Source organism: Camelus bactrianus, chromosome 11, assembly GCF_048773025.1.
Source record: "Camelus bactrianus isolate YW-2024 breed Bactrian camel chromosome 11, ASM4877302v1, whole genome shotgun sequence".
Lineage (NCBI taxonomy): Eukaryota > Metazoa > Chordata > Mammalia > Artiodactyla > Camelidae > Camelus > Camelus bactrianus.
This window is the reverse complement of record NC_133549.1, coordinates 85,929,968-86,002,056: the sequence shown is the minus strand read 5'-3', so window position 1 is coordinate 86,002,056 and position 72,089 is coordinate 85,929,968.

The following is a 72,089-nucleotide window of genomic DNA, read 5'->3' as shown; positions in this document are numbered from 1 at the left end:
CATTCCTTGACCTAGCTTGTTGGGAACACAAAGTTTCTTTAAATTTGCTAAAAAAATTAAACACATATATATGCTGAGGTAAAATCTCCAACTCAACTTTACTGTGAAAACTGTATTTACTTCAATATGCCACTTGGAATCAGAGTGAAAATCCAGAGAAAATTTTTCTCCTGTAACCCCTTCCCTTTGTGCTAGATGAACGAACGTCTCTCCACATGCTCAGTTCTGAGAGATAAGTGTGTGTGAAACCCGTCCTTCACCTAGCTTGTTCGGAACACAAAGATTCTTTTTGTTGCAAACTACACTACATACATATATATGGGGAGGTACTAGCTCCAAATCGGTTTCACAGAGAAAAATGCACGAACTTCAAACCGGGACTAGGAAACAGACTGAGAAACTAGAGAAAGTATTTCTACTGCAACCCATTCCCTTTTAGCTAGATGAAGAAACGTCTCTCCACATGCTCAGTTCTGAGAGAAAACTGTGTGTGAAAGCCGTCCTTCACCTAGCTTGTTTGGAATACAAATTTTATTTCTGTTGCAATCTACACTACATACATATATATAAGAATTACATTCTCCAACTCGGTTTTTGAGTGAAAACTGCAGGAACTTCAAACCGGTACTAGGAAACAGAATGAGAAACCGAGTAGTTGTTTCTCCTGCAACCGTTCCTTTTGTACTAGATGAACGAATGTCTCTCCACATGCTCAGTTTTTAGAGATAAGTGTGTGTGAAAGCCGTCCTTCGCCTAGCTTGTTAAAAAACAATGTTTTTTAAGTTGAAATCTACACTCTCACCATATATATGGGGAGGTACAAACTCCATCTCGGTTTTACAGTGAAAACTACCGGAACTGAAACCCGACACTAGGAAACAGACTGAGAAAGCTGACGAAATTTTTCTCCTGCTACCCTTTCCCTTTGTACTAGATGAATGTAATTCTCTCCACGTTCTCAGATCTGGAGATAAGTGTGTGTGAATGCCTTCCTTCACTTAGCTTGTTGGGAACACAAAGATTCTTTCGAGTTGCAAACTACACTACAAGCATATATATGGGGTGGTGCTAGCTCCAAATCGGTTTTACAGTGAAAACTGCAGGAATTTAAAACCGGCACTAAGAAACAGAATGAGAAACCAGAGAAAGACTTTCCCCGGCTACGCTTTCCCATTGTACTAGATGAACGAACTTCTCTCCACATGCTCAGTTCTGAGAGATAAGTGTATCTGAAATCCGTCTTTAATTATCTTGTTGGGAACACAAAGATTCTTTTCAGGTGCAAAATACACTACATAGATATATACGGGTAGGTACATTCTCCAACTCTGTTTTAGAGTGAAAACTGCAGGAAATTCAAACCGGCTCAACGAAACGTACTGAGAAACCAGAGAACATAATTCTCCTGCAATCCATTCCCTTTGAGCTAGATGAAGGAACGTCTCTCCACGTGCTCACTTCTGAGAGATAAGTGCGTGTGAAAGCCGTCCTTCACCTAGCTTGTTGGGAACACAATGATTCTTTTCAGTAGCAAACTACACTACGCACATATATACGGAGAGGTACAAGCTCCAACTCGATTTTACAGTGAAAAATGCAGGAATTTCAAACCGGCACTGGGAAAAAGACTGAGATACCAGAGACAAAGTTTATCCTGCTATCTATTCATTTTGTGCTAGATGAATGAAATTCTCTCCACATGCTCAGTTCTGATACATAAGTGTGAGTGAAAGCTATCCTTCAAATAGCTTGTTGGTAACACATAGATTCTTTTCAGTTGCAAATTACACTGCATAATTATATATGGGTTTGTACTATCTCCAACTAGATTTTACACTGAAAAATGGCAGGAAATTCAAACCGGCACTACAAAAACAGACTGAGAAAGCAGACTAACTTTCTCTACTGCTACAATTTCCCATTGAAGTAGATGAACGACCTTCTCTCCACATGCTCAGTTCTGAGAGATAAGTGTGTGTGAAAGCCTTCCTTCACTTAGTTTGTTGGGAACACAAAGTTTCTTTTCAGTTGCCTACTTCACTATACACAAATATAAGGGGAGGTACTAGCTCCAACATGGTTTTTCCTTGTAAACAGCAGGATCTTCCTACCGGCACGAGGAAACAGACTGAGAAATCAGAGTAAGTATTTCTCCTGCAACCAATTCCCCTCTTGAAAGATGAACGAACGTCTCTCCACATGCTCATTTTGAGAAAAAATTTTGTGTGAAAGCCGACCTTCACCTAGCTTGTTGGGAAAACAAAGTGTCTTTTCAGTTGCAAAATACACTACATACATATATACGGGGAGATACTCTCTCCAACGCGGTTTTACAGTGAAAATTGCAGGAACGTCAATCCGGCACTAGGAAAAATACTGAGAAACAAGAGTAATTGTTTTTCCTTCAACCCATTCAATTTGTGCTAGATCCAGGAATGTCTCTCCACATACTCAGTTCTGAGAGATAAGTGTGTATGAATGCCGTCCTTTAACTAGCCTGTTGGGAACAGAAAGATTCTTTTAATTTGCAAACTATACTTCATAGATATATGTGGGGATGTAATAACTCCAACTCGGCTTTACAGTGAAAACTGCAGGAACTTGAAAACGGCACTTGGAACAGTAAGATACCAGAGTAAGTGTTCCTCCTGTAAACCGTTCCATTTGTGCTAGATGAATGAACGTCTGTCCACATGCTCAGTTCTCAGAGAAAGTTGTGTGTGAAAGTCGTCCTTCACCTAGGTGTTGTGAACACAAATTTTCTTTTCAGATGCAAATTACACTTCATACATATACGTGGGGCGGTATTAGCTCCAACTCGTTTTTACAGATAAATCTGCAGGAATTTCAAATGGCCACTAGGAAACAAATTGAGTAACCACAGTAAATGTTTCTCCTGCCAAACTTTCCCTTGGTACTAGATGAACGAACGTCTATCCACATGCTCAGTTCTCAGAGATAAGTGTGTGTGAAAGACGTCCTTCACTTAGCTTGTTGGGAACACAGTGTTTCTTTTCAGTTACAAACTACGCTACATGCATATATATAGGGAGCTAAATTCTCCAACAAGTTTACAGTGAAAATTGCAGAAAATTGTAATCGGCACAGGGAAACAGACTGAGAAAGCAGAGTTAAAATATTCCCTCACGGCATTCTTTTTTTTCTAGATGGACGAACTTCTCTACACATGCTCAGTTCTCAAACATAAGTGTGTGTGAAATCCGTATTCCACCTAGCTTTTTGGGAACACATAGATTGTTTTCAGTTTCAAAATACACTACATACATATATATGGGGAGGTACAAGCACCTCCTCGAGTTTACATTAAAAACTGCAGGAACTTCAAACCGGAACTAGGAAACAGAATGAGAAACTACTGTAAGTGTTTCACTTGTAACTCGTTCCCTTTGTGCTAGGTTAACGAACATCTCCCCACATGCTTATTTCTGAGTGATAATTGTGTGTTCAATCCGTCTTTCACTTAGCTTGTTGGGAACACAAAGATTCTTTTCAGTTGCAAATTACACTACATACTTGTATAAAGTGAGTTACAAACTCCCACTCGGATTTACTGTGAAAACTGCAGAAACTTCAAACCGGCACTACGAAACAGACTGAGAAACCAGAGTAAGAATTTGACCTGCAGCACATTCACATTGTGCTTGATGAATGAACGTCTCTCCACATGCTCATTTCTGAGAGTTACTTGTGTTTGAAAGCTGTCCTTCACCTAGCTTGTTGGGAACACACAGTTTCTTTCCTGTTGTAAACTAAACTACATACATATATATAGGAAAGTACATTCTCCAACTCGATTTTACTGTGAAAAATGCAGGAACTAGAAAACGGCACTGGGAAACAGGCTGAGAAAACTGGGTCATATTTTCTCCTGCAATCCTTTCCTTTTGTGCTGGATGAATGCAAGTCTCTACACTTGCTCAGTTCTGAGAAATAATTGTGCGTGAAAGCATTCCTTGACCTAGCTTGTTGGGAACACAAAGTTTCTTTAAATTTGCTAAAAAAATTAAACACATATATATGCTGAGGTAAAATCTCCAACTCAACTTTACTGTGAAAACTGTATTTACTTCAATATGCCACTTGGAAACAGAGTGAAAATCCAGAGAAAATTTTTCTCCTGTAACCCCTTCCCTTTGTGCTAGATGAACGAACGTCTCTCCACATGCTCAGTTCTGAGAGATAAGTGTGTGTGAAACCCGTCCTTCACCTAGCTTGTTCGGAACACAAAGATTCTTTTTGTTGCAAACTACACTACATACATATATATGGAGAGGTACTAGCTCCAAATCGGTTTCACAGAGAAAAATGCACGAACTTCAAACCGGGACTAGGAAACAGACTGAGAAACTAGAGAAAGTATTTCTACTGCAACCCATTCCCTTTTAGCTAGATGAAGAAACGTCTCTCCACATGCTCAGTTCTGAGAGAAAACTGTGTGTGAAAGCCGTCCTTCACCTAGCTTGTTTGGAATAGAAATTTTATTTCTGTTGCAATCTACACTACATACATATATATAAGAATTACAATCTCCAACTCGGTTTTTGAGTGAAAACTGCAGGAACTTCAAACCGGCACTAGGAAACAGAATGAGAAACCGTGTATTTGTTTCTCCTGCAACCGTTCCTTTTGTACTAGATGAACGAATGTCTCTCCACATGCTCAGTTATGAGATATAAGTGTGTGTGAAAGCCATCCTTCAACTAGCTTGTTAAAAAACAAAGTTTTATAAGTTGGAATCTACACTCTCACCTTATATATGGGGAGGTACTAGCTCCATCTCGGTTTTACAGTGAAACTACCGGAACTGAAACCCGGCACTAGGAAAGTGACTGAGAAAGATGACTAAATTTTTCTCCTGCTACCCTTTCCCTTTGTACTAGATGAATGTAATTCTCTCCACGTGCTCAGATCTGAGAGATAAGTGTGTGTGAATGCCTTCCTTCACTTAGCTTGTTGGGAACACAAAGTTTCTTTTCAGTTGCATACTACACTATAAACATATATAAGGGGAGGTACTAGCTCCAACATGGTTTTTCCTTGTAAACAGCAGGATCTTCCTACCGGCACGAGGAAACAGACTGAGAAATCAGAGTAAGTATTTCTCCTGCAACACATTCCCTTCTTGAAAGATGAACGAACGTCTCTCCACATACTCATTTTGCGAAAAAATTTTGTGTGAAAGCCGAACTTCACCTAGCTTGTTGGGAACACAAAGTTTCTTTTCAGTTGCAAAATACACTACATACATATATACGGGGAGATACTCTCTCCAACTCGGTTTTACAGTGAAAATTGCAGGAACGTCAATCTGGCACTAGGAAAAATACTGAGAAACAAGTGTCAGTGTTTTTCCTTCTACCCATTCACTTTGTGCTAGATCCAGGTATGTCTCTCCACATACTCAGTTCTGAGAGATATGTGTGTATGAATGCCGTCCTTTAACTCGCCTGTTGGGAACAGAAAGATTCTTTTAATTTGCAAACTACACTTCATAGATATATGTGGGGATGCAATAACTCCAACTCGGCTTTAAAGTGAAAAATGCAGGAACTTCAAATCGGCACTTGAAACAGACAGATACCAGAGTAAGTGTTCCTCCTGTAAACCGTTCCATTTGTGCTAGATGAACGAACGTCTCTCCACATGCTCAGTTCTCAGAGAAAAGTGTGTGTGAAAGTCGTCCTTCACCTAGATGTTGGGAACACAAAGTTTCTTTTCAGATGCAAATTACACTACAAACATGTATATGGGGAGGTACAAGCACCAGCTCGTGTTTACATTCAAAACTGCAGGAACTTCAAACCGGAACTAGGAAACAGACTTAGAAACTACTATAAGTGTTTCTCTTGTACCCCGTTCCATTTGTGCTAGATTAACGAACATCTCCCCACATGCTTATTTCTGAGTGATAATTGTGTGTGAAATCCGTCTTTCACTTAGCTTGTTGTGAACACAAAGATTCTTTTCAGTTGCAAATTACACTACATACTTGTATATGGTGAGTTACAAGCTCCCACTCGGATTTACTGTGAAAACTGCAGAAACTTCAAACCGGCACTACGAAACAGACTGAGAAACCAGAGTAAGAATTTGACCTGCAGCCCATTCACATTGTGCTTGATGAATGAACGTCTCTCCACATGCTCATTTCTGAGAGTTACTTGTGTTTGAAAGCTGTCCTTCACCTAGCTTGTTGGGAACACACAGTTTCTTTCCTGTTGTAAACTAAACTACATACATATATATAGGAAAGTACATTCTCCAACTCGATTTTACTGTGAAAAATGCAGGAACTTGAAAACGGCACTGGGAAACAGGCTGAGAAAACTGGGTCATATTTTCTCCTGCAAACCTTTCCTTTTGTGCTGGATGAACGCAAGTCTCTACACTTTCTCAGTTCTGAGAAATAATTGTGCGTGAAAGCAGACTTTCACATAGTTTCTTGGGAACACAAAGTTTCTTTCCATTTGCGAACAAAATTACACACATATATATGTTGATGTAAAACCTCCAACTCGTCTTTACAGTGAAAACTGTAGGAACTTAAATCCGCCACTTGGAAACAGAGTGAGAAACCAGAGTAAGATTTTCTCCTGTAAACCCTTCACTTTGTGCTAGATGAAAGAACGTCTCTCCACATGCTCAGTTCTGAGAGATAAGTGTGTGTGAAACCCGTCCTTCACCTAGCTTGTTCGGAACACAAAGATTCTTTTTGTTGCAAACTACACTACATACATATATATGGGGAGGTACTACCTCCAAATCGGTTTTACAGTGAAAACTGCACGAACTTCAAACCGGGACTAGGAAACAGAATGAGAAACCGAGTAGTTGTTTTTCCTGCAACAGTTCCTTTTGTACTAGATGAACGAATGTCTCTCCACATGCTCAGTTTTGAGAGATAATTGTGTGTCAAAGCCGTCCTTCACCTAGCTTGTTAGAAAACAAAGTTTTTTAAGTTGGAATCTACACTCTCACCATATATATGGGGAGGTACTAGCTCCATCTCTGTTTTACAGTGAAAACTACCGGAACTGAAACCCGGCACTAGGAAACAGACTGAGAAAGCTGACGAAATTTTTCCCCTTCTACCCTTTCCCTTTGTACTAGATGAATGTAATTCTCTCCACGTGCTCAGATCTGAGAGATAAGTGTGTGTGAATGCCTTCCTTCACTTAGCTTGTTGGGAACACAAAGATTCTTTCGAGTTGCAAACTACACTACATACATATATATGGGGTGGTGCTAGCTCCAAATCAGTTTTAAAGTGAAAAATGCAGGAACTTCAAAACGGCACTGGGAACAGGCTGAGAAACCTGGGTCATGTTATCACCTGCAATCGTTTCCTTTTGTACTAGATGAAGGCAAGTCTCTACACTTGCCCAGTTCTGAGATATAATTGTTTGTGAAAGCAGTCCTTCATCTAGCTTGTTGGGAACACAATGTTTCTTTCCATTTGCTAACAAATTTACACACATACGTATGGTGAGGTAAAATCTCCAACTGGTCTTTACAGTGAATACTGTAGGAACATCAATCCGACACTTGGAAACAGTGTGAGAATCCAGAGTAAGTTTTTCTCCTGTAAATTCTTCCCTCTGTACTAGATGAAAGTCTCTCCACATGCTCAATTCTGAGAAATAAGTGTGTGTGAAACCCGTCCTTCAATTAGCTTGTTCGGAACACAAAGATTCTTTTAGCTGCAAACTACGCTACAAACATATATATTGGGAGTTACTAGCTCCAAATCGGTTTAACAGTGAAAATTGCAGGAATTTCAAACTGGCCCTAGAAAACAGACTGAGAAACTAGAGAAAGTATTTCACCTGCTACCCGTTCCCTTTGTACTAGATGAACGAACTTCTTTCCACATGCTCAGTTCTGAGAGATAAGTGTGTGTGAAATCCGTCTTTAACTATCTTGTTGGGAACACAAAGTTCCTCTTCAGGTGCAAAATACACTACTTAGATATATACGGGTTGGTACATTCTCCAACTCGGTTTTAGAGTGAAAACTGCAGGAAATTAAAACCGGCACAATGAAAAGTACTGAGAAACCAGAGAACATAATTCAACTGCAATCCATTCCTTTTGAGCTAGATGAAGGAAAGTCTCTCCATGTGCTCACTTCTGAGAGATAAGTGCGTGTGAAATCCGACCTTCACCTAGCTTGTTGGGAACACAGTGATTCTTTTCAGTAGCAAACTACACGACGTAAATATTTATGGGGAGGTACAAGCTCCAACTCGATTTTACACTGAAAACTGCAGGAATTTCAAACCGGCACTGGGAAACAGACTGAGATACCAGAGACAAATTTTATCCTGCTATCTATTCATTTTGTGCTAGATGAATGAAATTCTCTCCACATGCTCAGTTCTGATACATAAGTGTGAGTGAAAGCTATCCTTCAAATAGCTTGTTGGGAACACATAGGTACTTTTCAGTTGCAAACTACACTGCATAATTAAATATGGGTTTGCACTATCTCCAACTAGGTTTTACACTCAAAAATGGCAGGAAATTCAAACCGGCACTACAAAAACAGACTGAGAAAGCAGACTAAGTTTCTCTACTGCTACAATTTCCCATTGTAGTAGATGAACGACCTTCTCTCCACATGCTCAGTTCTGAGAGATAAGTGTGTGTGAAAGCTTTCCTTAACTTAGTTTGTTGGGAACACAAAGTTTCTTTTCAGTTGCCTACTTCACTATACACATATATAAGGGGAGGTACTAGCTCCAACATGGTTTTTCCTTGTAAACAGCAGGATCTTCCTACCGGCACGAGGAAACAGACTGAGAAATCAGAGTAAGTATTTCTCATGCAAACCATTCCCTTCTTGAAAGATGAACGAACGTCTCTCCACATGCTCATTTTGAGAAAAAATTTTGTGCGAAAGCCGACCTTCACCTAGCTTTTGGGAATACAAAGTGTCTTTTCAGTTGCAAAATACACTACATACATATATACGGGGAGATACTCTCTCCAACTCGGTTATACAGTGAAAATTGCAGGAACGTCAATCCGGCTCTAGGAAAAATACTGAGAAACAAGAGTAAGTGTTTTTCCTTCAACCCATTCACTTTGTGCTAGATCCAGGAATCTCTCTCCACATACTCAGTTCTGAGAGATAAGTGTGTATGAATGCCGTCCTTTAACTAGCCTGTTGGGAACAGAAAGATTCTTTTAATTTGCAAACTACACTTCATAGATATATGTGGGGATGTAATAATTCCAACTCGGATTTAGAGTGAAAAATGCAGGAACTTCAAACCGGCACTTGGAAAAGACAGATACCAGAGTAAGTTTTCCTCCTGTAAACCGTTCCAGTAGTGCTAGATGAACGAACGTCTCTCCACATGCTCAGTTCTGAGAGATAACTGTGTTTGAATGACGTCCTTCACCTAGCTTGTTGGGAACACAAAGTTTCTTTTCAGTTACAAACTACGCTACATACATATATATAGGGAGCTACATTCTCCAACAAGTTTACAGTGAAAATTGCAGAAAATTGAAATCGGCACAGGGAAACAGACTGAGAAACCAGAGTTAAAATTTTCCCTCTCTACATTCTATTTTGTCTAGATGAACGAACGTCTCTACACATGCTCAGTTCTCAAAGATAAGTGTGTGTGAAATCCGTATTTCACCTAGCTATTTGGGAACGCATAGATTGTTTTCAGTTGCAAAATACACTACATACATGTATATGGGTAAGTACAAGCACCTCCTCGCGTTTACATTGAAAACTGCTGGAACTTCATACCGGAACTAGGAAACAGACTGAGAAATTACTATAATTGTTTCTCTTGTAACCCGTTCCCTTTGTGCTAGGTTAATGAACATCTCCCCACATGCATATTTCTGAGTGATAATTGTGGGTGATATCAGTCTTTCACTTAGCTTGTTGGAACTCAAAATTTCTTTTCAGTTGCAAATTACACTACATATACGTATATGGTGAGTTACAAACTCCAACTCGGATTTACTGTGAAAACTGCAGAAACTTCAAACCGGCACTACGAAACAGACTGATAAACCAGAGTAAGAATTTGTCCTGCAGCCCATTCACATTGTGCTTGAAGAATGAACGTCTCTCCACATGCTCATTTCTGAGAGTTACTTGTGTTTGAAAGCTGTCCATCATCTAGCTTGTTGGGAACACACAGTTTCTTTTCTGTTGTATATTAAACTACATACATATATATAGGGAGGTACTTGCTTCAACTCGGCTTTACTGTGAAAAATGCAGGAACTTGAAAAAGGCACTGGAAACAGGCTGAGAAACCTGGGTCATATTTTCTGCTGCAATCCTTTCCTTTTGTGCTAGATGAATGCAAGTCTCTACACTTGCTCAAATCTGAGAAATAATTGTGCGGGAAAGCTATCCTTAACCTAGCTTGTTGGGAACACAAAGTTTCTTTTCATTTGCTAACAAAATTACACAAATATATATGGTGAGGTAAAATCTCCAACTAGTCTTTACAGTGAAAACTGTAGGAACTTCAATCTGCCACTTGGAAACAGAGTGAGAACCAGAGTAATTTTTTCTCCTGTAAACCCTTCCCTTTGTGCTAGATGAACGACAGTCTCTCCACATGCTCAGTTCTGAGAGATAAGTGTGTGTGTAACCCGTCCTTCACCTAACTAGTTCAGAACACAAAGATTCTGTTTGTTGCAAACTGCACTCCATACATATATATGGGGAGGTACTAACTCCAAAACGGATTTGCAGTGAAAACTGCACAAACTTCAAACCGGGATTAGGAAACAGACTGAGAAACCAGAGAAAGTATTTCTACTGCAACCCACTCCCTTTGAGCTAGATGAAGAAACGTCTCTCCACATGCTCAGTTCTGAGAGAAAACTTTGTGTGAAAGCCGTCCTTCACCTAGCTTGTTTGGAATAAAAATTTTATTTCTGTTGAAATCTACACTACATATATATATATAAGAATTATATTCTCCAACTCGGTTTTTGAGTAAAAACAGCAGGAACGTCAAACCGGCACTAGGAAACAGACTGAGAAACCGAGTATTTGTTTCTCCTGCAACCGTTCTTTTTGTACTAGATGAACGAATGTCTCTCCACATGCTCAGTTTTGAGAGGTAAGTGTGTGTGAAAGCCATCCTTCACCTAGCTTGTTAAAAAACAATGTTTTTTAAGTTGGAATCTACACTCTCACCATATATATGGGGAGGTACTAGCTCCATCTCCGTTTTACAGTGAACACTACCGGAACTGAAACCAGACACTAGGAAACAGACTGAGAAAGCTGACGAAATTTTTCCCCTGCTATCCTTTCCCTTTGTACTAGATGAATGTAATTCTCTCCACTTGCTCAGATCTGAGAGATAAGTGTGTGTGAATGCCTTCCTTCACTTAGCTTGTTGGGAAAACAAAGATTCTTTCGAGTTGCAAACTACACTACATACATAAATATGGGGTGGTGCTAGCTCCAAATCGGTTTTACAGTGATAACTGCAGGAATTTCAAACCGGCACTAGGAAACAGACTGAGAAACCAGAGAAAGTATTTCTCCTGCTACCCGTTCACTTTGTACTAGATGAACGAACAACTCTCCACATGCACAGTTCTGAGAGATAAGTGTGTGTGAAATCCGTCTTTAACTATCTTGTTGGGAACACAAAGTTTCTTTTCAGGTGCAATATACACTACGTAGATATATACTGGTAGGTACATTCTCCAACTCGGTTTTAGAGTGAAAACTGCAGGAAATTCAAACCGGCACAACGAAACGTACTGAGAAACTAGAGAACATAATTCTCCTGCAATCCATTCCATTTGAGCTAGATGAAGGAACGTCTCTCCACGTGCTCACTTCTGAGAGATAAGTGCGTGTGAAAGCCGTCCTTCACCTAGCTTGTTGGAAACACAATGATTCTTTTCAGTAGCAAACTACACTATGCACATATTTATGGGGAGGTACAAGCTCCAACTCGATTTTACACTGAAAACTGCAGGAATTTCAAACCGGCACTGGGAAACAGACTGAGATACTAGAGACAAAATTTATCCTGCTATCTATTCATTTTGTGCTAGATGAATGAAATTCTCTCCACATGATCAGTTCTGATACATAAGTGTGAGTGAAAGCTATCCTTCAAATAGCTTGTTGGGAACACATAGATTCTTTTCAGTTGCAAATTACACTGCATAATAATATATGGGTTTCGACTATCTCCAACTAGGTTTTACAGTGAAAAATGGCAGGAAATTCAAACCGGCACTACAAAAACAGACTGAGAAAGCAGACTAAGTTTCTCTACTGCTAAAATTTCCCATTGTTGTAGATGAACGAACTTCTCTCCTCATGCTCAGTTCTGAGAGATAAGTGTGTGTGAAAGCCTTCCTTCACTTAGTTTTTTGGGAACACAATGTTTCTTTTCAGTTGCATACTACACTATACACATATATAAGGGGAGGTACTAGCTCCAACATGATTTTTCGTTGTAAATAGCAGGATCTTAAAACCGGCACGAGGAAACAGACTGAGAAATCAGAGTAAGTATTTCTCCTGCAACCCATTCCCTTCTTGAAAGGTGAACGAACGTCTCTCCACATGCTCATTTTGAGAAAAAATTTTGAGTGAAGGCCGACCTTCACCTAGCTTGTTGGGAACACAAAGTTTCTTTTAAGTTGCAAAATACGCTACATACATACATACGAGGAGATACACTTTCCTAATCGGTTTTACAGTGAAAATTGCAGGAACGTCAATCCAGCACTAGGAAAAATACTGAGAAACAAGAGTAAGTGTTTTTCCTTAAACCCATTCACTTTGTGCTAGATCCTGGGATGTCTCTCCACATACTCAGTTTTGAGAGATAAGTGTGTATGAATGCCATCCTATAACTAGCCTGTTGGGAACAGAAAGATTCTTTTAATTTGCAAACTACACTTCATAGATATATGTGGGGATGTAATAACTCCAACTCGGCTTTACAGTGAAAAATGCAGGAACTTCAAACCGGCACTTGGAACAGACAGATACCAGAGTAAGTGTTCCTCCTGTAAACCGTTCCATTTGAGCTAGATGAACGAACGTCTCTCCACATGCTCAGTTCTCAGAGAAAAGTGTGTGGGAATGTCGTCCTTCACCTAGATTTTGGGAACACAATGTTTCTTTTCAGAAGCAAATTACACTACATACATATACATGGGGTGGTATTAGCTCCAACTCGTTTTTACAGTTATATCTGCAGGAATATCTAACGGCCACTAGGAAACAGATTGAGTAACCACAGTAAATGTTTCTTCTGCCAACCGTTCCCTTGGTACAAGATGAAAAAACGTCTATCCACATGCTCAGTTCTGAGAGATAGGTGTGTGTGAAAGACGTCATTCACCTAGCTTGTTGGGAACACAAAGTTTCTTTTCAGTTACAAACTACGCTACATACATATATATAGGGAGCTACATTCTCCAAGTTTACAGTGAAAATTGCAGAAAATTGAAATCGGCACAGGGAAACAGACTGATAATCCAGAGTTAAAATTTTTCCATCACAACATTCTTTTTTTTCTAGATGAACGAACGACTCATCCATGCTCAGTTCTCAAAGATGTGTGTGTGTGAAAGCCGTATTCCACCTAGCTTTTTGGGAACACATAGATTGTTTTCAGTTTCAAAATTCACTACATACATGTATATGGGGAGGTACAAGCACCTCCTCGGGTTTACACTGAAAACTGCAGGAACTTCAAACCAGAACTAGGAAACAGACTGAGAAACTACTGTAATTGTTTCTCTTGTACCCCATTCCCTTTGTGCTAGGTTAACGAACATCTCCCCACATGCTTATTTCTGAGTGATAATTGTGTGTGAATTCCGACTTTCACTTAGCTTGTTGGGTACACAAAGATTCTTTTCAGTTGCAAATTACACTACATATACGTATATGGTGAGTTACAAGCTCCAACTCGGATTTACTGTGAAAACTGCAGAAACTTCAAACCGGCACTACGAAACAGACTGAGAAACCAGAGTAAGAATTTGTCCTGCAGCCCATTCACTTTGTGCTTGATGAATGAACGTCTCTCCACATGCTTATTTCTGAGATTTAATTGTGTTTGAAAGCTGTCCTTCAACTAGCTTGTTGGGAACACACAGTTTCTTTCCTGTTGTATACTAAACTACATACATATATATAGGGAGGTACTTTCTCCAAATCGGTTTTACTGTGAAAAATGCAGGAACTTGAAAACGGCACTGGGAAACAGGCTGAGAAACCTGGGTCATATTTTCTCCTGCAATCCTTTCCTTTTGTGCTAGATGAACGCAAGTCTCTACACTTTCTCAGTTCTGAGAAATAATTGTGCATGAAAGCAGTCCTTCATCTACCTTGTTGGGAACACAAAGTTTCTTTCCATTTGCTAACAAAATTACACAAATATATATGGTGAGGTAAAATCTCCAACTCGTCTTTACAGTGAAAACTGTAGGAACTTCAATCCGCCACTTGGAAACAGAGTGAGAAACCAGAGTAAATTTTTCTCCTGTAACCCCTTCCCTTTGTGCTAGATGAACGAACGTCTCTCCACATGCTCAGTTCTGAGAGATAAGTGTGTGTGAAACCTGTCCTTCACCTAGCTTGTTTGGAATACAAATTTTATTTCTGTTGAATTCTACACTACATATATATATATAAGAATTACATTCTGCAACTCGGTTTTTGAGTGAAAACAGCAGGAACGTCAAACCGGCACTAGGAAACAGACTGAGAAACCGAGTACTTGTTTCTCCTGCAACCGTTCCTTTTGTACTAGATGAACAAATGTCTCTCCACATGCTTAGTTTTGAGAGATAAGTGTGTGTGAAAGCCATCCTTCACCTAGCTTGTTAACAATCAATGTTTTTTAAGTTGGAATCTACACTCTCAACATATATATGGGGAGGTACTAGCTCCATCTTGGTTTTAAAGTGAAAACTACAGGAACTGAAACCCGGCACTAGGAAAGAGACTGAGAAAGCTTACGAAATATTTCTCCTGCTACCCTTTCCCTTTGTACTAGATGAATGTAATTCTCTCCACGTGCTCAGATCTGAGAGATATGTGTGTGTGAATGCCTTCCTTCACTTAACTTGTTGGGAACACAAAGATTCTTTCGAGTTGCAAACTACACTACATACATATATATGGGATGGTGCTAGCTCCAAATCTGTTTTACAGTGAAAACTGCAGGAATTTCAAACCGGCACTAATAAACAGAATGAGAAACCACAGAAAGTATTTCTCCTGCTACCCGTTCCCTTTGTACTAGATGAACGAACATATCTCCACATGCCCAGTTCTGAGAGATAAGTGTGTGTGAAATCCGCCTTTAACTATCTTGTTGGGAACACAATGTTTCTTTTCAGGTGCAAAATACACTACGTAGATATATACTGGTAGGTACATTCTCCAACTCTGTTTTAGAGTGAAAACTGCAGGAAATTCAAACCGGCAGAACGAAACGTACTGAGAAACCAGAGAACATAATTCTCCTGCAATCCATTCCCTTTGAGCTAGATGAAGGAACGTCTCTCCACGTGCTCACTTCTGAGAGATAAGTGCGTGTGAAAGCCGTCCTTCACCTAGCTTGTTGGGAACACAATGATTCTTTTCATTAGCAAACTACACTACGCACATATATATGGGGAGGTACAAGCTCCAACTCGATTTTACAGTGAAAACTGCAGGAATTTCCAACCGGCACTGGGAAACAGACTGAGATACTAGAGACAAAGTTTATCCTGTTATCTATTCATTTTGTGCTAGATGAATGAAATTCTCTCCACATGCTCAGTTCTGATACATAAGTGTGAGTGAAAGCAATCCTTCAAATAGCTTGTTGGGAACACATAGATACTTTTCAGTTGCAAATTACACTGCATAAATATATATGGGTTTGTACTATATCCAACTAGGTTTTACAGTGAAAAATGGCAGGAAATTCAAACCGGCACTACAAAAACAGACTGAGAAAGCAGACTAAGTTTCTCTACTGCTACAATTTCCCATTGTAGTAGATGAACGACCTTCTCTCCTCATGCTTAGTTCTGAGAGATAAGTGTGTGTGAAAGCCTTCCTTCACTTAGTTTGTTGGGAACACAATGTTTCTTTTCAGTTGCATACCACACTATACACATATATAAGGGGAGGTACTAGCTCCAACATGATTTTTCGTTGTAAATAGCAGGATCTTAAAACCGGCATGAGGAAACAGAATGAGAAATCAGAGTAAGTATTACTCCTGCAACCCATTCCCTTCTTGAAAGATGAACGAACGTCTCTCCACATGCTCTTTTTGAGAAAAAATTTTGAGTGAAGGCCGACCTTCACCTAGCTTGTTGGGAACACAAAGTTTCTTTTCAGTTGCAAAATACACTACATACATACATACGGGGAGATACACTCTCCAAATCGGTTTTACAGTGAAAATTGCAGGAACGTCAATCCAGCACTAGGAAAAATACTGAAAAACAAGAGTAAGTGTTTTTCCTTCAACCCATTCACTTTGTGCTAGATCCAGGGATGTCTCTCCACATACTCAGTTTTGAGAGATAAGTGTGTATGAATGCCGTCCTATAACAAGCCTGTTGGGAACAGAAAGATTCTTTTAATTTGCAAACTATACTTCATAGATATATGTGGGGATGTAATAACTCCAACTCGGCTTTACAGTGAAAAATGCAGGAACTTCAAACCGGCACTTGGGACAGACAGATACCAGAGTAAGTGTTCCTCCTGTAAACCGTTCCATTTGTGCTAGATGAACGAACGTCTCTCCACATGCTCAGTTCTCAGAGAAAAGTGTGTGTGAATGTCGTCCTTCACCTAGATTTTGGGAACACAATGTTTCTTTTCAGATGCAAATTACACTACATACATATACATGGGGTGGTATTAGCTCCAACTCGTTTTTACAGTTATATCTGCAGGAATATCTAACGGCCACTAGGAAACAGATTGAGTAACCACAGTAAATGTTTCTTCTGCCAACCGTTCCCTTGGTACAAGATGAACAAACGTCTATCCACATGCTCAGTTCTGAGAGATAAGTGTGTGTGAAAGACGACATTCACCTAGCTTGTTGGGAACACAAAGTTTCTTTTCAGTTACAAACTACGCTACATACATATATATAGGGAGCTACATTCTCCAAGTTTACAGTGAAAATTGCAGAAAATTGAAATCGGCACAGGGAAACAGACTGATAATCCAGAGTTAAAATTTTTCCATCACAAAATTCTTTTTTTTCTAGATGAACGAACGACTCATCCATGCTCAGTTCTCAAAGATGTGTGTGTGTGAAAGCCGTATTCCACCTAGCTTTTTGGGAACACATAGATTGTTTTCAGTTGCAAAATTCACTACATACATGTATATGGGGAGGTACAAGCACCTCCTCGGGTTTACACTGAAAACTGCAGGAACTTCAAACCGGAACTAGGAAACAGACTGAGAAACTACTGTAATTGTTTCTCTTGTACCCCATTCCCTTTGTGCTAGGTTAACGAACATCTCCCCACATGCTTATTTCTGAGTGATAATTGTGTGTGAATTCCGACTTTCACTTAGCTTGTTGGGAACACAAAGTTTCTTTTCAGTTGCAAATTACACTACATATACGTATATGGTGAGTTACAAGCTCCAACTCGGATTTACTGTGAAAACTGCAGAAACTTCAAACCGGCACTACGAAACAGACTTAGAAACCAGAGTAAGAATTTGTCCTGCAGCCCATTCAATTTCTGCTTGATGAATGAACGTCTCTCCACATGCTTATTTCTGAGATTTAATTGTGTTTGAAAGCTGTCCTTCAACTAGCTTGTTGGGAACACACAGTTTCTTTCCTGTTGTATACTAAACTACATACATATATATAGGGAGGTACTTTCTACAACACGGTTTTACTGTGAAAAATGCAGGAACTTGAAAACGACACTGGGAAACAGGCTGAGAAACCTGGGTCATATTTTCTCCTGCAATCCTTTCCTTTTGTGCTAGATGAACGCAAGTCTCTACACTTGCTCAGTTCTGAGAAATAATTGTGCATGAAAGCAGTCCTTAATCTACCTTGTTGGGAACACAAAGTTTCTTTCCATTTGCTAAAAAATTTACACAAATATATATGGTGAGGTAAAATCTCCAACTCGTCTTTACAGTGAAAACTGTAGGAACTTCAATCCGCCACTTGGAAACAGAGTGAGAAACTAGAGTAAGGTTTTCTCCTGTAACCCCTTCCCCTTGTGCTAGATGAACGAACGTCTCTCCACATGCTCAGTTCTGAGAGATAAGTGTGTGTGAAACCTGTCCTTCACCTAGCTTGTTTGGAATACAAATTTTATTTCTGTTGAATTCTACACTACATATATATATAAAAGAATTACATTCTCCAACTCGGTTTTTGAGTGAAAACAGCAGGAACGTCAAACCGGCACAAGGAAACAGACTGAGAAACCGAGTAGTTGTTTCTCCTGCAACCGTTCCTTTTGTACTAGATGAACGAATGTCTCTAGACATGCTTAGTTTTGAGAGATAAGTATGTGTGAAAGCCATCCTTCACCTAGCTTGTTAACAATCAATGTTTTTTAAGTTGGAATCTACACTCTCAACATATATATGGGGAGGTACTAGCTCCATCTCGGGTTTACAGTGAAAACTACCGGAACTGAAACCCGGCACTAGGAAAGAGACTGAGAAAGCTTACGAAATTTTTCTCCTGCTACCCTTTCCCTTTGTACTAGATGAATGTAATTCTCTCCACGTGCTCAGATGTGAGAGATATGTGTGTGTGAATGCCTTCCTTCACTTAGCTTGTTGGGAACACAAAGATTCTTTCGAGTTGCAAACTACACTACATACATATATATGGGGTGGTGCTAGCTCCAAATCAGTTTTACAGTGAAAACTGCAGGAATTTCAAACCGGCACTAATAAACAGACTGAGAAACCACAGAAAGTATTTCTCCTGCTACCCGTTCCCTTTGTACTAGATGAACGAACATCTCTCCACATGCTCAGTTCTGAGAGATATGTGTAGTGAAATCCGTCTTTAACTATCTTGTTGGGAACACAAAGTTACTTTTCAGGTGCAAAATACACTACATAGATATATACTGGTAGGTACATTCTCCAACTCTGTTTTAGAGTGAAAACTGCAGGAAATTCAAACCGGCACAGCGAAACGTACTGAGAAACCAGAGAACATAATTCTCCTGCAATCCATTCCCTTTGAGCTAGATGAAGGAACGTCTCTCCACGTGCTCACTTCTGAGAGATAAGTGCATGTGAAAGCCGCCCTTAACCTAGCTTGTTGGGAACACAATGATTCTTTTCATTAGCAAACTACACTACGCACATATATATGGGGAGGTACAAGCTCCAACTCGATTTTACAGTGAAAACTGCAGGAATTTCAAACCGTCACTGGGAAACAGACTGAGATACTAGAGACATAGTTTATCCTGCTATCTATTCATTTTGTGCTAGATGAATGAAATTCTCTCCACATGCTCAGTTCTGATACATAAGTGTGAGTGAAAGCTATCCTTCAAATAGCTTGTTGGGAACACATAGATACTTTTCAGTTGCAAATTACACTGCATAATTATATATGGGTTTGTACTATATCCAACTAGATTTTACACTGAAAAATGGCAGGAAATTCAAACCGGCACTTCAAAAACAGACTGAGAAAGCAGACTAAGTTTCTCTACTGCTACAATTTCCCATTGTAGTACATGAACGACTTTCTCTCCTCATGCTTAGTTCTGAGAGATAAGTGTGTGTGAAAGCCTTCCTTCACTTAGTTTGTTGGGAACACAAAGTTTCTTTTCAGTTGCATACTACACTATACACATATATAAGGGGAGGTACTAGCTCCAACATGTTTTTTCGTTGTAAATAGCAGGATCTTAAAACCGGCACGAGGAAACAGACTGAAAAATCAGAGTAAGTATTTCTCCTGCAACCCATTCCCTTCTTGAAAGATGAACGAAAGTCTCTCCACATGCTCATTTTGAGAAAAAATTTTGTGTGAAAGCCGACCTTCACCTAGCTTGTTGGGAACACAAAGTTTCTTTTCAGTTGCAAAATACACTACATACATATATAAGGGGAGATAAATTCTCCAACTCAATTTTACAGTGAAAATTGAAGGAACGTCAATCCAGCACTAGGAAAAATACTGAGAAACAAGAGTAAGTGTTTTTCCTTCAACCCATTCACTTTGTGCTAGATCCAGGGATGTCTCTCCACATACTCAGTTTTGAGAGATAAGTGTGTATGAATGCCGTCCTATAACTAGCCTGTTGGGAACAGAAAGATTCTTTTAATTTGCAAACTACACTTCATAGATATATGTGGGGATGTAATAACTCCAACTCGGCTTTACAGTGAAAAATGCAGGAACTTCAAACCGGCACTTGGAACAGACAGATACCAGAGTAAGTGTTCCTCCTGTAAACCGTTCCATTTGTGCTAGATGAACGAACATCTCTCCACATGCTCAGTTCTCAGAGAAAAGTGTGTGTGAATGTCGTCCTTCACCTAGATGTTGGGAACACAATGTTTCTTTTCAGATGCAAATTACACTACATACATATACATGGGGTGGTATTAGATCCAACTCGTTTTTAAAGTTAAATCTCCTGGAATATCAAACGGCCACTAGGAAACAGATTGAGTAACCAGAGTAAATATTTCTCCTGCCAACCGTTCCCTTGGTACAAGATGAAAAACGTCTATCCACATGCTCAGTTCTGAGAGATAAGTGTGTGTGAAAGACGTCATTCACCTAGCTTGTTGGGAACACAAAGTTTCTTTTCAGTTACAAACTACGCTACATACATATATATAGGGAGCTACATTCTCCAACAAGTTTACAGTGAAAATTGCAGAAAATTGAAATCAGCACAGGGAAACAGACTGATAATCCAGAGATAAAATTTTTCCATCACAACATTCTTTTTTCTAGATGAACGAACGACTCACCCATGCTCAGTTCTCAAAGATAAGTTTGTGTGAAAGCCGTATTCCACCTAGCTTTTTGGGAACACATAGATTGTTTTCAGTTGCAAAATACACTACATACATGTATATGGGGTGGTACAAGCACCACCTCGGGTTTACACTGAAAACTGCAGGAACTTCAAACCGGAACTAGGAAACAGACTGAGAAACTACTGTAATTGTTTCCCTTGTACCCCATTCCCTTAGTGCTAGGTTAACGAACATCTCCCCACATGCTTATTTCTGAGTGATAATTGGGTGTGAATTCCGACTTTCACTTAGCTTGTTGGGAACACAAAGTTTCTTTTCAGTTGCAAATTACACTACATATACGTATATGGTGAGTTACAAGCTCCAACTCGGATTTACTGTGAAAACTGCAGAAACTTCAAACCGGCACTACGAAACAGACTTAGAAACCAGAGTAAGAATTTGTCCTGCAGCCCATTCACTTTGTGCTTGATGAATGAACGTCTCTCCACATGCTCATTTCTGAGATTTAATTGTGTTTGAAAGCTGTCCTTCAACTAGCTTGTTGGGAACACACAGTTTCTTTCCTTTTGTATACTAAACTACATACATATATATAGGGAGGTACTTTCTCCAACTCGGTTTACTGCGAAAAATGCAGGAACTTGAAAACGGCACTGGGAAACAGGCTGAGAAACCTGGGTCATATTTTCTCCTGCAATCCTTTCCTTTTGTGCTAGATGAACGCAAGTCTCTACACTTTCTCAGTTCTGAGAAATAATTGTGCATGAAAGCATTCCTTCATTTACCTTGTTGGGAACACAATATTTCTTTCCATTTGTTAACAAAATTACACAAATATATATGGTGAGGTAAAATCTCCAACTCGCCTTTACAGTGAAAACTGTAGGAACTTCAATCCGCTACTTGGAAACAGAGTGAGAAACCAGAGTAAGTTTTTCTCCTGTAACCCCTTCCCTTTGTGCTAGATGAACGAACGTCTCTCCACATGCTCAGTTCTGAGAGATAAGTGTGTGTGAAAACCGTCCTTCACCTAGCTTGTTCGGAACACAAAGATTCTTTTTGTTGCACACTGCACTCCATACATATATATGGGGAGGTACTAGCTCCAAATCGGTTTTACAGTGAAAACTGCACGAACTTCAAACCGGGACTAGGAAACAGACTGAGAAACCAGAGAAAGTATTTCTACTGCAACCCTTTCCCTTTGAGCTAGATGAAGGAACGTCTCTCCACATGCTCATTTATGAGAGTAAACTGTGTGTGAAAGCCGTCCTTCACCTAGCTTGTTTGGAATACAAATTTTATTTCTGTTGCAATCTACACTACATTCATATATATAAGAATTACATTCTCCAAATCGGATTTTGAGAGAAAACTGCAGGAACTTCATACCGGCACTAGGAAACAGACTGAGAATCCGAGTAGTTGTTTCTCCTGCAACCGTTCCTTTTGTACTAGATGAGTGAATGTCTCTCAACATGCACAGTTTTGAGAGATAATTGTGTGTGAAAGCCATCCTTCACCTAGCTTGTTAAAAAACAATGTTTTTTAAGTAGGAATCTACACTCTCAACATATATATGGGGAAGTACTAGCTCCATCTCGGTTTTACAGTGAAAACTACCGGAACTGAATCCCGGCACTAGGAAACAGACTGAGAAAGCTGACGAAATTTTTCTCCTGTTACCCTTTCCCTTTGTACTAGATGAATGTAATTCTCTCCACGTGCTCAGATCTGAGAGATAAGTGTGTGTGAATGCCTTCCTTCACTTAGCTTGTTGGGAACACAAAGAGTCTTTCGAGTTCCTAACTATATGACATACATATATATGGGGTGGTGCTAGCTCCAAATCGGTTTTACAGTGAAAACAGCAGGAATTTCAAACCGGCACTAGGAAACAGACTGAGAAACCACAGAAAGTATTTCTCCTGCTACCCGTTCCCTTTGTACTAGATGAAAGAACTTCTCTCCACATGCTCAGTTCTGAGAGATAAGTGTGTGTGAAATCCGACTTTAACTATGTAGTTGGGAACACAAAGTTTCTTTTCAGGTGCAAAATACACTACGTAGATATATACGGGTATGTACATTCTCCAACTCGGAATTAGAGTAAACACTGCAGGAAATTCAAACCGGCACAATGAAAAGTTTTGAGAAACCAGAGGACTTAATTCTCCTGCAATCCATTCCCTTTGAGCTAGATGAAGGAACGTCTCTTCACGTGCTCACTTCTGAGAGATAAGTGTGTGTGAAAGCCGTCCTTCCCTTAGCTTGTTGGGAACACAATGTTTCTTTTCAGTAGCAAACTACACTACGCACATATATATGGGGTGGTACAAGCTCCAACTCGATTTTACACTGAAAACTGCAAGAATTTCAAACCGGCAGTGGGAAACAGACTGAGATACAAGAGACAAAGTTTATCCTGCTAACTATTCATTTTGAGCTAGATGAATGAAATTCTCTCCACATGCTCAGTTCTGATACATAAGTGTGAGTGAAAGCTATCCTTCAAATAGTTTGTTGGGAACACATAGATTCTTTTCAGATGCAAATTACACTGCATAATTATATATGGGTTTGTACTATTTCCAACTAGGTTTTACAGTGAAAAATGGCAGGAAATTCAAACCGGCACAAAAAAAATCAGACTGAAAAAGCAGACTAAGTTTCCCTACTGCTACAATTTCCCATTGTAGTAGATGAACGACCTTCTCTCCACATGCTCAGTTCTGAGAGATAAGTGTGTGTGAAAGCCTTCCTTCACTTATTTTGTTGGGAACACAAAGTTTCTTTTCAGTTGCATACTTCACTATACACATATATAAGGGGAGGTACTATCTCCAACATGATATTTCCTTGTTAACAGCAGGATCTTCAAACCGGCACCAGGAAACAGACTAAGAAATCAGAGTATGTATTTCTCCTGCAACCCATTCCCTTATTTAAAGATGAACGAACGTCACTCCACATGCTCATTTTGAGAAAAAATTTTGTGTGAAAGCCTACATTCACTTTGCTTGTTGGGAACACAAAGTTTCTTTTCAGTTTCAAAATACACTACATAAATATATAAGGGGTGATACACTCTCCAACTCGGTTTTACAGTGAAAATTGCAGGAACTTCAATCAGGCACTAAGAAAAATACTGAGAAACCAGAGTAAGTGTTTTCCTTCAACCCATTCACTTTGTGCTAGATCCAGGAAAGTCTCTCCACATACTCAGTTCTGACAGAGAAGTGTGTATGAATGCCGTCTTTAACTAGCCTGTTGGGAACAGAAAGATTCTTTTAATTTGCAAACTACACTTCATAGATATATGTTGGGATGTAATAACTCCAACTCGGCTTTACAGTGAAAACTGCAGGAACTTCAAACCGGCACTTGGAACACACAGATACCAGAGTAAGTGTTCCTCCTGTAAACCGTTCCATTTGTGCTAGATGAACGAACGTCTCTCCACATGCTCAGTTCTCAGAGAAAAGTGTGTGTGAATGTCGTTCTTCACCTAGGTGTTGGGAACACAAAATTTCTTTTCAGATGCAAACTACACTACATACATATTCATGGGGTGGTATTAGTTCCAACTCGTTTTTACTGTTAAATATGCAGGAATTTCAAACAGCCACTAGGAAACAGATTGAGTTACCACAGTATTTCTCCTGCAAACCGTTCCCTTGGTACTAGATGAACGAACGTCTATCCACATGCTCAGTTCTGAGAGATAAGTGTGTGTGAAAGACGTCCTTCACCTAGCTTGTTGGGAACACAAAGTTTCTTTTCAGTTACAAACTACGCTACATACATATATATAGGGAGCTATATTCTCCAACAAGTTTACAGTGAAAATTGCAGAAAATTGAAATCGACACAGGGAAACAGACTGAGAAACCAGGTTTAAAATTTTCCCTCACTACATTCTTTTTTTCTAGATGAACGAACGTCTCTACACATGCTCAGTTCTAAGAAATATGTGTGTGTGAATGCCGAACTTCATCAAGCTTGTTGGGAATACAAAGTTTCTTTTCAGTTGCAAAGTACAATACATATATATATATAGGGTGATACATTCTCCATTTCTGTTTACGGTGAAAACAGCAGGAAATTCAAACTGCCACTTGGAAACACACTGAGAAACTAGAGAAAGAGTTTCTACTTTAACCCCTTCCATTTGTGCTACATGAACGTACGACTCTCCCCATGCTCAGTTCTCAAAGATAAGTGTGTGTGAAAGCCGTATTCTACCTAGCTTTTTGGGAACACACAGATTGTTTTCAGTTGCAAAATACACTACATACATGTATATGGGTAGGTAAAAGCACCTCCTCGTGTTTACAGTGAAAAATGTAGGAACTTCAATCAGGAACTAGAAAACAGACTGAGAAAATACTGTAAGTGTTTCACTTGTAACCAGTTCCCTTTGTGCTAGGTTAATGAATATCTCCCCACATGCTTATTTCTGAGTGATAATTGTGTGTGAAATCCGTCTTTCACTTAGCTTGTAGGTAACACAAAGTTTCTTTTCAGTTGCAAATAACTCTAAATATATGTATATGGTGAGTTACAAGCTCCAACTCGCATTTACTGTGAAAACTGCAGAAACTACAAACCGGCACTACGAAACAGACTGAGAAACCAGAGTAAGAATTTGTCCTGCAGCCCATTCACTTTGTGAGTGATGAATGAACGTCTCTCCACCTGCTCATTTCTGAGAGTTAATTGTGTTTGAAAGCTGTCCGTCACCTAGCTTGTTGGGAACACACAGTTTCTTTCCTGTTGTAAACTAAATTACATACATATATATCGGGAGGTAATTTCTCCAAATCGGTTTTACTGTGAAAAATGCAGGAACTTGAAAAAGGCACTGGGAAACAGTCTGTGAAACCTGGGTCATGTTATCACCTACAATCCTTTCCTTTTGTACTAGATGAACGCAAGTCTCTACACTTGCTCAATTCTGAGATATAATTGTGCGTGAAAGCAGTCCTTCATGTAGCTTGTTGGGAACACAAAGTTTCTTTCATTTGCTTACAAATTTTACACACATACGTATGGTGAAGTAAAATCTCCAACTCGTCTTTACAGTGAAAACTGTAGGAACTTCAATCCGACACTTGGAAACAGTGTGAGAATCCAGAGTATGTTTTTCTCCTGTAAATTCTTCCCTCTGTACTAGATGAAAGAAAGTCTCTCCACATGCTCAATTCTGAGAAATAAGTGTGTGTGAAACACGTCCTTCAATTAGCTTGTTCGGAACACAAAGATTCTTTTAGCTGCAAATTACGCTACATAAATATATATTGGGAGGTACTAGCTCCAAAACGGTTTTACAGTGAAAACTGCAGGAATTTCAAACCGGCACTAGAAAACAGACTGAGAAACCAGAGAAAGTATTTCTCCTGCTACCCGTTCCCTTTCTACTAGATGAATGAACTTCTTTCCACATGCTCAGTTCTGAGAGATAAGTGTGTGTGAAATACGTCTTTAACTATCTTGTTGGGAACACAAAGTTCCTCTTCAGGTGCAAAATACACTACTTAGATATATACGGGTAGGTACATTCTCCAACTCAGTTTTAGAGTGAAAACAGCAGGAAATTAAATCCGGCACAATGAAAAGTATTGAGAAACCAGAGAACATAATTCTACTGCAATCCATTCATTTTGAGCTAGATGAAGGAAAGTTTTTCCACGTGCTCACTTCTGAGGGATAAGTGCGTGTGAAAGCCGTACTTCACCTAGCTTGTTGGGAAAACAATGTTTCTTTTCAGTAGCAAACTACACGACGTAAATATATATGGGGAGGTACAAGCTCCAACTCGATTTTACAGTGAAAACTGCAGGAATTTCAAACCGGCACTGGGAAACAGACTGAGATACCAGAGACAAAGTTTATACTGCTATCTATTCATTTTGTGCTAGATGAATGAAATTCTCTCCACATGCTCAGTTCTGATACATAAGTGTGAGTGAAAGCTATCCTTCAAATAGCTTGTTGGGAACACATAGATTGTTTTCAGTTGCAAATTACACTGCATAATTATATATGGGTTTCTACTATCTCCAACTAGGTTTTACAGTGAAAAATGGAAGGAAATTCAAACCGGCACTACAAAAACAGACTGAGAAAGCAGACTAATTTTCTCTACTGCTACAATTTCCCATTGTAGTAGATGAACGACCTTCTCTCCTCATGCTCAGTTCTGAGAGATAAGTGTGTGTGAAAGCCTTCCTTCACTTAGTTTGTTGGGAACACAAAGTTTCTTTTCAGTTGCATACTTCACTATACACATATATAAGGGGAGGTACTAGCTCCAACATGGTTTTTCCTTGTAAACAGCAGGATCTTTAAACCGGCATGAGGAAACAGACTGAGAAATCAGAGTAAGTATTTCTCATGCAAACCATTCCCTTCTTGAAAGATGAACGAACGTCTCTCCACATGCTCTTTTTGAGAAAAAATTTTGTGTGAAACCGACCTTCACCTAGCTTGTTGGGAACACAAAGTTTCTTTTCATTTGTAAAATAAACTACATACATATATACGGGGAGATAAAATCTCCAACTCAGTTTTACAGTGAAAATTGCAGGAACGTCAATCTGGCACTAGGAAAAATTCTGAGAAACAAGAGTAAGGGTTTTTCCTTCAACCCATTCACTATGTGCTAGATCCAGGAACGTCTCTCCACATACTCAGTTCTGACAGATAAGTGTGTATGAATGCCGTCCTTTAACTAGACTGTTGGGAACAGGAAGATTCTATTAATTTGCAAACTACACTTCATAGATATATGTGGGGATGTAATAACTCCAACTCGGCTTTACAGTGAAAAATGCAGGAACTTCAAACCAGCACTTGGAACAGACAGATACCAGAGTAAGTGTTCCTCCTGTAAACCTTTCCATTTGTGCTAGATGAACGAACGTCTCTCCACATGCTCAGTTCTCAGAGAAAAGTGTGTGTGAATGTCATCCTTCACCTAGATGTTGGGAACACAATGTTTCTTTTCAGATGCAAATTACACTACATACATATACATGGGGTGGTATTAGATCCAACTCGTTTTTACAGTTAAATCTGCAGGAATTTTAAACGGCCACTAGGAAACAGAATGAGTAACCACAGTAAATTTTTCTCCTGCCAACCGTTCCCTTGGTACAAGATGAAAAAAAGTCTATCCACATGCTCAGTTCTTAGAGATAAGTGTGTGTGAAAGACGTACTTCACCTAGCTTGTTGGGAACACAAAGTTTTTTTTCAGTTACAAACTACGCTACATACATATATATAGGGAGCTACATTCTCCAACTTTACAGTGAAATTTGCAGAAAATTGAAATCGGCACAGGGAAACAGACTGATAAACCAGAGTTAAAATTTTCCATCACAACATTCATTTTTTTCTAGATGAACGAACGACTCTCCCCATGATCAGTTCTCAAAGATAAATGTGTGTGAAAGCCGTATTTCACCTAGCTTTTTGGGAACACATAGATTGTTTTCAGTTGCAAAATAAACTACATATATTTATATGGGCAGGTACAAGCACCTCCTCGTGTTTACATTGAAAACTGCAGGAACTTCAAACAGGAACTAGGAAACAGACTGAGAAACTACTGTAATTGTTTCTCTTGTAACCCATTCCCTTTGTGCTAGGTTAACGAACATCTCCCCACATGCTTATTTCTGAGTGATAATTGTGTGTGAAATCCGTCTTTCACTTAGCTTGTTGGGAACACAAAGTTTCTTTTCAGTTGCAAATTACACTACATATACGTATATGGTGAGTTACAAGCTCCAACTCGTATTTACTGTGAAAACTGCGGAAACTTCAAACCGGCACTACGAAACAGACTTAGAATCCAGAGTATGAATTTGCCATGCAGGCCATTCACTTTGTGCTTGATGAATGAACGTCTCTCCACATGCTGATTTCTGAGAGTTAATTGTGTTTGAAAGCTGTCCTTCAGCTAGCTTGTTGGGAACACACAGTTTCTTTTCTGTTGTAAACTAAACTACATACATATATATAGGGAGGTACTTTCTACAACACGGTTTACTGTGAAAAATGCAGGAACTTGAAAACGGCACTGGGAAACCGCCTGAGAAACCTGGGTCATATTTTCTCCTGCAATCCTTTCCTTTTGTGCTAGATGAACGCAAGTCTCTACACTTGCTCAGTTCTGAGAAATAATTGTGCATGAAAGCATTCCTTCATCTACCTTGTTGGGAACACAAAGTTTCTTTCCATTTGCTAACAAAATTACACAAATATATATGGTGAGGTAAAATCTCCAACTCGCCTTTACAGTGAAAACTGTAGGAACTTCAATCCGCTACTTGGAAACAGAGTGAGAAACCAGAGTAAGTTTTTCTCCTGTAACCCCTTCCCTTTGTGCTAGATGAACGAACGTCTCTCCACATGCTCAGTTCTGAGAGATAAGTGTGTGTGAAAACCGTCCTTCACCTAGCTTGTTCGGAACACAAAGATTCTTTTTGTTGCACACTGCACTCCATACATATATATGGGGAGGTACTAGCTCCAAATCGGTTTTACAGTGAAAACTGCACGAACTTCAAACCGGGACTAGGAAACAGACTGAGAAACCAGAGAAAGTATTTCTACTGCAACCCTTTCCCTTTGAGCTAGATGAAGGAACGTCTCTCCACATGCTCATTTATGAGAGTAAACTGTGTGTGAAAGCCGTCCTTCACCTAGCTTGTTTGGAATACAAATTTTATTTCTGTTGCAATCTACACTACATTCATATATATAAGAATTACATTCTCCAAATCGGATTTTGAGAGAAAACTGCAGGAACTTCATACCGGCACTAGGAAACAGACTGAGAATCCGAGTAGTTGTTTCTCCTGCAACCGTTCCTTTTGTACTAGATGAGTGAATGTCTCTCAACATGCACAGTTTTGAGAGATAATTGTGTGTGAAAGCCATCCTTCACCTAGCTTGTTAAAAAACAATGTTTTTTAAGTAGGAATCTACACTCTCAACATATATATGGGGAGGTACTAGCTCCATCTCGGTTTTACAGTGAAAACTACCGGAACTGAATCCCGGCACTAGGAAACAGACTGAGAAAGCTGACGAAATTTTTCTCCTGTTACCCTTTCCCTTTGTACTAGATGAATGTAATTCTCTCCACGTGCTCAGATCTGAGAGATAAGTGTGTGTGAATGCCTTCCTTCACTTAGCTTGTTGGGAACACAAAGAGTCTTTCGAGTTCCTAACTATATGACATACATATATATGGGGTGGTGCTAGCTCCAAATCGGTTTTACAGTGAAAATAGCAGGAATTTCAAACCGGCACTAGGAAACAGACTGAGAAACCACAGAAAGTATTTCTCCTGCTACCCGTTCCCTTTGTACTAGATGAAAGAACTTCTCTCCACATGCTCAGTTCTGAGAGATAAGTGTGTGTGAAATCCGACTTTAACTATGTAGTTGGGAACACAAAGTTTCTTTTCAGGTGCAAAATACACTACGTAGATATATACGGGTATGTACATTCTCCAACTCGGAATTAGAGTAAACACTGCAGGAAATTCAAACCGGCACAATGAAAAGTTTTGAGAAACCAGAGGACTTAATTCTCCTGCAATCCATTCCCTTTGAGCTAGATGAAGGAACGTCTCTTCACGTGCTCACTTCTGAGAGATAAGTGTGTGTGAAAGCCGTCCTTCCCTTAGCTTGTTGGGAACACAATGTTTCTTTTCAGTTACAAACTACGCTACATACATATATATAGGGAGCTAAATTCTCCAACAAGTTTACAGTGAAAATTGCAGAAAATTGAAATCGACACAGGGAAACAGACTGAGAAACCAGGTTTAAAATTTTCCCTCACTACATTCTTTTTTTCTAGATGAACGAACGTCTCTACACATGCTCAGTTCTAAGAAATATGTGTGTGTGAATGCCGAACTTCATCAAGCTTGTTGGGAATACAAAGTTTCTTTTCAGTTGCAAAGTACAATACATATATATATATAGGGTGATACATTCTCCATTTCTGTTTACGGTGAAAACAGCAGGAAATTCAAACTGCCACTTGGAAACACACTGAGAAACTAGAGAAAGAGTTTCTACTTTAACCCCTTCCATTTGTGCTACATGAACGTACGACTCTCCCCATGCTCAGTTCTCAAAGATAAGTGTGTGTGAAAGCCATATTCTACCTAGCTTTTTGGGAACACACAGATTGTTTTCAGTTGCAAAATACACTACATACATGTATATGGGTAGGTAAAAGCACCTCCTCGTGTTTACAGTGAAAAATGTAGGAACTTCAATCAGGAACTAGAAAACAGACTGAGAAAATACTGTAAGTGTTTCACTTGTAACCAGTTCCCTTTGTGCTAGGTTAATGAATATCTCCCCACATGCTTATTTCTGAGTGATAATTGTGTGTGAAATCCGTCTTTCACTTAGCTTGTAGGTAACACAAAGTTTCTTTTCAGTTGCAAATAACTCTAAATATATGTATATGGTGAGTTACAAGCTCCAACTCGCATTTACTGTGAAAACTGCAGAAACTACAAACCGGCACTACGAAACAGACTGAGAAACCAGAGTAAGAATTTGTCCTGCAGCCCATTCACTTTGTGAGTGATGAATGAACGTCTCTCCACCTGCTCATTTCTGAGAGTTAATTGTGTTTGAAAGCTGTCCGTCACCTAGCTTGTTGGGAACACACAGTTTCTTTCCTGTTGTAAACTAAATTACATACATATATATCGGGAGGTAATTTCTCCAAATCGGTTTTACTGTGAAAAATGCAGGAACTTGAAAAAGGCACTGGGAAACAGTCTGTGAAACCTGGGTCATGTTATCACCTACAATCCTTTCCTTTTGTACTAGATGAACGCAAGTCTCTACACTTGCTCAATTCTGAGATATAATTGTGCGTGAAAGCAGTCCTTCATGTAGCTTGTTGGGAACACAAAGTTTCTTTCATTTGCTTACAAATTTTACACACATACGTATGGTGAGGTAAAATCTCCAACTCGTCTTTACAGTGAAAACTGTAGGAACTTCAATCCGACACTTGGAAACAGTGTGAGAATCCAGAGTATGTTTTTCTCCTGTAAATTCTTCCCTCTGTACTAGATGAAAGAAAGTCTCTCCACATGCTCAATTCTGAGAAATAAGTGTGTGTGAAACACGTCCTTCAATTAGCTTGTTCGGAACACAAAGATTCTTTTAGCTGCAAATTACGCTACATAAATATATATTGGGAGGTACTAGCTCCAAAACGGTTTTACAGTGAAAACTGCAGGAATTTCAAACCGGCACTAGAAAACAGACTGAGAAACCAGAGAAAGTATTTCTCCTGCTACCCGTTCCCTTTCTACTAGATGAATGAACTTCTTTCCACATGCTCAGTTCTGAGAGATAAGTGTGTGTGAAATACGTCTTTAACTATCTTGTTGGGAACACAAAGTTCCTCTTCAGGTGCAAAATACACTACTTAGATATATACGGGTAGGTACATTCTCCAACTAGGTTTTAGAGTGAAAACTGCAGGAAATTAAATCCGGCACAATGAAAAGTATTGAGAAACCAGAGAACATAATTCTACTGCAATCCATTCATTTTGAGCTAGATGAAGGAAAGTTTTTCCACGTGCTCACTTCTGAGGGATAAGTGCGTGTGAAAGCCGTACTTCACCTAGCTTGTTGGGAAAACAATGTTTCTTTTCAGTAGCAAACTACACGACGTAAATATATATGGGGAGGTACAAGCTCCAACTCGATTTTACAGTGAAAACTGCAGGAATTTCAAACCGGCACTGGGAAACAGACTGAGATACCAGAGACAAAGTTTATACTGCTATCTATTCATTTTGTGCTAGATGAATGAAATTCTCTCCACATGCTCAGTTCTGATACATAAGTGTGAGTGAAAGCTATCCTTCAAATAGCTTGTTGGGAACACATAGATTGTTTTCAGTTGCAAATTACACTGCATAATTATATATGGGTTTCTACTATCTCCAACTAGGTTTTACAGTGAAAAATGGAAGGAAATTCAAACCGGCACTACAAAAACAGACTGAGAAAGCAGACTAATTTTCTCTACTGCTACAATTTCCCATTGTAGTAGATGAACGACCTTCTCTCCTCATGCTCAGTTCTGAGAGATAAGTGTGTGTGAAAGCCTTCCTTCACTTAGTTTGTTGGGAACACAAAGTTTCTTTTCAGTTGCATACTTCACTATACACATATATAAGGGGAGGTACTAGCTCCAACATGGTTTTTCCTTGTAAACAGCAGGATCTTTAAACCGGCATGAGGAAACAGACTGAGAAATCAGAGTAAGTATTTCTCATGCAAACCATTCCCTTCTTGAAAGATGAACGAACGTCTCTCCACATGCTCTTTTTGAGAAAAAATTTTGTGTGAAACCGACCTTCACCTAGCTTGTTGGGAACACAAAGTTTCTTTTCGTTTGTAAAATAAACTACATACATATATACGGGGAGATAAAATCTCCAACTCAGTTTTACAGTGAAAATTGCAGGAACGTCAATCTGGCACTAGGAAAAATTCTGAGAAACAAGAGTAAGGGTTTTTCCTTCAACCCATTCACTATGTGCTAGATCCAGGAACGTCTCTCCACATACTCAGTTCTGACAGATAAGTGTGTATGAATGCCGTCCTTTAACTAGACTGTTGGGAACAGAAAGATTCTATTAATTTGCAAACTACACTTCATAGATATATGTGGGGATGTAATAACTCCAACTCGGCTTTACAGTGAAAAATGCAGGAACTTCAAACCAGCACTTGGAACAGACAGATACCAGAGTAAGTGTTCCTCCTGTAAACCTTTCCATTTGTGCTAGATGAACGAACGTCTCTCCACATGCTCAGTTCTCAGAGAAAAGTGTGTGTGAATGTCATCCTTCACCTAGATGTTGGGAACACAATGTTTCTTTTCAGATGCAAATTACACTACATACATATACATGGGGTGGTATTAGATCCAACTCGTTTTTACAGTTAAATCTGCAGGAATTTTAAACGGCCACTAGGAAACAGAATGAGTAACCACAGTAAATTTTTCTCCTGCCAACCGTTCCCTTGGTACAAGATGAAAAAAAGTCTATCCACATGCTCAGTTCTTAGAGATAAGTGTGTGTGAAAGACGTACTTCACCTAGCTTGTTGGGAACACAAAGTTTTTTTTCAGTTACAAACTACGCTACATACATATATATAGGGAGCTACATTCTCCAACTTTACAGTGAAATTTGCAGAAAATTGAAATCGGCACAGGGAAACAGACTGATAAACCAGAGTTAAAATTTTCCATCACAACATTCATTTTTTTCTAGATGAACGAACGACTCTCCCCATGATCAGTTCTCAAAGATAAATGTGTGTGAAAGCCGTATTTCATCTAGCTTTTTGGGAACACATAGATTGTTTTCAGTTGCAAAATAAACTACATATATTTATATGGGCAGGTACAAGCACCTCCTCGTGTTTACACTGAAAACTGCAGGAACTTCAAACAGGAACTAGGAAACAGACTGAGAAACTACTGTAATTGTTTCTCTTGTAACCCATTCCCTTTGTGCTAGGTTAACGAACATCTCCCCACATGCTTATTTCTGAGTGATAATTGTGTGTGAAATCCGTCTTTCACTTAGCTTGTTGGGAACACAAAGTTTCTTTTCAGTTGCAAATTACACTACATATACGTATATGGTGAGTTACAAGCTCCAACTCGTATTTACTGTGAAAACTGCGGAAACTTCAAACCGGCACTACGAAACAGACTTAGAAACCAGAGTATGAATTTGCCATGCAGCCCATTCACTTTGTGCTTGATGAATGAACGTCTCTCCACATGCTGATTTCTGAGAGTTAATTGTGTTTGAAAGCTGTCCTTCAGCTAGCTTGTTGGGAACACACAGTTTCTTTTCTGTTGTAAACTAAACTACATACATATATATAGGGAGGTACTTTCTACAACACGGTTTTACTGTGAAAAATGCAGGAACTTGAAAACGGCACTGGGAAACCGCCTGAGAAACCTGGGTCATATTTTCTCCTGCAATCCTTTCCTTTTGTGCTAGATGAACGCAAGTCTCTACACTTGCTCAGTTCTGAGAAATAATTGTGCATGAAAGCATTCCTTCATCTACCTTGTTGGGAACACAAAGTTTCTTTCCATTTGCTAACAAAATTACACAAATATATATGGTGAGGTAAAATCTCCAACTCGTCTTTACAGTGAAAACTGTAGGAACGTCAATCCGCCACTTGGAAACAGAGTGAGAAACCAGAGTAAGTTTTTCTCCTGTAAACCCTTCCCTTTGTGCTAGATGAACGAACGACTCTGCACATGCTCAGTTCTGAGAGATAAGTGTGTGTGAAACCCGTCCTTCACCTAGCTTGTTCGGAACACAAAGATTCTTTTTCTTACAAACTGCACTCCATACATATATATGGGGTGGTACAAGCTCCAACTCGGATTTACTGTGAAAACTGCAGAAACTTCAAACCGGTACTAGGAAAAAGACTGAGAAACCAGAGAAAGTATTTCTACTGCAACCCATTTCCTTTGAGCTCGACGAAGAAACGTCTCTCCACATGATCAGTTATGAGAGTAAACTGTGTGGGAAAGCCGTCATTCACCTAGCTTGTTTGGAATACAAATTTTATTTCTGTTGCAATCTACACTACATACATATATATAAGTATTACATTCTCCAACTCGGTTTTTGAGAGAAAACAGCAGGAACTTCAAACCGGCACTAGGAAACAGACTGAGAAACCGAGTAGTTGTTTCTCCTGCAACCATTACTTTTGTACTAGATGAATGAATGTCTCTCCACATGCTCAGTTTTGAGAGATAATTGTGTGTGAAAGCCATCCTTCAACTAGCTTGTTAAAAAACAATCTTTTTTAAGTTGGAATCTACACTATCACCATATATATGGGGAGGTACAAGCTCCATCTCGGATTTACTGTGGAAACTACCGGAACTGAATCCCGGCACTAGGAAACAGACTGAGAAAGCTGACTAAATTTTTCTCCTGCTACCCTTTCCCTTTGTACTAGATGAATGTAATTCTCTCCACGTGCTCAGATCTGAGAGATAAGTGTGTGTGAATGGTTTCCTTCATTTAGCTTGTTGGGAACACAAAGATTCTTTCGAGTTGCTAACTACACTACATACATATATATGGGGTGGTGCTAGCTCCAAATCGGTTTTACAGTGAAAACTGCAGGAATTTTAAACCGGCACTAGGAAACACACTGAGAAACCAGAGAAATTATTTCTCCTGCTACTTATTCCCTTTGTACTAGATAAACGAACGTCTATCCACATGCTCAGTTCTGAGAGATAAGTGTGTGTGAAAGACGTCCTTCAACTAGCTTGTTGGGAACACAAAGTTTCTTTTCAGTTACAAACTACGCTACATACATATATATAGGGAGATACATTCTCCAACATGTTTACAGTGAAAATTGCAGAAAATTGAAATCGGCACAGGGAAACAGACTGAGAAACCAGGTTTAAAATTTTCCCTCACTACATTCTTTTTTTTCTAGATGAACGAACGTCTCTACACATGCTCAGTTCTAAGAAATATGTGTGTGTGAATGCCGAACTTCATCAAGCTTGTTGGGAATAAAAAGTTTCTTTTCAGTTGCAAAGTACAATACATATATATATATAGGGTAATACATTCTCCATTTCTGTTTACGGTGAAAACAGCAGGAAATTCAAACCGCCACTTGGAAACACACTGAGAAACTAGAGTAAGAGTTTCTACTTTAACCCCTTCCATTTGTGCTACATGAACTAACGACTCTCCCCAAGCTCAGTTCTCAAAGGTAAGTGTGTGTGAAAGCCGTATTCCACCAAGCTTTTTGGGAACACATAGATAGTTTTCAGCTGCAAAATACACTACATACATGTATATGGGGAGGTACAAGCACCTCCTCGTGTTTACAGTGAAAAATGCAGGAACTTCAATCAAGAACTAGGAAACAGACTGAGAAACTACTGTAAGTGTTTCACTTGTAACACGTTCCCTTTGTGCTAGGTTAATGAATATCTCCCTACATGCTTATTTCTGAGTGACAATTGTGTGTGAAATCCGTCTTTCACTTAGCTTGTTGGGAACACAAATTTTCTTTTCAGTTGCAAATTACAATACATATATGTATATGGTGAGTTACAAGCTCCAACTCGGATTTACTGTGAAAACTGCAGAAACTTCAAACCGGCACTACGAAACAGACTGAGAAACCAGAGTAAGAATTTGTCCTGCAGCCCATTCACTTTGTGCGTGATGAATGAAAGTCTCTCTACATGCATATTTCTGAGAGTTAATTGTGTTTGAAAGCTGTCCTTCACCTAGCTTGTTGGGAACACACAGTTTCTTTCCTGTTGTAAACTAAACTACATACATATATATTGGGAGGTAATTTCTCCAACTCGGTTTTACTGTGAAAAATGCAGGATCTTGAAAACGGCACTTGGAAACAGGCTGAGAAAACTGGGTCATGTTTTCACCTGCAAACCTTTCCTTTTGTACTAGATGAACGCAAGTCTCTACACTTGCTCAGTTCTGAGATATAATTGTGCGTGAAAGCTGTCCTTCATCTAGCTTGTTGGGAACACAAAGTTTCTTTCCATTAGCTAACAAATTTACACACATAAGTATGGTGGGGTAAAATCTCCAACTCGTCTTTACAGTGAAAGCTGTAGGAACTTCAATCAGACACTTGGAAAAAGTGTGAGAATCCAGGGAAAGTTTTTCTCCTGTAAAACCTTCCCTCTGTACTAGATGAACGAAAGCCTCTCCACATGCTCAGTTCTGAGAAATAAGTGTGAGTGAAACCCGTCCTTCATTTAGCTTATTCGGAACACAAAGATTCTTTTAGCTGCAATCTACACTATATACATATATATGGGGAGGTACAAGCTCCAAATCGGTTTTACAGTGATAACTGCAGGAATTTCAAACCGGCAATAGGAAACAGACTGAGAAACCAGAGAAATTATTTCTACTGCTATCCGTTCCCTTCGAACTAGATGAACGAACTTCTTTCCACATTCTCAGTTCTGAGAGATAAGTGTGTGTGAAATCCGTCTTTAACTATCTTGTTGGGAACACAAATTTCCTCTTCAGGTGCAAAATACACTACTTAGATATATACGGGTAGGTACATTCTCCAACTCGGTTTTAGAGTGAAAACTGCAGGAAATTCAAACCGGCACAATGAAACGTACTGAGAAACCAGAGGACATAATTCTCCTGCAATCCATTCCCTTTGAGCTAGATGAAGAAACGTCTCTCCATGTGCTCACGTCTGAGAGATAATTGCGTGTGAAATCCGTCCTTCACCCAGCTTGTAGGGAACACAAAGTTTCTTTTCAGTTGCAAAATACACTACATACATATATATAGGGAGGTACATTCTCCAACTCGGTTTTACTGTGAAAAATGCAGGAACATGAAAACGGAACTGGGAAACAGGCTGAGAAATCTGGGTCATATTTTCCCCTGCAATGGTTTCCTTTTGTGCTAGATGAACGCAAGTCTCTACACTTGCTCAGTTCTGAGGAATAATTGTGCGTGAAAGCAGTCCTTCATCTAGCTTGTTGGGAAAACAAAGTTTCTTTCCATTTGCTAACAAAATTACACACATATATATGGTGAGGTAAAATCTCCAACTCGTCATTACAGCGAAAACTGTAGGAACTTCAATCCGCCACTTGGAAACAGAGTGAGAAACTAGAGTAAGTTTTTCTCCTGTAACCCCTTCCATTTGTGCTAGATGAACGAACGTCTCTCCACATGCTCAGTTCTGAGGGATAAGTCTGTGTGAAACCCGTCCTTCAACTAGCTTGTTCGGAAAACAAAGATTCTTTTTGTTGCAAACTACACTACATACATATATATGGGGAGGTACTAGCTCTAAATCGGTTTTACAGTGAAAACTGCACGAACTTCAAACCGGGACTAGGAAACAGACTGAGAAACCAGAGAAAGTATTTCTACTACAACCCATTCCCAGAGCTAGATGAAGAAAAGTCTCTCCACATGCTCAGTTCTGATAGAAAACTGTGTGTGAAAGCCGTCCTTCACCTAGCTTGTTTGAAATACAAATTTTATTTCTGTTGCAATCAACACTACATAAATATATATAAGAATTACATTCTCCAAATAGTTTTTTGAGTGAAAACAGCAGGAACTTCAAACCGGCACTAATAAACAGACTGAGAAACCGAGTATTTGTTTCTCCTGCAACCGTTCCTTTTGAACTAGATGAACGAATGTCTCTCCACATGCTCAGTTTTGAGAGATAAGTGTGTGTGAAAGCCATCCTTCACCTAGCTTGTTAAAATACAATGTTTTTTAAGTGGGAATCTACACTCTCACCATATATATGGGGAGGTAGTAGCTCCATTTCTGTTTTAAGTGAAAACTACCGGAACTGAAACCCGACACTAGGAAACAGACTGAGAAAGCTGACTAAATTTTTCCCTTGCTACCTTTTCCCTTTGTACTAGATGAATGTAATTCTCTCCACGTGCTCAGATCTGAGAGATAAGTGTGTGTGAATGACTTCCTTCACTTAGCTTGTTGGGAACACAAAGATTCTTTCGAGTTGCAAACTACAATACATACATATATATGGGGTGGTTTTAGCTCCAAATCGGTTTTACAGTGAAAACTGCAGGAATTTAAAACCGGCACTAGGAAACAGACTGAGAAACCAGAGAAAGTATTTCTCCTGCTACCCGTTCCCTTTGTACTAGATGAACGAACTTCTCTCCACATGCTCAGTTCTGAGAGATAAGTGTGTGTGAAATCCGTCTTTAACTATCTTGTTGGGAACACAAAGTTTCTTTTCAGGAGCAAAATACACTACGTAGATATATACGGGTAGGTACATTCTCCAACTCGGTTTTAGAGTGAAAACTGCAGGAAATTCAAACCTGCACAACGAAACGCACTGAGAAACCAGAGAACATAATTCTCCTGCAATCCATTCCCTTTGAGCTAGATGAAGGAACGTCTCACCACGTGCTCACTTCTGAGAGATAAGTGCGTGTGAAAGCCGTCCTTCACCTAGCTTGTTGGGAACACAATGATTCGTTTCATGAGCAAACTACACTACGTACATATATATGGGGAGGTACAAGCTCCAACTCGATTTTACAGTGAAAACTGCAGGAATTTCCAACCGGCACTGGGAAACAGACTGAGATACCAGAGACAAAGTTTAAACTGCTGTCTATTCATTTTGTGCTAGATGAATGAAATTCTCTCCACATGCTCAGTTCTGATACATAAGTGTGAGTGAAAGCTATCCTTCAAATAGCTTGTTGGGAACACATAGATTCTTTTAAGTTGCAAATTACACTGCATAATTATATATGGGTTTGTACTATTTCCAAATAGGTTTTACACTAAAAAATGGCAGGAAATTCAAACCGGCACTACAAAAACATACTGAGAAAGCAGACTAAGTTTCTCTACTGCTACAATTTCCCATTGTAGTAGGTGAAGGACCTTTTCTCAACATGCTCACTTCTGAGAGATAAGTTTGTGTGAAAGCCTTGCTTCACTAAGTTTGTTGGGAACACAAATTTTCTTTTCAGTTGCATACTTCACTATGCACATATATAAGGGGAGGTAATAGCTCCAAAATGGTTTTTCCTTATAAACAGCAGGATCCTCATACCGGCACGAGGAAACAGAATGAGAAATCAGAGTAAGTATTTCTCCTGCAACACATTCCCTTCTTGAATGATGAACGAACGTCTCTCCACATGCTCATTTTGAGAATAAATTTTGTGTGAAACCCGACCTTCACGTAGCTTGTTGGGAACACAAAGTTTCTTTTCAGTTGCAAATTAAAATACATATACGTATATGGTGAGTTACAATATCCAACTCGGATTTACTGTGAAAACTGCAGAAACTTCAAACCGGCACTACGAATCAGACTGAGAAAACAGAGTAAGAATTTGTCCTGCAGCCAATTCACTTTGGGCGTGATGAATGAACGTCTCTCCACATGCTCATTTCTGAGAGTTAATTGTGTTTGAAAGCTGTCCTTCACCTAGCTTGTTGGGAACACACAGTTTCTTTCCTGTTGTAAACTAAACTACATACATATATATCGGGAAGTACATTCTCCATCTCGGTTTTACTGTGAAAAATGCTGGAACTTGAAATCGGCACTGGGAAACAGGCTGAGAAAACTGGGTCATGTTTTCACCTGCAATCCTTTCCTTTTCTGCTAGATGAACACAAGTCTCTACACTTGCTCAGTTCTGAGAAATATTTGTGCGTGAAAGCAGTCCTTCAACTAGCTTCTTGGGAACACAAAGTTTCTTTCCATTTGCTAACAAAATTACACACATATGTATGGTGAGGAAAAATCTCCAACTCGTCTTTACAGTGAAAACTAGGAAATTCAATCCGTCACTTGGAAACTGAGTGAGAATCCAGAGTAAGTTTTTCTCCTGTAACCCCTTCACTTTGTGCTAGATGAACGAACGTCTCTCCACATGCTCAGTTCTGAGAAATAAGTGTGTGTGAAACCCGTCCTTCAATTAGCTTGTTCGGAACCTAAAGATTCTTTTAGCTGCAAACTACACTACCTACTTATATATGGGGAGGTACTAGCTCCAAATCGGTTTTACAGTGAAAACTGCAGGAATTTCAAACCGGCACTAGGAAACAGACTGAGAAACCACAGAAAGTATTTCTAATGCTACCCGTTTCCTTTGTACTAGACGAACGAACTTCTTTCCACATGCTCAGTTCTGAGAGATAAGTGTGTGTGAAATCCGTATTTAACTAACTTGTTGGGAACACAAAGTTCCTCTTAAGGTGCAAAATACACTACGTAGATATATACGGGTAGGTACAATCTCCAACTAGGTTTTAGAGTGAAAACTGCAGGAAATTCAAACCGGCACAACGAAACGTACTGAGAAAACAGAGAACATAATTCTCCTGCAATCCATTCCCTTTGAGCTAGATGAAGGAACGTCTCTCCACGTGCTCACTTCTCAGAGATAAGTGCGTGTGAAAGCCGTCCTTCACCTAGCTTGTTGGGAACACAATGATTCTTTTCAGTAGCAAATTACACTACGTACATATATATGGGGAGGTACAAGCTCCAACTCGATTTTACAGTGAAAACTGCAGAAATTTCAAACCGGCACTGGGAAACAGACTGAGATACCAGAGACAAAGTTTATCCTGCTCTCTATTCATTTTGTGCTAGATGAATGAAATTCTCTCCACATGCTCAGTTCTGATACATAAGTGTGAGTGAAAGCTATCCTTCAAATAGCTTGTTGGGAACACATAGATTCTTTTCAGTTGCAAATTACACTGCATAATTATATATGGGTTTGTACTATCCAACTAGGTTTTACAGTGAATAATGGCAGGAAATTCAAGAAGGCACTAAAAAACAGACTGAGAAAGCAGACTAAATTTCTCTACTGCTACAATTTCCCATTGTAATAGATGAACGACCTTCTCTCCAGATGCTCAGTTCTGAGAGATAAGTGTGTGTGAAAGCCTTCCTTCACTTAGTTTGTTGGGAACACAAAGTTTCTTTTCAGTTGCATACTTCACTATAAACATATATAAAGGGAAGTACTAACTCCAACATGGTTTTTCCTTGTAAACAGCAGGATCTTCAAACCGGCACGAGGAAAAAGACTGAGAAATCAGAGTAAGTATTTCTCCTGCAACCCATTCCCTTCTTGAAAGATTTAGGAACGTCTCTCCACATGCACATTTTAAGAAAAAATTTTGTGTGAAAGCCGAACTTCACCTAGCTTGTTGGGAACACAAAGTTTCTTTTCTGTTGCAAAATACACTACATACATATAAACGGGGAGATACTCTCTCCAACTCGGTTTTACAGTGAAAAATGGCAGGAAATTCAAACTGGCACTAAAAAAACAGACTGAGAAAGCAGACTAATTTTCTCTACTGCTACAATTTCCCATTGTAGTAGATGAAAGACCTTCTCTCCACATGCTCAGTTCTGAGAGATAAGTGTGTGTGAAAGCCTTCCTTCATTTAGTTTTTTGGGAACACAAAGATTCTTTTCAGATGCAAACTACCCTACATACATATACATGGGGTGGTATTAGCTCCAACACGTCTTTACTGTTAAATCTGCAGGAATATCAAATGGCCACTAGGAAACAAATTGAGTAACCACAGTAAATGTTTCTCCTGCAAACCGTTCCCTTGATATTAGATGAACGAACATCTATCCACATGCTCAGTTCTGAGAGATATTTGTGCGTGAAAGACGTCCTTCACCTAGCTTGTTGGGAACACAAAGTTTCTTTTCAGTTACAAACTACGCTACATACATATATATAGGGAGTTACACTCTACAACAATTTACAGTGAAAATTGCATAAATTGAAATCGGCACAGGGAAACATACTGAGAAATCAGAGATAAAATTTTCCCTCACTACATTCTTTTTTTTTCTAGATGAACGAACGTCTCTACACATGCTCAGTTCTTAGAAATATGTGTGTGTGAATGCCGAAGTTCATCAAGCTTGTTGGGAGTACAAAGTTTCTTTTCAGTTTCTTAGTACAATACATATATATATATATAGGGTGATACATTCTCCATTTCTGTTTACGGTGAAAACAGCAGGAAATTCAAACCGCCACTTGGAAACACACTGAGAATCTAGAGTAAGAGTTTCTACTTTAACCCCTTCCATTTGTGCTACATGAACGAACGACTCTCCCCATGCTCAGTTCTCAAAGTTAAATGTCTGTGAAAGCCGTATTCCGCCTAGCTTTTTGGGAACTCATAGATTGTTTTCAGTTGCAAAATACACTACATACATGTATATGGGTAGGTACAAGCACCTCCTCGTGTTTACAGTGAAAAGTGAAGGAACTTCAATCAGGAACTACGAAAGAGACTGAGATAGAACAGTACGTGTTTCACTTGTACCCTGTTCCCTTTGTGCTAGGTTAACGAATATCTCCCCACATGTTAGTTCTGAGTGATAATTGTGTGTGAAATTCGTCTTTGACTTAGCTTCTAGGTAACACAAAGTTTCTTTTCAGTTGCAAATAACACTACATATATGTATATGGTGAGTTAAAAGCTCCAACTCGGATTTACTTTGAAAACTGCAGAAACTTCAAACTGGCACTACGAAACAGACTGAGAAACCAGAGAAAGAATTTGTCCTGCAGCAAATTCACTTTGTGTGTGATGAATGAACGTCTCTCCACATGCTCATTTCTGAGAGTTAATTATGTTTGAAAGCTTTCCTTCACCTAGCTTGTTGGGAACACACAATTTCTTTCCTGTTGTAAACTAAAATACTTAAATATATATCGGGAGGAACTTTCTCCAACCCAGTTTTACTGTGTAAAATGCAGGAACTTGAAAAAGGCACTGGGAAACAGGCTGAGAAACCTGGGTCATGTTTTCTCCTGCAATCTTTCCTTTTGCACTAGATAAATGTAAGTCTCTACATTTGCTCAGTTCTGAGAAATAATTGTGCTTAAAAGCAGTCCTTCAACTAGCTTGTTGGGAACACAAATTTTCTTTCCATTTGCTAACAAAATTACACACACATATATGGTGGGGTAAAATCTCCAACTCGTCTTTACAGTGAATACTGTAGGAACTTCAATCCGACACTTGGAAACAGAGTGAGTAACAAGAGTAAGTTTTTCACCTGTAACCCCTCCCCTTTGTGCTAGATGAACGAAAGGCTCTCCACATGTTCAGTTCTGAGAGATAAGTGTGTGTGAAACCAGTCCTTCACCTAGCTTATTCGGAACACAAAGATTCTTTTTGTTGCAAAATACACTACATACATATATATGGGAAGGTACTAGCTCCAAGTCGGTTTTACAGTGAAAACTGCACGAACTTCAAACCGGGACTAGGAAACAGACTGAGAAACCAGAGAAAGTATTTCTAATGGAACCCATTCCCTTTGAGCTAGATGAAGAAACGTCTCTCCAAATGCTCAGTTCTGAGAGAAAACTGTGTGTGAAATCCATCTTTAACTATCTTGTTGGGAACACAAAGTTTCTTTTCAGGTGCAAAATACTCTACGTAGATATATACGGGCAGGTACATTCTCCAACTCGGTTTTAGAGTGAAAACAGCAGGAACATCAAACCGGCAGTAGGAAACAGAATGAGAAACCGAGTAGTTGTTTCTCCTGCAACCGTTCCTTTTGTACTAGATGAATGAATGTCTCTCCACATGCTCAGTTTTGAGAGATAAGTGTGTGTGAAAGCTGTCCTTCACCTAGCTTGTTAAAAAACAATGTTTTTTAAGTTGGAATCTTACTCTCACCATATATATGGGGAGGTACTAGCTCCATCACGGTTTTACAGTGAAAATTACCGGAACTAAAACCCGGCACTAGGAAACAGACTTAGAAACTAGAGAAATTATTTCTCCTGCTACCCGTTGCCTTTGTACTGGATTAAAGAACTTCTCTCCACATGCTCAGATCTGAGAGAGACGTGTGTGTGAAATCCATCTTTAACTATCTTGTTGGGAACACAAAGTTTCTTTTCATGTGCAAAATACTCTACGTAGATATATACGGGTAGGTACATTCTCCAATTCGTTTTTAGAGTGAAAACAGCAGGAAGTTCCAACCGGCAAAATGAAACGTACTGAGAAACCAGAGAACATAATTTTCCTGCAATCCATTCCCTTTGAGCTAGATGAAGGAACGTCTCTCCACGTGCTCACTTCTGAGAGATAAGTGCGTGTGAAAGCCGTTCTTCACCAAGCTTGTTGGGAACACAATGTTTCTTTTCAGTAGCAAACTACACTACGTACATATATATGGGGAGGTACAAGCTCCAACTCGATTTTACAGTGAAAACTGCAGGAATTTCAAACCGGCACTGGGAAACAAACTGAGATAACAGAGACATAGTTTATCCTGCTATCTATTCATTTTGTGCTAGATGAATGAAATTCTCTCCACATGCTCAGTTCTGATACATAAGAGTGAGTGAAAGCTATCCTTCAAATAGCTTGTTGGGAACACATAGATTCTTTTCAGTTGCAAATTACACTGCATAATTATATATGGGTTTGTACTATCCAACTTGGTTTTACAGTGAATAATGGCAGGAAATTCAAGAAGGCATTAAAGAACAGACTGAGAAAGCAGACTAAGTTTCTCTACTGCTACAATTTAACATTGTAGTAGATGAACGACCTTCTCTCCACATGCTCAGTTCTGAGAGATAAGTGTGTGTGAAAGCCTTCCTTCACTTAGTTTGTTGGGAACACAAAGTTTCTTTTCAGTTGCAAAATGCACTACATACATATATAAGGGGAGTTACTCTCTCCAACTAGGTTTTACAGTGAAAATTGCAGGAACGTCAATCCGGCACTAGGAAAAATACTGAGAAACCAGAATAAGTGTTTTTCCTTCAACCCATTCAATTTGTGCTAGATCCAGGAAAGTCTCTCCACATACTCAGTTCTGAGAGATAAGTTTGTATGAATGCCGTCCTTTAACTAGCCTCTTGGGAACAGAAAGATTCTTTTAATTTGCAAAATACACTTCATAGATATATGTCGGGATGTAATAACCCCAACTCGGCTTTACAGTGAAAACTGCAGGAACTTCAAAACGTCACTTGGAACAGACAGATACCAGAGTAAGGGTTCCTCCTGTAAAATGTTCCATTTGTGCTAGATGAATGAACGTCTTTCCACATGCTCAGTTCTCAGAGAAAAGTGTGTGTGAAATTCGTCCTTCACCTAGGTGTTGGGAACAAAATGTTTCTTTTCAGATGCAAACTACACTACATACATATACATGGGGTGGTATTAGCTCCAACTCGTTTTTACTGTTAAAACTGCATGAATTTGAAACGGCCACTAGGAAACTCATTCAGTAACCACAGTAAATGTTTCTCCTACAAACGGTTCCCTTGGTACTAGATGAACGAACGTCTATCCACATGCTCAGTTCTGAGAGATAAGTGTGTGTGAAAGACGTCCTTCAACTAGCTTGTTGGGAACACAAAGTTTCTTTTCAGTTACAAACTACGCTACATACATATATATAGGGAGCTACATTCTCCAAAAATTTTACACTGAAGATTGCAGAAATTTGAAATCGGCACAGGGAAACAGACTGAGAAACCAGAGTTAAAATTTTCCCTCACTACATTCTATTTTTTCTAGATGAACGAACGTCTCTACACATGCTCAGTTCTCAAAGATAAGTGTGTGTGAAAGCCGTATTCCACCTAGCTTTTTGGAAACACATAGATTGTTTTCAGTTGCAAAAACACTACATACATGTATATGGGGTGGTACAAGCACCTCCTCGTGTTTACATTGAAAACTGCAGGAATATCAAACCGTAACTAGGAAACAGACTGAGAAACTACTGTAAGTATTTCTCTTGTACACCGTTCCCTTTGTGCTAGGTTAACGAACATCTCCCCACATGCTTATTTCTGAGTGATAATTGTGTGTGAAATCCGTCTTTCACTTAGCTTGTTGGGAACACAAAGTTTCTTTTCAGTTGCAAATTACACTACATATATGTATATGGTGAGTTACAAGCTCCCACTCGGATTTACTGTGAAAACTGCAGAAACTACAAACCGGCACTACGAAATAGACTGAGAAACCAGAGTAAGAATTTGTCCTGCAGCCCATTCACTTTGTGCTTGATGAATGAACGTCTCTCCACATGCTCTTTTCTGAGAGTTACTTGTGTTCGAAAGCTGTCCTTCACCTAGCTTGTTCGGAACGCACAGTTTCTTTTCTGCTGTAAACTACACTACATACATATATATAGGGGGGTACTTTCTCCAACTCGGTTTTACTGTGAAAAATGCAGGAACTTGAAAACGGCACTGGGAAACAGGCTGAGAAACCTGGGTCATATTTTCTCCTGCAAACCATTCCTTTTGTGCTAGATGAACGCAAGTCTCTACACTTGCTCAGTTCTGAGAAATAATTGTGCGTGAAAACAGTCCTTCACCTAGCTTGTTGGGTACACAAAGTTTCTTTCTATTTGCTAACAAAATTACACACATATATATGGTGAGGTAAAATCTCCAACTCGTCTTTGCTTTGAAAATTGTAGGAACTTCAATCCGCCACTTGGAAACAGAGTGAGAAACCAGAGTAAGTTTTTCTTCTGTAACCCCTTCCCTTTGTGCTAGATGAACGAACGTCTCTCCACATGCTCAGTTCTGAGAGATAACTGTGTGTGAAACCCGTCCTTCACCTTGCTTGTTCGGAACATAAAGATTGTTTTTGTTGCAAAATACACTCCATACATATATAAGGTGATATACTAGCCCAAATCGGTTCTACAGTGAAAACTGCACGAACTTCAAACCGGGACTAGGAAACAGACTGAGAAACCAGAGGAAGTATTTCTAGTGCAACCCATTCCCTTTGAGCCTGATGAAGAAACGTCTCTCCACATGCTCAGTACTGAGAGGAAACTGTGTGTGAAAGCCGTCCTTCATCTAGCTTGTTTAGAATACAAATTTTATTTCTCTTGCAATCTACACTACATACATATATATAAGAATTACATTTTCCAACTCTGTTTTTTAGTGAAAACTGCAGGAATTTCAAACCGGCCCTAGGAACCTGACTGAGAAACCGAGTAGTTGTTTTCCTGCAACCGTTACTTTTGTAATAGATGAACGAATGTCTCTCCACATGCTCAGTTTTGAGAGATAAGTGTGTGTGAAAGCCGTCCTTCACCTAGCATGTTAAAAAACAATGTCTTTTAAGTTGGAATTTACACTCTCACCATATATATGTGGAGGTACAAGCTCCATCTCGGTTTTACAGTGAAAACTACCGGAACTGAAACCTGGCACTAGGAAACAGACTGAGAAAGCTGCCGAAATTTTTCTCCTGCTAACCTTTCACTTTGTACTAGATGAAAGTAATTCTCTCCACGTGCTAAGATCTGAGAGATAAGTGTGTGTGAATGCCTTCCTTCACTTAGCTTGTTGGGAACACAAAGATTCTTTCGAGTTGCAAACTACACTACATACATATATATGGGGTGGTGCTAGCTCCAAATCGGTTTTACAGTGAAAACTGCAGGAATTTTAAACCGGCACTAGGAAACAGACTGAGAAACCACAGAAAGTATTTCTCCTGCTACCCGTTCCCTTTGTACTAGATGAAAGAACTTCTCTCCACATGCTCAGTTCGGAGAGATAAATGTCTGTGAAATCCGCCTTTAACTATCTTGTTGGGAACACAAAGTTTCTTTTCAGGTGCAAAATACACTACGTAGATATATACGGGTAGGTACATTCTCCAACTCGGTTTTAGAGTGAAATCTGCAGGAAATTCAAACTGGCACAACGAAACGTACTGAGAAAACAGAGAACATAATTCTCCTGCAATCCATTCCCTTTGAGCAAGATGAAGGAACGTCTCTCCACGTGCTCACTTCTGAGAGAAAAGTGCTTGTGAAAGCCGTCCTTCATCTAGCTTGTTGGGAACACAATGATTCTTTTCAGTAGCAAACTACACTACGTACATATATATGGGGAGGTACAAGCTCCAACTCGATTTTACAGTGAAAACTGCAGGAATTTCCAACCGGCACTGGGAAACAGACTGAGATACCAGAGACAAAGTTTATCCTGCTATCTATTCATTTTGTGCTAGATGAATGAAATTCTCTCCACATGCTCAGTTCTGATACATAAGTGTGAGTAAAAGCTATCCTTCAAATAGCTTGTTGGGAACACATAGATTCTTTTCAGTTGCAAATTACACTGCATAATAATATATGGGTTTGTACTATCTCCAACTAAGTTTTAAAGTGAAAAATGGCAGGAAATTCAATCTGGCATTAAAAAAACAGACTGAGAAAGCAGACTAAGTTTCTCTACTGCTACAATTTCCCATTGTAGTAGATGAACGACCTTCTCTTCACATGCTCAGTTCTGAGAGAAAAGTGTGTGTGAAAGCCTTCCTTTACTTAGTTTGTTGGGAACACAAAGTTTCTTTTCAGTAGCCTACTTCACTATACACATATATAATCGGATGTACTAGCTCCAACATGGTTTTTCCTTGTAAACAGCAGGATCTTCAAACCGGCACGAGGAAACAGACTGAGAAATCTGAGTAAGCATTTCTCCTGCAACCCATTCCCTTCTTGAAAGTTGAACGAACGTCTATCCACATGCTCATTTTGAGAAAAAATTTTGTGTGAAAGCCGAACTTCACCTAGCTTGTTGGAAACACAACGTTTCTTTTCAGTTGCAAAATACACTACATACATATACATGGGGTGGTATTAGCTCCAACACTTTTTTACTGTTAAATCTGCAGTAATTTCAAACGGCCACTAGGAAACAGATTGAGTAACCACAGTAAATATTTCTCCTGCCAACCGTTCCCTTGGTACTAGATAAATGAACATCTATCCACAAGCTCAGATTTGAGAAGTAAGTGTGTGTGAAAGACGTCCTTCACCTAGCTTGTTGGGAACACAAAGTTTCTTTTAAGTTACAAACTACGCTACATACATATATATAGGGAGCTACACTCTCCAACAATTTTACAGTGAAAATTGCATAAATTGAAATCGGCACAGGGAAACAGACTGAGAAACCAGAGTTAAAATTTTCCCTCATTACATCCTTTTTTTTCTAGATGAACGAACGTATCTACACATGCTCAGTTCAAAGAAATATGTGTGTGTGAATGCCGAAATTCATCAAGCATTTTGGGAATACAAAGTTTCTTTTCATTTGCAAAGTACAATACACAAATATATATATATAGGATGATACATTCTCCATTTAACTTTACGGTGAAAACAGCAGGAAATTCAAACAGCCACTTGGAAACTCACTGAGAATCTAGAGTAATAGTTTCTACTATAACCCCTTCCATTTGTGCTACATGAACGAACGACTCTCCCCATGCTCAGATCTCAAAAATTAGTGTGTGTGAAAGCCGTATTCCACCTAGCTTTTTGGGAACACATAGATTGTTTTCAGTTGCAAAATACACTACATACATGTATATGGGGATTTACAAGCACCTCCTCGTGTTTACATTGAAAACTGCAGGAACTTCATACCAGAACTAGGAAACTGACTGAGAAACTACTGTAAGTATTTCTCTTGTACACCGTTCCCTTTGTGCTAGGTTAACGAACATCTCCCCACATGCTTATTTCTGAGTGACAATTGTGTGTGAAATCCGTCTTTCACTTAGCTTGTTGGGAACACAAAGTTTCTTTTCAGTTGCAAATTACACTGCATATATGTGTATGGTGAGTTACAAGCTCCAACTCGGATTTACTGTGAAAACTGCAGAAACTTCAAACCGGCAATACGAAACAGACTGAGAAACCAGAGTAAGAATTTGCCCTGCAGCCCATTCACTTTGTGCTTGATGAATGAACGTCTCTCCACATGCTCATTTCTGAGAGTTAATTGTGTTTGAAAGCTGTCCTTCACCTAGCTTGTTGGGAACACACAGTTTCTTTTCTGTTCTAAATTACACTACATACATATATATAGGTGGGTACATTCTCCAACTCGGTTTTACTGTGAAAAATGCAGGAACTTGAAAACGGCACTGGGAAACAGGCTGAGAAACCTGGGTCATATTTACTCCTGAAATCCTTTCCTTTTGTTCTAGATGAACGCATGTCTCTACACTTGCTCAGTTCTGAGAAATAATTGTGCGTGAAAACAGTCCTTCACCTAGCTTGTTGGGAACACAAAATTTCTTTCTATTTGCTAACAAAATTACACACATATATATGGTGAGGTAAAATCTTAAACTCGTCTTTACAGTGAAAACTGTAGGAACTTCAATCCGCCACTTGGAAACAGAGTGAGAAACCAGAGTAAGTTTTTCTCCTGTAACCCCTTCCCTTTGTGCTAGATGAACGAACGTCTTTCCACATGCTCAGTTCTGAGAGATAAGTGTGTGTGAAACCCGTCCTTCAACTAGCTTGTTCGGAACACAAAGATTCTTTCTCTTACAAACTACACTCCATAAATATATATGGGGAGGTAAAAGCTCCAAATCGGTTTTACAGTGAAAACTGGACAAACTTCAAACCGGGACTAGGAAACAGACTGAGAATCCAGAGAAAGTATTTCTACTGCAACCCATTTCCTTTGAGCTCGACGAAGAAACGTCTCTCCACATGCTCAGTTCTGAGAGAAAACTCTGTGTGAAAGCCGTCCTTCACCTAGATTGTATGGAATACAAATTTTATTTCTTTTGCAATCTACACTACATACATATATATAAGTATTACATTCTCCAACTCGGTTTTTGAGTGAAAACAGCAGGAACTTCAAACAGGCACTAGGAAACAGACTGAGAATCCGAGTAGTTGTTTCTCCTGCAACCGTTCCTTTTGTACTAGGTGAACGAATGTCTCTCCTCATGCTCAGTTTTGAGACATAAGTGTGTGTGAAAGCCTTCCTTCACCTAGCTTGTTAAAAAACAATGTTTTTTAAGTTGGAATCTACACTCTCACCATATATAAGGGGAGGTACTAGCTCCATCTCGGTTTTACAGTGAAAACTACCGGAACTGAAACCCGGCACTAGGAAACAGACTGAGAAAGCTGACGAAATTTTTCTCCTGCTACACTTTCCTTTGTACTAGATGAATGTAATTCTCTCCACGTGCTCAGATCTGAGAGATAAGTGTGTGTGAAAGCCTTCCTTAACTTAGCTTGTTGGGAACACAAAGATTCTTTCGAGTTGCAAACTACACAACATACATATATATGGAGTGGTGCTAGCTCCAAATAGGTTTTACAGTGAAAACTGCAGGAAATTCAAACCGGCACAACGAAACGTACTGAGAAACCAGAGAACATAATTCTCCTGCAATCCATTCCCTTTGAGCTAGATGAAGTAACGTCTCTCAACGTGCTCACTTCTGAGAGATATGTGTGTGTGAATGCCTTCCTTCACTTAGCTTGTTGGGAACACAAAGATTCTTTCGAGTTGCAAACTACACTACATACATATATATGGGGTGGTGCTAGCTCCAAATCGGATTTACAGTGAAAACTGCAGGAATATTAAACCGGCACTAGGAAAAAGACTGAGACACCAGAGAAATTATTTATCCTGCTACCCGTTCCCTTTGTACTAGATGAACGAACTTCTCTCCACATGCTCAGTTCTGAGTGATAATTGTGTGTGAAACCCGTCTTTAAAAATCTTTTTGGGAACACAAAGTTTCTTTTCAGGTGCAATATACACTATGTAGATATATACAGGTAGGTACATTCTCCAACTCGGTTTTAGAGTGAAAACTGCAGGAAATTCAAACCAGCACAACGAAACGTACTGAGAAACCAGAGAACATAATTCTCCTGCAATCCATTCCCTTTGAGCTAGATGAAGTAACGTCTCTCAACGTGCTCACTTCTGAGGGATAAGTGCGTGTGAAAGAAGTCCTTCACCTAGCTTGTTGGGAACACAATGATTCTTTTCAGTAGCAAACTACACTACGTACATATATATGGGGAGGTACAAGCTCCAACTCGATTTTACACTGAAAACTGCAGGAAATTCCAACCGGCACTGGGAAACAGACTGAGATACCAGAGACAAAGTTTATCCTGCTATCTATTCATTTTGTGCTAGATGAATGAAATTCTCTCCACATGCTCAGTTCTCATACATAAGTGTGAGTGAAAGCTATCCTTCAAATAGCTTGTTGGGAACACATAGATTCTTTTCAGTTGCAAATTACACTGCTTAATTATATATGGGTTTGTACTATATCCAACTAGGTTTCACAGTGAAAAATGGCAGGAAATTCAAACCGGCACTAAAAAAACAGACTGAGAAAGCCGACTAAGTTTCTCTGCTGCTACAATTTCCCATTGTAGTAGATGAACGAGCTTCTCTCCACATGCTCAGTTCTGAGAGATAAGTGTGTGTGAAAGCCTTCCTTCACTTAGTTTGTTGGGAACACAAAGTTTCTTTTCAGTTGCATACTTCACTATACACATATATAAGTGAGGTACTAACTCCAACATGGTTTTTCCATGTAAACAGCAGGATCTTTAAACCGGCACGAGGAAACACACTGAGAAATCAGAGTAAGTATTTCTCCTGCAACCCATTCCCTTCTTGAAAGATGAATGAAAGTCTCTCCACATGCTCATTTTGAGAAAAATTTTTGTGTGAAATCCGACCTTCACCTAGCTGGTTGGGAACACTAAGTTTCTTTTCAGTTGCAAAATACACTAAATACATATAAACGGGGAGATACTCACTCCAACTCGGTTTTACAGTGAAAATTGCAGGAACGTCAATCCGGCACTAGGAAAAATACTGAGAAACCAGAGTAAGTGTTTTTCCTTCAACCCATTCACTTTGTGCTAGATCCAGGTACGACTCTCCACATACTCAGTTCTGAGAGATAATTGTGTATGAATGCCATCCTTTAACTACACTGTTGGGAACAGAAAAATTCTTTAAATATGCAAACTACACTTCATAGATATTTGTTGGGATGTAATAACTCCAACTCGGCTTTACAGTGAAAACTGCAGGAACTTCAAACCGGCACTTGGAACAGACAGATACCAGAGTAAGTGTTCCTCCTGTAAACCGTTCCATTTGTGCAAGATGAACGAACGTGTCTCCACATGCACAGTTCTCATAGAAAAATCTGTGTGAAAGTCGTCCTTCCCTTGGATTAGGGAACACAAATATTTTTTCAGATGCAAATTACACTACATATATATACAAGGGGTGGTATTAGTTCCAACTCGTTTTTACTGTTAAATCTGCAGGAATTTCAAACGGCCACTAGGAAACAGATTGAGTAACCACAGTAAATGTTTCTCCTGCTAACCTTTCCCTTGGTACTAGATGAACGAACGTCTATCCACATGCTCTGTTCTGAGAGATAAGTGTGTGTGAAAGACGACCTTAACCTAGCTTGTTGGGAACACATAGTTTCATTTCAGTTACATACTACGCTACATACAGATATATATGGAGCTATATTCTCCAACAAGTTTACAGTGAAAATTGCAGAAATTTGAAATCGGCACAGGGAAACAGACTGAGAAACCAGAGTTAAAATTTTCCGTCACTACATTCTTTTTTTCTAGATGAACGAACGTCTCTACACATGCTCAGTTCCCAAAGATAAGTGTGTGTGAAAGCCGTATTCCACCTAGCTTTTTGGGAACACATAGATTGTTTTCATTTGCAAAATACACTAAATAAATGAATATGGGGATTTACAAGCACCTCCTCGTGTTTACAGTGAAAACTGCAGGAACTTAATAACGGAACTAGGAAACTGACTGAGAAACTACTGTAAGTATTTCTCTTGTACCCCGTTCCCTTTGTGCTAGGTTAACGAACATCTCCCCACATGCTTATTTCTGAGTGATAATTGTGTGTGAAATCCTTCTTTCACTTAGCTTGTGGGGAACACAAAGTTTCTTTTCAGTTGTAAATTACACTGCATGTATGTATATGGTGAGTTACAAGCTCCAACTCGGATTTACTGTGAAAACTGCAGAAACTTCAAACCGGCACTACGAAACAGACTGAGAAACCAGAGTAAGAATTTGCCCTGCAGCCCATTCACTTTGTGCTTGATGAATGAACGTCTCTCCACATGCTCATTTCTGAGAGTTACTTGTGTTTGAAAGCTGTCCTTCACCTAGCTTGTTGGGAACACACAGTTTCTTTTCTGTTGTAAATTACACTATATACATATATATAGGGGGGTACTTTCTCCAACTCGGTTTTACTGTGAAAAATGCAGGAACTTGAAAACGGCACTGGGAAACATCCTGAGAAAACTGGGTCATATTTACTCCTGAAATCCTTTCCTTTTGTGCTAGATGAACGCTAGTCTCTACACTTGCTCAGTTCTGAGAAACAATTGTGCGTGAAAACATTCCTTCACCTAGCTTGTTGGGAACACAATGTTTCTTTCCATTTGCTAACAAATTTACACACATATATATGGTGAGGTAAAATCTCAAACTCGACTTTACAGTGAAAACTGTAGGAACTTAAATCCGCCACTTGGAAACAGAGTGAGAAACCAGAGTAAATTTTTCTTCTGTAACCGCTTCCCTTTGTGCTAGATGAACGAAAGTCTCTCCACATGCTCAGTTCTGAGAGATAAGTGAGTGTGAAACCCGTACTTCACCTAGGTTGTTCAGAACACAAAGATTCTTTTTCTTACAAACTACACTCCTTACATATATATGGGGAGGTAAAAGCTCCAAATCGGTTCTACAGTGAAAACTGCACGAACTTCAAACCGGGACTAGGAAACAGACTGAGAAACCAGAGAAAGTATTTCAACTGCAACCCATTTCCTTTGAGCTCGACGAAGAAACGTCTCTCCACATGCTCAGTTCTGAGAGAAAACTGTGTGTCAAAGCCGTCCTTCACCTAGCTTGTATGGAATACAAATTTTATTTCTGTTGCAATCTACACTACATACATATATATAAGTATTACATTCTCCAACTCGGTTTTTGAGTGAAAACAGCAGGCACTTCAAACCGGCACTAGGAAACAGACTGAGAAACCGAGTAGTTGTTTCTCCTGCAACCGTTCCTTTTGTACTAGGTGAACGAATGTCTCTCCTCATGCTCAGTTTTGAGAGATAAGTGTGTGTGAAAGCCTTCCTTCAACTAGCTTGTTAAAAAACAATGTTTTTTAAGTTGGAATCTACACTCTCACCATATATATGGGGAGGTAGTAGCTCCATCTCGGTTTACAGTGAAAACTACCGGAACTGAAACCCGGCACTAGGAAACAGACTGAGAAAGCTGACGAAATTTTTCTCCTGCTACACTTTCCTTTGTACTAGATGAATGTAATTCTCTCCACGTGCTCAGATCTGAGAGATAAGTGTGTGTGAATGACTTCCTTCACTTAGCTTGTTGGGAACACAAAGATTCTTTCGAGTTGCAAACTACACTACAAACATATATATGGGGTGGTGTTAGCTCCAAATCGGTTTTACAATGAAAACTGCAGGAATTTCAAACTGGCACTAGGAAACAGACTGAGAAACCAGAGAAAGTATTTCTCCTGCTACCCGTGCCCTTTGTACTAGATGAACGAATGTCTATCCACATGCTCAGTTCTGAATGATAAGTGTGTGTGAAATCCGTCTTTAAAAATCTTCTTGGGAACAAAAAGTTTCTTTTCAGGTGCAAAATACACTACGTAAATATATACAGGTAGTTACATTCTCCAACTCGGTTTTAGAGTGAAAACTGCAGGAAATTCAATCCGGCACAACAAAACGTACTGAGAAACCAGAGAACATAATTCTCCTGCAATCCATTCCCTTTGAGCTAGATGAAGGAACGTCTCTCCACGTGCTCACTTCTGAGAGATAAGTGCGTGTGAAAGAAGTCCTTCACCTAGCTTGTTGGGAACACAATGATTCTTTTCAGTAGCAAACTACACTACGTACATATATATGGGGAGGTACAAGCTCCAACTCGATTTTACACTGAAAACTGCAGGAATTTCCAACCGGCACTGGGAAACAGACTGAGATACCAGAGACAAAGTTTATCCTGCTATCTATTCATTTTGTGCTAGATGAATGAAATTCTCTCCACATGCTCAGTTCTGATACATAAGTGTGAGTGAAAGCTATCCTTCAAATAGCTTGTTGGGAACACATAGATTCTTTTCAGTTGCAAATTACACTGCATAATTATATATGGGTTTGTACTATCTCCAAGTAGGTTTTACAGTGAAAAATGACAGGAAATTCAAACCGGCACTAAAAAAACAGACTGAGAAAGCAGACTAAGTTTCTCTACTGCTACAATTTCCCATTGTAGTAGATGAACGAGCTTCTCTCCACATGCTCAGTTCTGAGAGATAAGTGTGTGTGAAAGCCTTCCTTCACTTAGTTTGTTGGGAACACAAAGTTTCTTTTCAGTTGCATACTTCACTATACACATATATAAGGGTAGGTACTAGCTCCAACATGGTTTTTCCTTGTAAACAGCAGGATCTTTAAAACGGCACGAGGAAACAGACTGAGAATTCAGAGTAAGTATTTCTCCTGCAACCCATTCCCTTCTTGAAAGATGAACGAACGTCTCTACACATGCACATTTTGAGAAAAAATTTTGTGTGAAAGCCGACCTTCACCTAGCTTGTTGGGAACACTAAGTTTCTTTTAAGTTGCAAAATACACTAAATACATATAAACGGGGAGATACTCACTCCAACTCGGTTTTACAGTGAAAATTGCTGGAACTTCAATCCGGCACTAGGAAAAATACTGAGAAACCAGAGTAAGTGTTTTTCCTTCAACCCATTCAATTTGTGCTAGATCCAGGTACGACTATCCACATACTCATTTCTGAGAGATAATTGTGTATGAATGCCATCCTTTAACTACCCTGATGGGAACAGAAAAATTCTTTAAATATGCAAACTACACTTCATAGATATATGTTGGGATGTAATAACTCCAACTCGGCTTTACAGTGAAAACTGCAGGAACTTCAAACCGGCACTTGGAACAGACAGATACCAGAGTAAGTGTTCCTCCTGTAAACCGTTCCATTTGTGCAAGATGAACGAACGTGTCTCCACATGCACAGTTCTCATAGAAAAATGTGTGTGAAAGACGTCCTTCCCTTGGATTTGGGAACACAAATATTCTATTCAGATGCAAATTACACTACATATATATACAAGGGGTGGTATTAGTTCCAACTCGTTTTTACTGTTAAATCTGCAGGAATTTCAAACGGCCACTAGGAAACAGATTGAGTAACCACAGTAAATGTTTCTCCTGCTAACCTTTCCCTTGGTACTAGATGAACGAACGTCTATCCACATGCTCAGTTCTGAGAGATAAGTGTGTGTGATAGCCGTCCTTCACCTAGCTTGTTGGGAACACATAGTTTCATTTCAGTTACATACAACGCTACATACATATATATATGGGGCTCTATTCTCCAACAAGTTTACAGTGAAAATTGTAGAAATTTGAAATCGGCACAGGGAAACAGACTGAGAAACCAGAGTTAAAATTTTCCCTCACCACATTCTTTTTTTCTAGATGAACGAACGTCTCTACACATGCTCAGTTCTCAAAAATAAGTGTGTGTGAAAGCCATATCCCACCTAGCTTTTTGGGAACACATACATTGATTTCATTTGCAAAATACACTAAATACATCTATATGGGTATTTACAAGGACCTCCTCGGGATTACATTGAAAACTGCTGTAACTTTAAACAGGAACAAGGAAAGAGTCTGAGAAACTACTGTAAGTATTTCTCTTGTACCCCGTTCCCTTTGTGCTAGGTTAACGAACATCTCCCCACATGCTTATTTCTGAGTGATAATTGTGTGTGAAATCCTACTTTCACTTAGCTTGTTGGGAAAACAAAGTTTCTTTTCAGTTGCAAATTACACTGCATATATGTATATGGTGAGTTACAAGCTCCAACTCGGAATTACTGTGAAAACTGAAGAAACTTCAAACCGGCACTACGAAACAGACTGAGAAACCAGAGTAAGAGTTTGTCCTGCAGCCCATTCACTTTGTGCTTGATTAATGAACGTCTCTCCACATGTTCATTTCTGAGAGTTACTTGTGTTTGAAAGCTGTCCTTCACCTAGCTTTTTGGGAACACACAGTTTCTTTTCTGTTGTAAACTACACTACGTACATATATATAGGGGGGTATTTTCTCCAACTCGGTTTTACTGTGAAAAATGCAGGAACTTGAAAACGGCACTGGGAAACAGTCTGAAAAACCTAGGTCATATTTACTCCTGCAATCCTTTCCTTTTGTGCTAGAAGAACGCAAGTCTCTACACTTGCTCAGTTCTGAGAAATAATTGTGCGTGAAAACAGTCCTTCACCTAGCTTGTTGGGAACACAAAGTCTCTTTCCATTTGCTCACAAATTTACACACATATAGATGGTGAGGTAAAATCTCCAACTCTTCTTTACAGTGAAAACTTTAGGAACTTCAATCTGCCACTTAGAATCAGAGTGAGAAAACATAGTAAGTTTTTCTCCTGTAACCCCTTCCTTTTGTGCTAGATGAACGAAAGTCTCTCCACATGCTCAGTTCGGAGAGATAAGTGTGTGTGAATACCGTCCTTCAGCGAGCTTGTTCGGAACACAAAGATTCTTTTAGTTGCAAACTACACTACATACGTGTATAAGGGGTGGTACTAGCTCCAAATCGGTTTTACAGTGAAAACTGCACGAACTTCAAACCGGGACTAGGAAACAGACTGAGAAACCAGAGAAAGAATTTCTACTGCAACCCATTCCCTTTGAGGTAAATGAAGAAACGTCTCTCCTAATGCTCATTTCTGAGAGAAAAATGTGTGTGAAAGCCGTCTTTCACCTAGCTTGTTTGGAATACAAATTTTATTTCTCATGCAATCTACACTACATAAATATATATAAGAATTATATTCTCCAACTCGGTTTTTGAGTGTAAACAGCAGGAACTTCAAACAGGCACTAGGAAACAGACTGAGAAACAGAGTAGTTGTTTCTCTTGCAACCGTTCCTTTTGTACTAGATGAATGAATGTCTCTCCACATGCTCAGTTTTGAGAGATAAGTGTGTGTGAAAGCCTTCCTTCATCTAGCTTGTTAAAAAACAATGTTTTTTATGTTAGAATCTACTCTCTCAACATATATATGGGGAAGTACTAGCTTCATCTCGGTTTTGTAGTGAAAAATACCGGAACTGTAACCCGGCACTAGGAAACAGACTGAGAAAGCTGCCGAAATTTTTCTCCTGCTTCCATTTCCATTTGTACTTCATGAACGTAATTCTCTATACGTGCTCAGTTCTGAGGGATAAGTGAGTGTGAAAGCCTTCCTTCACGTAGCTTGTTGGGAACACAAAGATTCTTTCGAGTTGCAAACTACACTACATACATATATATGGGGTGGTGCTAGTTCCAAATCGGTTTTACTGTGAAAACTGCAGGAATTTCAAACCGACACTAGGAAACAGACTGAGAAACCAGAGAAAGTATTTCTCCTGCTACCCGTTCCCTTTGTACTAGATGAAAGAACTTCTCTCCACATGCTCAGTTCTGAGACATAAGTGTGTGTGAAATCCGTCTTTAACTATCTTGTTGGGAACACAAAGTTTCTTTTCCGATGCAAAATAAACTACTTAGATATATACGGGTAGGTACATTCTCCAACTCGGTTTTAGAGTGAAAAATGCAGGAAATTCAAACCGGCACAACGAAACGTACTGAGAATCCAGAGAACATAATTCTCCTGCAATCCATTCCCATTGAGCTAGATGAAGGAACGTCTCTCCACGTGCTAACTTCTCAGAGATAAATGCGTGTGAAAGAAGTCCTTCACCTAGCTTATTGGGAACACAATGATTTTTTTCAGTAGCAAATTACACGAGGTACATATATACGGGGAGGTACCAGCTCCAACTCGATTTTACAGTGAAAACTGCAGGAATTTTAAACTGGCACTGTGACACAGACTGACATAAAAGAGACAAAGTTTATCCTGCTATCTATTCATTTTGTGCTAGATGAATGAAATTCTCTCCACATGTTCAGTTCTGATATATAAGTGTGAGTGAAAGCTATCCTACAAATAGCTTGTTGGGAACACATAGATTCTTTTCAGTTGCAAATTACACTGCATAATTATATATGGGTTTGTACTATATCCAAATAGGTTTTACAGTGAAAAATGGCAGGAAATTCAAACCGGCACTAAAAAAACAGACTGAGAAAGCAGACTAAGTTTCTCTACTGCTACAATTTCCCATTGTAGTAGATGAACCACCTTCTCTCCACATGCTCAGTTCTGAGAGATAAGTGTGTGTGAAAGCCTTTCTTCACTTAGTTTGTTGGGAACACAAAGCTTCTTTTCAGATGCATACTTCACTATACACATATATAAGGGGAGGTAGTAGCTCCAACATGGTTTTTCCTTGTAAACAGCAGGATTTTCAAACCGGCACGAGGAAACAGACTGAGAAATCTGAGTAAGCATTTCTCCTGCAACCCATTCCTTTCTTGAAAGATGAACGAACGTCTATCCACATGCTAATGTTGAGAAAAAATTTTGTGTGAAAGCCGACCTTCACCTAGCTTGTTGGAAACACAAAGTTTCTTTTCATTTGCAAATTACACTAAATATATGTATACGGTGAGTTACAAGCTCCAACTCGGATTTACTGTGAAAACTGCAGAAACTTCAAACCGGCCCTATGAAACAGACTGAGAAACCAGAGTAAGAATTTGTCCTGCAGCCCATTCAATTTGTGCTTGATGAATGAACGTCTCTCCACATGCTCATTTCTGAGAGTTACTTGTGTTTGAAAGCTGTCCTTCACCTAGCTTGTTCGGAACGCACAGTTTCTTTTCTGCTGTAAACTACACTACATACATATATATAGGGGGGTACTTTCTCCAACACGGATTTACTGTGAAAAATGCAGGAACTTGAAAACGGCAATGGGAAACAGGCTGAGAAACCTGGGTCATATTTTCTCCTGCAATCCTTTCCTTTTGTGCTAGATGAACGCAAGTCTCTAAACTTGCTCAGTTCTGAGAAATAATTGTGCATGAAAACAGTCCTTCACCTAGCTTGTTGGGTACACAAGTTTCTTTCTATTTGCTAACAAAATTACACACATATATATGGTGAGGTAAAATCTCCAACTCGTCTTTACAGTGAAAACTAAAGGAACTTCAATCCGCCACTTAGAAACAGAGTGAGAAACCAGAGTAAGTTTTTCTTCTGTAACCCCTTCACTTTGTGCTAGATGAACGAACGTCTCTGCAAATGCTCAGTTCTGAGAGGTAAGTGTGTGTGAAACCAGTCCTTCACCTAGCTTGTTCAGAACACAAAGGTTCTTTTTGTTGCAAACTACACTCCATACATATATATGGGGATGTACTAGCCCAAATCGGTTTTACAGTGAAAACTGCACGAACTTCAAACCGGGACTAGGAAACAGACTGAGAAACCAGAGAAATTATTTCTAACGCAACCCATTCCCTTTGAGCTAGATGAAGAAACGTCTCTCCACATGCCCATTCTGAGAGAAAACTGTGAGTTAAAGCCGTCCTTCATCTAGCTTGTTTGGAATACAAATTTTATTTCTGTTGCAATCTACACTTCTTACATATATAAAAGAATTACATTCTGCAGCTCGGTTTTTGAGAGAAAACAGCAGGAACTTCAAACCGGCACTAGGAAACAGACTGAAAAACCGAGTAGTTGTTTCTCCTGCAACAGTTCCTTTTGTACTAGATGAACGAATGTCTCTCCACATGCTCAGTTTTGAAAGATAATTGGGTGTGAAAGCCGTCCTTCACCTAGCTTGTTAAAAAACAACGTTTTTTAATTTGGAATCTACACTCTGACCATATAAATGGGGAGGTTCTAGCTCCATCTCGGTTTTACAGTGAACACTACCGGAACTGAAACCCAGCACTAGGAAACAGACTGAGAAAGCTGCCAAAATTTTTCTCCTGCTACATTTTCCCTTTGTACTAGATGAATGTAATTCTCTCCACGTGCTCAGATCTGAGAGATAAGTGTGTGTGAATGCCTTCCTTCAATTAGCTTGTTGAGAACACAAAGATTCTTTCGAGTTGCAAATTACACTACATACATAAATATGGGGTGGTGCTAGCTCCAAATCGGTTTTATAGTGAAAACTGCAGGAATTTCAAACCGGCTTTTGAAACAGACTGAGAAACCAGAGAAAGTATTTACACTGCTACCCGTTCCCTTTGTACTAGATGAAAGAACTTCTCTCCACATGCTCAGTTCTGAGACATAAGTGTGTGTGAAATCCGTCTTTAACTATCTTGTTGGGAACACAAAGTTTCTTTTCAGGTGCAAAATACACTATGTAGATATATACGGGTAGGTAAATTCTCCAACACGGTTTTAGAGTGAAAACTGCAGGAAATTCAAACTGGCACAACGAAACGTACTGAGAAAACAGAGAACATAATTCTCCTGCAATCCATTCCCTTTGAGCTAGATGAAGGAACGTCTCTCCACGTGCTCACTTCTGAGAGATAAGTGCGTGTGAAAGCCGTCCTTCACCTAGCTTGTTGGGAACACAATGATTCATTTCAGTAGCAAACTACTCTACGAACATATATATGGGGAGGTACAAGGTCCAACTCGATTTTACAGTGAAAACTGCAGGAATTTCCAACCGGTACTAGGAAACAGATTGAGAAACCAGAGACAAATTTTATCCTGCTATCTATTCATTTTGTGCTAGATGAATGAAATTCTCTCCACATGCTCAGTTCTGGTACATAAGTGTGAGTGAAAGGTATACTTCAAATAGCTTGTTGGGAACACATAGATTCTTTTCAGTTGCAAATTACACTGCATAATTATATATGGGTTTGTACTACCTCCAACTAAGTTTTAAAGTGAAAAATGGCAGGAAATTCAAACCGGCACTAAAAAAACAGACTGAGAAATCCGACTAAATTTCTCTACTGCTACAATTTCCCATTGTAGTAGATGAACGACCTTCTCTCCACATGCTCAGTTCTGAGAGATAAGTGTGTGTGAAAGCCTTCCTTCACATACTTTGTTGGGAACACAAAGTTTTTTTCAGTTGCATACTTAACTATACACATATATAATGGGAGGTACTAGCTCCAACATGGTTTTTCCTTGTAAACAGCAGGATCTTCAAACCGGCACAAGGAAACAGACTGAGAAACCAGAGTAAGAATTTGTCCTGCAGCCCATTCACTTTGTGCTTGATGAATGAACGTCTCTCCACATGCTCATTTCTGAGATTTAATTGTGTTTGAAAACTGTCCTTCACCTAACTTGTTGGGAACACACAGTTTCCTTTCTGTTGTAAATTACACTACATATATATATATAGGGGGGTACTTTCTCCAACTCGGTTTTACAGTGAAAAATGCAGGAACTTGAAAACAGCACTATGGAAACAGGCTGAGAAACCTGGGTCATATATACTCCTGAAATCCTTTCCTTTTGTGCTAGATGAACGCAAGTCTCTACACTTGCTCAGTTCTGAGAAATAATTGTGCGTGAAAAGATTCCTTCAACTAGCTTGTTGGGAACACAAAGTTTCTTTCCATTTCCTCACAAAATTACACACATATATATGGTGAGGTAAAACCTCCAACTCGTCTTTACACTGAAAACTAAAGGAACTTCAATCCGCCACTTGGAAACAGAGTGAGAAACCAGAGTAAATTTTTCTCCTGTAAACCCTTCCCTCTGTGCTAGATGAACGAACGTCTCTAAACATGCTCAGTTCTGAGAGATAATTGTGTGTGAATCCCGTCCTTCACCTAGCTTGTTCAGAACACAAAGATTCTTTTTGTTGCAAACTACACTCCATACATATATATGGGGAGGTACTAGCTCCAAACCGGTTTTACAGTGAAAACTGCACGAACTTCACACCGGGACTAGGAAACAGACTGAGAAACCAGAGAAAGTATTTCTAATGCAACCCATTCCCTTTGAGCTAGATGAAGAAACGTCCATCCACATGCTCAGTTCTGAGAGAAAACTGTGTGTGAAAGCCGTCCTTCAACTAGCTTGTTTGGAATACAAATTTTATTTCTGTTGCAATCTACACTACATACATATATATAAGAATTACATTCTCCAACTCGGTTTTTGAGTGAAAACTGCAGGAACTTCAAACCGTCACTAGGAAACTGACTGAGAAACCGTGTATTTGTTTCTCCTGTAACCGTTCCTTTTGTACTAGATGAACGAATGTCTCTCCACATGCTCATTTTTGAGGGATAAGTCTGTGTGAAAGCCGTCCTTCACCTTGCTTGTTAAAAAACCATGTTTTTTAAGTTGGAATTTACACTCTCACCATATATATGGGGAGGTACTAGCTCCATCTCGGGTTTACAGTGAAAACTACCGGAACTGAAACCCGGCACTAGGAAACAGACTGAGAAAGCTGCCGAAATTTTTCTCCTGCTACACTTTCCCTTTGTACTAGATGAATGTAATTCTCTCCACGTGCTCAGATCTGAGAGATAAGTGTGTGTGAATGCCTTTCTTCAATTAGCTTGTTGGGAACACAAAGATTCATTCGAGTTGCAAACTACACTACATACATTTATATGGGGTGGTGCTAGCTCCAAATCGATTTTACAGTGAAAACTGCAGGAATTTCAAACCGGCACTAGGAAACAGATTGAGAAACCAGAGAAAGTATTTCTCCTGCTACCCGTTCCTTTGTACTTGATGAACGAACTTCTCTCCACATGCTCAGTTCTGAGAAATAAGTGTGTGTGAAATCCGTCTTTAACTATCTTGTTGGGAACACAAAGTTTCTTTTCAGGTGCAAAATACACTACATAAATATACATGGGGTGGTATTAGCTCCAAGTCTTTTTTATTGTTAAATCTGCAGGAATTTCAAACGGCCACTAGGAAACAGATTGAGTAACCACAGTAAATGTTTCTCCTGCAAACCGTTCCCTTGGTACTAGATGAAAGAATGTCTATCCACATGCTCAGTTCTGAGAGATAAGTGTGTGTGAAAGACGCCCTTCACCTAACTTGTTGAGAACACAAAGTTTCTTTTCAGTTACAAACTACGCTACATACATATATATAGGGAGCTACATTCTCCAACAAGTTTACAGTGAAAATTGCAGAAAATTGAAATCGGCACAGGGAAACAGACAGAGAAACCAGAGTTAAAATTTTCCCTCACTACATTATTTTTATTCTAGATGAACGAACGTCTCTACACATGCTCAGTTCTCAAAGATAAGTGTGTGTGAAAGCCGTATTCCACTTAGCTTTTTTGGAAAACATAGATTGTTTTCCGTTGCAAACTACACTACATACATGTATAAGGGGAGGTACAAGCACCTCCTCGTGTTTACATTGAAAACTGCAGGAACTTCAAACCGGAATTAGGAAAAAGACTGAGAAACTACTGTAAGTATTTGTCTTGTACACCGTTCCCTTTGTGCTAGGTTAACGAACCTCTCCCCACATGCTAATTTCTGAGTGATAATTGTGTGTGAAATCCGTCTTTCACTTAGCTTGTTGGGAACACAAAGTTTCTTTTCAGTTGCAAATTACACTGCATATATGTATATGGTGAGTTACAAGCTCCAACTCGGATTTACTGTGAAAACTGCAGAAACTTCAAACCGGCACTATGAAACAGACTGAGAAACCAGAGTAAGAATTTGTCCTGCAGCCCATTCACTTTGTGCTTGATGAATGAACGTCTCTCCACATGCTCATTTCTGAGAGTTACTTGTGTTTGAAAGCTGTCCTTCACCTAGCTTGTTCGGAACGCACAGTTTCTTTTCTGCTGTAAACTACACTACATACATATATATAGGGGGGTACTTTCTCCAACTCGGTTTTACTGTGAAAAATGCAGGAACTTGAAAACGGCACTGGGAAACAGGCTGAGAAACCTGGGTCATATTTTCTCCTGCAATCCTTTCCTTTTGTGCTAGATGAACGCAAGTCTCTACACTTGCTCAGTTCTGAGAAATAATTGTGCATGAAAACAGACCTTCACCTAGCTTGTTGGGTTCACAAAGTTTCTTTCTGTTTGCTAACAAAGTTACACACATATATATGGTGAGGTAAAATCTCCAACTCGTCTTTACAGTGAAAACTGTAGGAACTTCAATCCGCCACTTGGAAACAGAGTGAGAAACCAGAGTAAGTTTTTCTCCTGTAACCCCTTCCCTTTGTGCTAGATGAACGAACGTCTCTCCACATGCTCAGTTCTGAGAGATAAGGGTGTGTGAAATCCGTCCTTCACCTAGCTTGTTCAGAACACAAAGATTCTTTTTGTTGCAAACTACACTCCATACATATATATGGGGATGTACTAGCCCAAATCTGTTTTACAGTGAAAACTGCACGAACTTCAAACCGGGACTAGGAAACAGACTGAGAAACCAGAGAAAGTATTTCTAATGCAACCCATTCCCTTTGAGCTAGATGAAGAAACGTCTCTCCACATGCTCAGTTCTGAGAGAAAACTGTGTGTGAAAGCCGTCCTTCATCTAGCTTGTTTGGAATACAAATTTTATTTCTGTTGCTATCTACACTACATACATATATATAAGGATTACATTCTCCAGCTCGGTTTTTGAGAGTAAACAGCAGGAACTTCAAACAGGCACTAGGAAACAGACTGAGAAACCGAGTAGTTGTTTCTCCTGCAACCGTTCCTTTTGTACTAGATGAACGAATGTCTCTCCACATGCTCAGTTTTGAGAGATAAGTGTGTGTGAAAGCCGTCCTTCACCTAGCTTGTTAAAACACAACGTTTTTTAAGTTGGAATCTACACTCTGACCATATATATGGGGAGGTACTAGCTCCGTCTCGGTTTTACAGTGAAAACTACCGGAACTGAAACCCGGCACTAGGAAACAGACTGAGAAAGCTGACGAAATTTTTCTCCTGCTACACTTTCCCTTTGTACTACATGAATGTAATTCTTTCCACGTGCTCAGATCTGAGAGATAAGTGTGTGTGAATGCTTTCCTTCACTTAGCTTGTTGAGAACACAAAGATTCTTTCGAGTTGCAAATTACACTACATACATAAATATGGGGTGGTGCTAGCTCCAAATCGGTTTTATAGTGAAAACTGCAGGAATTTCAAACCAGCTTTAGGAAACAGACTGAGAAACCAGAGAAAGTTATTCCCCTGCTACCCGTTCCCTTTGTACTAGATGAAAGAACTTCTCTCCACATGCTCAGTTCTGAGACATAAGTGTGTGTGTAATCCGCCTTTAAAAATCTTGTTGGGAACACAAAGTTTCTTTTCAGGTGCAAAATACACTACGTAGATATATAAAGGTAGGTACATTCTCCAACACGGTTTTAGAGTGAAATCTGCAGGAAATTCAAACCGGCACAACGAAACGTACTGAGAATCCAGAGAACATAATTCTCCTGCAATCCATTCCCTTTGAGCTAGATGAAGGAACGTCTCTCCACGTGCTCACTTCTGAGAGATAAGTGCGTGTGAAAGCCGTCCTTCACCTAGCTTGTTGGGAACACAATGATTCCTTTCAGTAGCAAACTACACTACGTACATATATATGGGGAGGTACAAGCTCTAACACGATTTTACAGTGAAAACTGCAGGAATTTCAAACCGGCACTGGGAAACAGACTGAGATACTGGAGACAAAGTTTATCCTGCTATCTATTCATTTTGTGCTAGATGAATGAAATTCTCTCCACATGCTCAGTTCTGATACATAAGTGTGAGTGAAAGCTATACTTCAAATAGCTTGTTGGGAACACATAGATTCTTTTCAGTTGCAAATTACACTGCATAATTATATATGGGTTTGTACTACCTCCAACTAAGTTTTAAAGTGAAAAATGGCAGGAAATTCAAACCGGCACTAAAAAAACAGACTGAGAAATCCGACTAAATTTCTCTACTGCTACAATTTCCCATTGTAGTAGATGAACGACCTTCTCTCCACATGCTCAGTTCTGAGAGATAAGTGTGTGTGAAAGCCTTCCTTCACATACTTTGTTGGGAACACAAAGTTTTTTTCAGTTGCATACTTCACTATACACATATATAAAGGGAGGTACTAGCTCCAACATGGTTTTTCCTTGTAAACAGCTGGATCTTCAAACCGGCACGAGGAAACAGACTGAGAAACCAGAGTAAGAATTTGTCCCGCAGCCCATTCACTTTGTGCTTGATGAATGAACGTCTCTCCACATGCTCATTTCTGAGATTTAATTGTGTTTGAAAGCTGTCCTTCACCTAACTTGTTGGGAACACACAGTTTCTTTTCTGTTGTAAACTACACTACATACATATATATAGGGGGGTACTTTCTCCAACTCGGTTTTACTGTGAAAAATGCAGGAACTTGAAAACAGCACTATGGAAACAGGCTGAGAAACCTGGGTCATATTTACTCCTGAAATCCTTTCCTTTTGTGCTAGATGAACGCAAGTCTCTAAACTTCCTCAGTTCTGAGAAATAATTGTGCGTGAAAACATTCCTTCAACTAGCTTGTTGGGAACACAAAGTTTCTTTCCATTTGCTCACAAAATTACACACATATATATGGTGAGGTAAAATCTCCAACTCGTCTTTACACTGAAAACTGTAGGAACTTCAATCCGCCACTTGGAAACAGAGTGAGAAACCAGAGTAAGTTTTTCTTCTGTAACCCCTTCCCTTTGTGCTAGATGAACGAACGTCTCTCCACATGCTCAGTTCTGAGAGATAAGTGTGTGTGAAACCCGTTCTTCACCTAGCTTGTTCAGAACACAAAGATTCTTTTTGTTGCACACTACACTCCATACATATACATGGGGAGGTAGTAGCTCCAAATCAGTTTTACAGTGAAAACTGCACGAACTTCAAACCGGGACTAGGAAACAGACTGAGAAACCAGAGAAAGTATTTCTAATGCAATCCATTCCCTTTGAGCTAGATGAAGAAACGTCCATCCACATGCTCATTTCTGAGAGAAAACTGTGTGTGAAAGCCGTCCTTCAACTAGCTTGTTTGGAATACAAATTTTATTTCTGTTGCAATCTACACTACATACATATATATAAGAATTACATTCTCCAACTCGGTTTTTGAGTGAAAACAGCAGGAACTTTAAACCGTCACTAGGAAACTGACTGAGAAACCGTGTATTTGTTTCTCCTGCAACCGTTCCTTTTGTACTAGATGAACGAATGTCTCTCCACATGCTCATTTTTGAGGGATAAGTCTGTGTGAAAGCCGTCCTTCACCTTGCTTGTTAAAAAACCATGTTTTTTAAGTTGGAATCTACACTCTCAGCATATATATGGGGAGGTATTAACTCCATCTCGGGTTTACAGTGAAAACTACCGGAACTGAAACCCGGCACTAGGAAACAGACTGAGAAAGCTGCCGAAATTTTTCTCCTGCTACACTTTCCCTTAGTACTAGATGAATGTAATTCTCTCCACGTGTTCAGATCTGAGAGATAAGTGTGTGTGAATGCCTTCCTTCAATTAGCTTGTTGGGAACACAAAGATTCATTCGAGTTGCAAACTACACTACATATATAAATATAGGGTGGTGCTAGCTCCAAATCTTTTTACAGTGAAAACTGCAGGAATTTCAAACCGGAACTAGGAAACAGATTGAGAAACCAGAGAAATTATTTCTCCTGCTACCCGTTCCCTTTGTACTAGATGAACGAACTTCTCTCCACATGCTCAGTTCTCAGAGATGAGTGTGTGTGAAATCCGAATTTAACTATCTTGTTGGGAACACAAAGTTTCTTTTCAGTTGCAAATTACACTGCATATATGTATATGGTGAGTTACAAGCTCCAACTCGGATTTACTGTGAAAACTGCAGAAACTTCAAACCGGCACTACGAAACAGACTGAGAAACCAGAGTAAGAATTTGTCCTGCAGCCCATTCACTTTGTGCTTGATGAATGAACGTCTCTCCACATGCTCATTTCTGAGAGTTACTTGTGTTTGAAAGCTGTCCTTCACCTAGCTTGTTCGGAACGCACAGTTTCTTTTCTGCTGTAAACTACACTACATACATATATATAGGGGGGTACTTTCTCCAACTCGGTTTTACTGTGAAAAATGCAGGAACTTGAAAACGGCACTGGGAAACAGGCTGAGAAACCTGGGTCATATTTTCTCCTGCAATCCTTTCCTTTTGTGCTAGATGAACGCAAGTCTCTACACTTGCTCAGTTCTGAGAAATAATTGTGCATGAAAACAGACCTTCACCTAGCTTGTTGGGTTCACAAAGTTTCTTCCTATTTGCTAACAAAGTTACACACATATATATGGTGAGGTAAAATCTCCAACTCGTCTTTACAGTGAAAACTGTAGGAACTTCAATCCGCCACTTGGAAACAGAGTGAGAAACCAGAGTAAGTTTTTCTCCTGTAACCCCTTCCCTTTGTGCTAGATG